This window comes from Eutrigla gurnardus (assembly GCF_963514095.1).
Source record: "Eutrigla gurnardus genome assembly, chromosome: 23".
Classification (NCBI taxonomy): domain Eukaryota; kingdom Metazoa; phylum Chordata; class Actinopteri; order Perciformes; family Triglidae; genus Eutrigla; species Eutrigla gurnardus.
The window spans coordinates 8,593,782-8,645,087 of record NC_139934.1 but is presented as its reverse complement, the minus strand read 5'-3'; the positions used below and the strand labels follow the sequence as shown (position 1 = coordinate 8,645,087).

General features: G+C 43.4%; 1 protein-coding gene across 8 annotated transcripts; it reads left to right on the top strand.

Moving 5' to 3' along the window:
• Positions 1-1,102: 1,102 nt before the first annotated feature.
• Positions 1,103-40,875, top strand: mpdz (multiple PDZ domain crumbs cell polarity complex component). Of its 8 annotated transcripts, none has more exons than XM_084003275.1 (49): positions 1,103-1,216; positions 3,714-3,785; positions 5,620-5,786; positions 8,277-8,432; positions 8,840-8,979; positions 9,383-9,596; positions 9,766-9,888; positions 10,156-10,353; positions 11,142-11,244; positions 11,960-12,048; positions 12,765-12,999; positions 14,590-14,673; positions 14,976-15,055; positions 15,283-15,429; positions 15,707-15,877; positions 16,437-16,622; positions 16,779-16,988; positions 18,035-18,193; positions 18,438-18,590; positions 20,393-20,734; positions 21,094-21,205; positions 21,857-22,055; positions 22,796-22,837; positions 23,992-24,111; positions 24,597-24,677; positions 24,868-25,045; positions 25,205-25,315; positions 28,468-28,530; positions 28,769-28,840; positions 29,504-29,681; positions 30,642-30,838; positions 30,995-31,086; positions 31,754-31,832; positions 32,110-32,178; positions 32,965-33,060; positions 33,138-33,212; positions 33,447-33,507; positions 33,631-33,776; positions 34,400-34,483; positions 35,553-35,746; positions 35,910-35,924; positions 37,534-37,681; positions 37,766-37,852; positions 37,932-38,028; positions 38,118-38,278; positions 38,809-38,913; positions 39,144-39,238; positions 39,393-39,516; positions 39,593-40,875. In XM_084003275.1, exons 2-49 carry the CDS (start codon positions 3,770-3,772, stop codon positions 39,737-39,739), a joined length of 6,201 nt encoding a protein of 2,066 aa, XP_083859401.1. In that variant the 5' UTR covers positions 1,103-1,216; positions 3,714-3,769; the 3' UTR covers positions 39,740-40,875. The 8 variants fall into 8 exon arrangements, with proteins under 8 accessions (XP_083859401.1, XP_083859400.1, XP_083859398.1 ...); XM_084003274.1 differs by having other exon boundaries at positions 33,447-33,555; XM_084003272.1 differs by having other exon boundaries at positions 33,360-33,507.
• Positions 40,876-51,306: the final 10,431 nt, after the last annotated feature.

Below are 51,306 nucleotides of genomic sequence, written 5' to 3'. Positions count from 1 at the left end.
GCTTTCAAAAAACTTTACTTTCCACATGGAATTTAAAATCGCACACGGTATTGCTTATTGTATTGTAATGCATTTAGCTTTTATATGTAGGTGTGTGACATGGGGTTGTAAACTAAATGTGTAAACGCTTATCATCAGAACGAACCGCACGATTTCTTGCCTGACCATTTCCCCAGAAGTGGTCATCCTCATAAAACTGATTGAATCAAAAATCCTAACGCAAGTTTGTGTCAGTTCTTCCAAGAAGGGATCCCCTGCAGCAACGTTTGCAAGATCTACATTAAGAATTCAGGTGCTGCTTCTTTCCTTATTTGCCCCGCAAGGACTGAAGAAGACTTTCTGCAGTATTATTCTTCCTTTATAGCAGGCCTTGAAGTTAGATATGGAGCTCAACATTTTGCTCGAGGGCGTATAAACAGTGCATTATTGCATCTTTGACACGTATGGGTTACTCAGGCCAGGTGTCCTCCGATGTTTTCATTTCAAGGATTTCAGGCTTGCCTGAGACAAAACAGCGTTATTTGGGCATTTTGTTTCATAAAACTGCACGTTATGAGTTATCCTTAATGGAATTCACCATTTGTTTGCCCTTTGCAAAGCGAGTGGTTCTCTACTGTCAACGCTAAAATACTGTGTGATTGTAGGCAATGTCTGTGGCCATAGGACAGTTAGCCACCTGGTAAACCATCAGTCCTGGGGATCGGTATTCATATTGGATGCACATATCTTTATTGAGTGCATGGATGTCCTTGGTGCTTACTTATATTGTATTTTTTTTGCAATGCACTTCAGGTCGAATTTAAATTGCAAAAAAAAAAAAAGAAAAAAAAAAAAGCATCTCTGGATAGGAATGTGTAACAGAAGATTATAAGACGTTATTAGTTGGAGGCCCAGTGTAATAATACAATCATGGCTGCACTCTAATGGGGAAATAAGTTAGTTATTAGGCTACTATTTAATGTTTGTAATTAATTTCCCACGCCGTGGTCTCAGGCGAGACGCCCCCGGCCTCCGGCAACCAGCAAGCGGCGCTTGAGTCCAGCTCACCCCCCCGCCGGTGCGGCCGAGAATGTCCACAGAGGATCGAGTTACACGACGCCCCATCTTTAAGCCGCCCCAGTTAGTGGCAGCAGGGCAGTGCGCCGTTAGCCGCTGGACTACAGGGGGATAGGATAGCCTACTGGCCCGCCTGGGAAACAAAACGCTCCACACTCATGTAAGTGACTGTTTTAACGACTCGAGGGACTGTTACTAAACATTTCTGGGGGGGGTGTTTAATAACAACTCGGTCTTTGGCAACAGTCGCCTTTTGTTAGCTACATTGTTGCTAATATATTCCGAGACGCCCGTTGTCGCGTCGGGTCACTGCGAAACTAAGATTTAATACAGCCTTTAGTGTCCCCTTTCAGGGTTTTAACTAGTCTGTGTGTGCAGATAGTCACCATGGGCGGGTTTTTAAAACATAAAACAAAGCAGCCATACTGTGTAACTTCTTCCCCGTTTGCTCTCGGAAGCCTGTTGCTTCGCTCCACGGATGAGACGGCAGGAAGGAGGAGTTGAGAAAAGCGGATTGTCCCGGTGCCATGGCGACTTTATTCAAAATACTAGCAAACCCCGACTGGATTTAGCACAACAAAAACACACAAACTATTTATTCGTGAATGCGCATTAGACGAGAGAAGTGCTGGATTGTGACGAATTCGACGTTGCCTGTTGTTTGCTACGCGATAAAAAAAAAAATGACCAGCCGTTATAATGAGCTATCTGTGGCGACCGCAAATCTCACACATGACTTCACCAGCGATTATTTTGGGAGGCAAAATCCACCTTAACCGCAGTATAACAGTAGCTAATGAGTTCCTTTGGCCTCCTGTGAATCATTACAAGCCGCTGGATATGTGACACCGACGGAGGGAATCACTTCTGCCCATGTTGAATAACATGAATCATATACACTGTTTTTAGTTCCCTGAACGCAACACCTTTAATTATTGAATCATAGGATAGTATAATAAAAAAAATAACATACACAGCCTTCTCCTCAAGCCCAAGGACATATTGAATATTGAAAAACTAAGTTTTATATTTCACCAGTACAACAAAATAAACCCAATTCATTTACAGGCCTAAGATGAATAAAAACAAGCAGCCCACACGCTGTTTTTATAATAGCTCAGTAGTCAGGTTGAGACTTCTAAACATTGGATGGAGAAAATGAAATGAACATAAACAAACCAGTGCTGCGGTGATCCCGTGGGCCACATGCACTGCAGCTATTCTAAGAGTCTATACAGGGCTTTTAATTGTCTTACCAATGTCCTTTAATCGTGCCATGTCTCCCTGAGTCATGCTCGTAACAGAGCCACTAATGCTAAAGTTGAGGGTGACGTTCCCGGACAGCCTGAGACTTACGACGGCATAAGTCAGCGTTATCACTAGGTTTTTAAACGCGTGATGTGTCATGGCATGACACACGTTTATGTACTTAACTGTCAAACATAAATCAAATGCATTGATTTACGGTTTGGTCGTGAAAGAATTGACGACCTTCAAAATATCTTACAGTAATATGTATGTATCTTATGAGCCAAGGTGCAAAACAAATAAAAAGGACACGTCTCTGACAAGCAATACAAATGTCTTTGCCGTATATGATATTAAAGCAGACGGCAACCTCCGGTTTTGAGACGTGAAGCCAATGCGGAAGTGCCATCAGGGCTGCAAAAACAAGTCAGATTGTATAGAAGTCTAAGAGAGAATGACCCTGCTTATCACTTGATTTATTACCTCAGTGAAGATTGTGTAAACATGTGTTTATGGTCTAAGTCTTCTTCGACTACTCCAAAAACCAAGGGGTGTCGTCATGGTGACTATATCCACTTCTTATACACTGTCTATTTAGTAAACTTAATACAGATTTTGGACTGTTAAATTAAACAAGCTAATAGGTCACCTTGGCTTGTGGGAAATTCTAATGGTTTTGCACTATTTTCAGATTTTTCATTTAGTCGACAAAACTAATCTAAAATAATCTAATAGTTGCAGCCCTATTAGGATGCTAGAGGGGGTCTTACACTCATTTTAAAATAACTAATAATAAGACTGTTTGCCCAAGTACGATTGTTAATTATCAGAATGTTTCAAGAAGAAAGGTCTGACGGGAGTGAATGGATAATCCTATTCCATTCCTGCAAACATGTTGTGCATATTACATAACTACTGGCACAAAGTACACTGAATTAATCTTCAGGGATGTAAACAACCAGGTGTTAATCCATCAATATAAGCATCAGTCAGACGTAAGTGAAACAGCACAATGGTAACTCTGGGATGTTAAGGTGAAACATTCTTAAGAGATAAATGTGGTGCTGATGGAATGGAAACAAGAATACATTTCCTCTTTCATGTTGGCCTTCCGAGTAGAGACGTTTTAAGAAGTTGGCTTCGGAGGAGAATGAGCCTTTCCAGCTCTCACAGTAATTCATGTTTTTTGTCAAGTGTGTTGTGGAAGTATAGAAAGATGAGAGAACATTTGTGCCCTGATATTCATTTCCAATAGAAATCAGTTCCAATCTTTTTTGAGAATTTGATTTACCGATTGCTGTCGGGATTTAAAGAGAATTACAACAAATATAACAAAAAAAAAACTCTGAAATACACTACCAATAGTAGCAGTAAGAAAAAGACATAAAACATTGTTTTGTTCTTGGCAGGCCTTGGAGGAAATTGCTGTTAACGGGGAGAATTCACATATACCTGAGATTCTAAAATGATCGAAACAATGGGTAAGTAATCACTTTTTTATTGTTTTATGGCAGCCCTCATCAATTTCTTTAGTATTGATTGAAAAGATGTGTTAATTAGGCTTGGTGGTATCTTTTTTCCCATATCTTCCTGACATTTCAGCAGGGTATTCAATATGCGACAGTCTATACAATCATAATAAACAGCACATGACATGAAATAGTGCCTCCCCACACTCACTGTGCCGTTTCTATTTTTAATCCTCATATCTAAAATGAGCGTTTTCTGCAGAGGGGTTTGGTCTCGTCGTTCGGGTGTCCGTCTTTGCTGGCTCTGCAGCCGTATTTGGCTCCTGCTGCGAGTTTCTCTCAACCAGTGTAAGAGGCACTGGATTCAGTTCAAGGCATTGGGTCTGATAATGTTGCCATATACTTGATTGTTCGTCCCGATAGATATTTATGTTTCCAACTGACAAACATGGAGCCATATTTGTGCCCACTTACTTAAAGCCTGAACCGCTGGTCACTCTCCAGACTGGCATGTTGACCATATACTTATGTACTACTTACAGTTGCCTAATGCGCACAGGTTGGGGCAATGAGGCATTATACATTAGCCTTAGTAGCGTGAGAATTGAGGTTTAAAGTCAGAGTGGAGCGAAAGTTAGCGTGACCTTAGCTTCAAGTGAAATTCTTTGCATTTGATTGGACCGCTAAAAAGTGTATCTTAGAATGTCTTGTTGCTAAAAGTTGCAGATTGATCAATGTCAAGAAATTATCGGTTGGTACGAGCTAACGTAAGTAAGCACAAGTCAAATTTGATTTTCCAAGACAGCAATTGGATTTTTATATAAAAATCAAAAAGAAAAAAAATACTTTTTTTTATTATATATTTTTTGTTGTTACATTTTATTGTTAAACCGATGCACAACATGACAAGGGATATTCCAAATAGCTTATAATAATTTAAATCTACGTTTCATCTTATAGTTATAGAAACTTGTTTTGGAAACACAGGATTATATTATTTCAATGACTCAAAAGTAGGATTGCAAAATCGACAATTTGAACAGCGTAATCATCGTCATGTTCTGGTCCAGGGCCAAGCTGTCCTTTGAAACGCACACACACACACACACATCCCACACTCTGGTGGGACTCGTCATTATGCTCACTGAGGTGGGGGCAATGATACAGCTACCTGCATAGGGAACAGAAAAAAAAAAAGCCCTGCTGAGACTTCTGTGTTATTGGCTTGTTTACAACCTTTGTTCAAATAACAAAGCATCTAAGCAAAAAGTGCTTTGGACCTCGTGCACGCCCTATTAGGTGTTAGTCTCAGTTGGCGAGTTTGGGAAATTGCTTTATTTTTGTCCAGATGACGTTGGGCTGGCCCATCCTCACTAACAAGCCACTCTGGAGTTGCTCGATTGTGGGGCTTATGCAAGGTCCAGCAAGCAAACGGTGGAGGGCCTGCTTCTTTTATCTTTCCCTCCTGATACCCATTCAGTGCTACAGTGTAACCCACTGTTGCAAAAAAGGAAACATTGTTATTCTGAAGACAAACAGTGCATGTTTTCTTTTTTTCCCCTTTGGTTAAAACCCCGATGCTGTGTGATTTCTTCCTTCCTCGAGGCTTATTTACATGTCATTGTAAACATAAAGTGGTTCAAAGGCGTGTGATGTTTTAAAGAGCTTATATTTAAAAATCCTTAAATGAACAAATGTGGCATTGTGCAGACTCCCTTCGCTGTTTCACTATCTCTGGCCATGCACTGATAAAGCCTCATCACCTCTCCCCACCACGCCTGCTTCTCCCTGCATCCACTCCCTCGCTCCGGCCGGCACTGTCACTGAAATATGCGATGGCTTGCAGATACACAGCGTGCCTTGCAGGCAGTGGAGCGTCTCCAGGCTAAACTCAAGGAGCGGGGGGAGGTGCCCACGGAGGAGAAGCTCAGCCTACTCAAATCAGTGCTCCAGAGCCCCCTCTTCCACCAGATCCTGGCCTTGCAGAAGTCTGTCCAGCACCTCAGAGATCAGGTAAAAATCATTTCATGGTATCCACTCTTTGTCCTTGTACCTCAGAAGTGCAGGTATTCATAATAATGCAATAACTATTGAAAAAGTTGTATTCATCATTGTAATAATCCGGGGTTTGTGAACATGTTAAATTAGGATGCTATAGGCCCCATGGAAGGTCCTTAATAGGTTACAAGAAGTTCTGCATTCTTAGTATACGAGTATAAACTGCCAAAAGGGTCAGATGGCAGCATAGTGAGATTTCATCGTAGGTGATGGGGACGAAATCTTCAGCCGACATCCCAAAGTTCAGCAGAAGCTAATGTAAGGCCTCAGCAGTGTGAATTTGCCAAATCAAGAGGTGGTCTCCCAGAGTAAACGTCTGTTTTTAACTAAATTCCCTTCAGGTTTTCTTGCTGAACTGCAATAGAGGAATAGTAAAAAAAAAAAAAAAAAGTTAATCTCATACAACATCGTGACCTTGGCAAGACACCCTCCTCTGCTGAAGCCTCGTGTTAGCTTTGGTGTAATAATGCCTTTTTGCCCAGAAACAGAGCTGTGTAATCACATTAGGAAGGGAGCTCCTAACAGCTGGTCTGGACAATAGAAACAACTGCAGTGTGCCGTAACGGTGATACACACACATATGGGAATGCATTATCATTGTAAATGTGGCTTGTACAGAAGTCTTTGTCAAAGGTTACATAGTAAATATAACACTCTGGAGAAGAAGGTTAAATTGAAACCTGCACCTGTATCACAGTAAGGTTAGATTTGAATATTCCCCACATTCTCCACGATTGCTACAGCCTTTATCTTTCTTATTTCCTGGTTGACCCCGCCAATTCTGTTTTTTGGCTCACTCCCACCCCTTTAAATCCCCGTCCCCAATAGTGTTGCTGCTGTGGCCAAATTGCTGTCAGGGTTCACACGGGTCACATATAATATGGGTCCGTGAGCAGAGATAGTTGGGACGAAGTCAGGAACTCTTTTTTTCAGGCTGATTCTCTCCATTGAGAATAGAACATTTGAGTGGAGGGAAAGAGCTCTTAAGTCACAGTGGAAAGAGGCCAGGGTAAGTGTTTGAGAAATAGAGACGGAAATATGTGAGCTATGTAGTGGGAGGCAGGCAAGCTTTCTACCCCTTGAGGAATTTAGATTATAAAAGCCCTGCTGGCATTTTTTTAGTGTGCTGGCGATTTAGCTTATTTCAAAAGAGGTACATTCCTACTGTGTGTGTTGATGCATGTGCTCGTTTTTACTGAGCAAAATTTATCAACCAGCCATTCAACAAGAATTCCCTTCAGATCCTGAAATGGGCCTAGTCCACATTGTAAAAATGATAAAAGAGATGTATTTCAGAAACAGCAACAAGTCAGTGTTATGTTTTTATAGAGCCTCCAAACCCAACTGCATGTGTTTGGCCCCCTAAAGCAGAACCAATTTGGAGGGAGGCCATGTTTTGTGTTTTGTTGTGAGACGAGCCAGACACACACACACTGCCCATCTTTTGGCTCGGCTAGTTAGGCCTTGTGCAGCCCATGTCGCTATGGCGACAAGGCCCCTACTCTCCACTGAGAAAGAGGCCGCTGTGTGAAGTGGGGCAGAAACAATTTCTTAAATGTGCAAGAACCAAACTGGAACTTTAATCCTCTTAGCCAGGCCCCAGCTAACAAAGCTCATGCATGAGGACAGCAACTTAGCCGTATGCTACGCTAAGTTAGCCCTTCTCATAGGGTTTTTGTTTGCAGTGCGCAGCGCTAATGTGTCCTGTCCAATGCCGTTGTTGCTCGGGACTAATCTGGGTATGCGTTTAAAAGGAGGGCTGACATACAGTATGCGTCCTGAGCAAAAAGCTGTGCAGTCGACTTCCCAAAATGCAAATGTGTAAGTTCACAAGGACAGCTTTAGCCTGGCTGTGCCACATAACAAATGGAGTGTTAATGAAATGATCGCTGTGTGTTATATTATCTGTTTTTTTTAATACTCAATTCAGAGGGCCATAAACATCACACCCTTTGGCTAATGAAACTTGGAAATACACTGTTTGGTGTAGTTGTCTCGTTCATGTAATTCATCTGTCGCACAAGTGAAGTCATTGCAGTAATTAAAACCCAAGCACAGTAAGGCATCCAGATGGCCAGTGATGCTTTAACTCTACCGCGATAGAAATATCGTATTTGGAGCCGAGTCACTGGTGGAACATCAGCTAAGAGCCATTATACCCTGAAGGATTAGGTTGCCATAGATCCAGCTAATCATGGTGCGTCTATCTAGCATCCCAGTGGTTTAAGACATGCAGACTTAGGGGTTTGGTGTCTAAAATTAAACTGTTTACGTCCACAGTAGGAATGACTCATGATGTTTTTTGTTCAAACTTTCTATTATTGCTGGTAATTGCTGCTCTCTGCAGGAAACATCACATGTATGTTTAGGTATTTAGTTGAATAAACATATAAGAATAATCTGCAGTTTTCAACATCACTTGTGTTTATGTCATTATTTTTCCAGGGGAGTGTCCCGGCGTCACGTGGGAGTGACCTTGGCGACCCCGGAGCAGCAGTCAAGCCCAATGGCGGCCATGTTTCCCACTCAGAAACATCAACTCCTACACTCAATGGCAAGACATCTGAAGATTTCGAACACCTTATTCAGTCGATGGCGCAGGTAAAGACAACTACAAAGCCAAAGGATTCATTGTTCTGTCTGTACACTTGCTTATGAGTTTCATACGACGGAATAACACATAAAAAAAATATCATATTTGGCTGCTAGCCCACTGAGTTCCCAATAGATTTACCACATTATTTCATGTTTTGGTAATTTGAACACGCACAAAAATCAACACCTCATGTGTAAACAGACAGATCACTTTGAAGGTCTTCCTTAACTCCGAACAAATATCCAAAGACAGGATCTACAGGCTGCACACTGCATTCTTTTCTCTCGAGGCACTTCAAGCAGACTTCTAAAGGCAGCCTGCAGCTTTGATGCTATAGTGAATCAGCACAGGATCAATGCGTGTGTGTGTCTATATCTCTATCTGTGTGTGCATGTACGTGTGTTCGACTTAGGGGCGCTACGTGACACACGTGGACCTGCATAAGCCAGAATCAGGAGGTCTGGGCTTCAGCGTAGTGGGCCTGAAGAGCGAGAACCGCGGAGAGCTCGGCATCTTCATCCAGGAAATTCAACCCGGAAGTGTGGCCGACTGGTATGCTCCAAATCAACATGCCTTCAAAGGCTGATTGAAATGTTATAATAACAATGTCAACATTCCAGAAAGTTTCTCAATATTTGGCTGTTTGTTGAAGAATTAAGGCATTAGAGAAGTCCATTTCAGACAACCAGGGACAGATTGTCTGGATTCTCACAAATTGGGCATTTTACCAGAAATGAAAGGGATGGGGTTTTTTTTTTTTTAGACTCTGGTTTTGAGATATTGTTTTCATTTTAAATTTAAACTCTTCATGCCCTCAAAATCTGGCAAAAAGGTTACACTGTCAACAAATAAACAGTGAATATTCTGTATACTATGTGTGAAACAGATAAGAATAGTGGTTGATTTCCTACAACGTGCTCCCCTCTCTCCCACTCGACACTACTTTCCCCTGCAGCGATGGAAAGCTCAAAGAAGCTGACCAGATCTTGGCCATCAATGGCCAGCTCCTGGACCAGAGAGTGACCCACCAGGAGGCTATAGGAATCCTGCAGAGTGCTTCAGAGAGGGTCCAGCTCACGGTGGCAAGAGGACCAATACCTCAGCTGGCCAGCCCTGCGGTGTCCCGCACGCCCTCTGCTGCCAGCACACTGTCGGCCAACTCCAGCGCGGTATGGGAACGTTCTCACGCTTATGTCATGAATGAAACATCACACATCTAGGCAAAGCAGACAGAGCAGAGAAGCTCCTGCAAACCTACATTGCAGTAAATTTGCTACAAATATTTGATCGAAAGTACATTTATTCACTTTATTAATCCTTCTCTTTTATTGCACCCAGTGGCAACACGTGCAAACTATTGAGCTGGTCAACGATGGCACCGGTCTTGGCTTCGGTATTGTGGGAGGAAAGACCACTGGGGTTATTGTCAAAACCATCCTTCCTGGAGGCATAGCTGATCAGGTGATTGCATTGATGTATCCCTACTTTTTGTTTAAGCATTGTTAATAGTTGTTTATACAGTGTTTACCATAAAAAGCTTTTTTTTTTAATTTTATGACACTTTCTATGTTCTAGTGAGATGGCTCTTGTCAGTTAGGTATAATGAGAAATGCAAGCAGGCACATAATTAACTGTCACTCTCGTCTTTTGTTCGGTAGCGATAGTGTCATTATGGCTTTGATTTATACCAAAGCACACACACTAAAAACGTCTTTTCTTCTGCCTCAGGATGGCCGCCTGCGCAGTGGGGACCACATCCTGAGAATCGGAGACACCGACCTGTACGGCATGGGCAGCGAACAAGTCGCTCAGGTCCTCAGGCAGTGTGGCAACAGGGTGAAGCTGGTGGTCACGAGGGGTCCCGTGGACGAGAACACCTCCGTCTCCGCCGTCATGCCTGTGGTCCTCCCCACCGTCAATGAACAGGTTCAATTCTCCCAATATGGAAACATCTCGCACTGAAAGCATCATCATGTGGAGCGTCAGTATAGTAAAGCAGTTTCTTAATAGCAATGAGTTTCTCTCATACACTTACGTTTATTAGAAACACTTCAGACCTTAAGTTCAGGTCTTTCATCTGCACTTCTGTTCTTCTCTCGGTAGACCTGCATGAATGGAATGAAGAAATAGCAGGTTACATCGCCTGTGACTCACACTTTGGAGAGCCAGTGTTCCTTTATTTTCTCTGAAACTGCACTTTAAAAAACAGCGATTTCATGGCTATTCTCACGACTGAGCCAAGAAATTCAGTGACTCACTGTATGAATGACATCTTGTATATTGCGCACATTAGCTGTTTTTTTAATCTCGGAGCTTATCGGGTATCAGTCTGACGTCCGATGAGACTCGAGAGGCAAAGGGGTTATATTTCTGGGCATCTGTGTGAGAATAGAAACTTTATTAGAGTCCTCTGGAAACACATCCTTAGCTTTCAGGAGGAGTGGGTTTCTGTAAAGCACCCAGGGAGCAGCGAGGGGGTTCGGTGTCTTGCTCAAGGACACTTGGACATGCGGTATGAGCCAGGGATCACCGCCAACTTTGTGGGACGACCCACTGAGCTATAGCACGTTTTTGTGGCGACCAGGTTCAGAGCCCTGAGAAAAGGGCATTTCAGTCCCCCACGACTTGCTTTTCTGCTGTTGTCAAATAAATCATCCTTTAACTTTCGTCGTCGGTGGATGTTGACCTGCCATTCTCATTAATCTTCTCCCCAGGGCTACGAGGAAGAGGAGGATGACGCATTTGATGTGAGCCTGACAAAGAACGCCCAGGGACTGGGGATCACGATCGCCGGCTATGTCGGAGATAAAAACTCAGGTAAGACATGGCAGCTTGCTTTTTTTCAGAGTAGATGATAGATATTGATGTTTACTCACTCCTGGGCTTCATTAAATACGCATTTAAGCTGCAATGATGAATATTTTCCTAGCCTGTAATGGATCAAATGTGTAATAGAAAAGGGATTGCACCTTGTGATGAACACGCAATTAGCATCCGACTCTACAGAGTGTTTTAGGATCTTTTAATTGCTTATTGTTTTGGGTGAATATTGGATTTACATTCATCTAGTGGACAGAATCCTGACTCAGACGAATGCTTTTGTTGCTCTGTGTCTCTAATTGTTTGCCAACATGTTGACCCCAAGAAGAGGTGAGAGGTTTTTAATGCACACAAAGTGTCCAAAATAGTCTTTGAATTGCATTTCCACTTTTATTAAATAGAGCTACAATAAAATGGGACTGTGGACAGCTTTTTTTTTTATTGTTATATGCCGTTATATTCTTTGAATTGCGTTGAATATCGAATGGCCTTGGCTGAAAGTCTTTATTTTTCAAGGTTAGTATCCGTGCGCTGGTCCATCACATCATTCTTTATGACTTGTGTACTGTAATATTGAAACATGCTCACCGACCCTGACTTTTAACATCAAACTGAAACATCTGTTTGCCTCTCTCCTTGGGCCTTAAATGTCATCATTCACAGCTACGCTCGTCATCTCTTTCATATTTCCCTACGTGTTCTGACTCCACAGAGCCCTCTGGCATTTTTGTTAAGAGCATAACAAAAGACAGCGCCGTAGATCAAGATGGCCGTATTCATGTTGGAGACCAGATAATAGCCGTAAGTACCCCAATTATGCACTTTGTAGATATTACTATTTTCTTTGTGGCAGGTAAAATATGCAGCAAATGTTTAATATAATCTATTATAGCGATCACACTTAGTCAATGGAGGGTAATTATGAGATGTGTAATGAATAATTCACAATTAGCCGATAGTTCATCGTTTTTTTTTTTTCCTCTTGTGACTGAATATACGAGTCCTGAATTAGCACACAGAGCAATTCATTTTTTTTTGTTACTGCAGGACATTAACAATGAAGTTAATCTGTGTGTAATTTCTTGCATCATTTGAAACCTGATATAATGTTGCCCTGCGTTTTCTAAAGTTCTCACAAACTCTTTGTTTTCTTCTGGCGCGTCGGTGTGCTTGTGTGCTTGATTGAGTTTTTGCTCTTAGCGTTGATGATAATGTGCGCTGGGAGCCAATTTAAGACCTGAATAAAACACTAAATTGACTGTGAAATCTTTAAATGTTTGCGGTTTTTACCTGTCTCAAATGATCTTAATAAATAAAGTGAAGAGGTATAAAAGAAGGGAATACTCAGCAGCACTTTTTACCTGCTGGTGGTTGTAATCACTTTGATTAATGTTATTTCAATTTCACTTCCATCAAACAAGAAATTAAATGTCAATCCAGCACACTGGCAGTGCCAGCACAAGCTATTCTGGCTCTTGTTCAGAATCCATTGGCTCACAAATGATCGCCCCCTGCAGGTCGATTGTGTAAACATCCAGGGATACACCAATCAGCAGGCGGTGGAAGTGCTCCGGCACACAGGCCAGACTGTCCACCTTAAGCTGATCCGGCGGGGCTTCAGGCCTGAGGAGATCCCCCCGGCTGTGACCCCCACGGTCTCCGTCCTATCCCCTTCCACCACCATCCCCACCACCACCATCGTCATGATGGAGCTAGACCTGGAGAGAAAGATGGCTGAGGAGGCTGCTCAAGGTAGGGAGGATGGAGTGAGAGAAATTTAATGAGGATAGAGAAAAAAAAACATTCCTTGTTACTTGTCACCCTGTCAGAAAAAGGTGTCATTTGATGTGTAAAAGTGGCTCCGACAGCAGTTTTCATGATGCAGTAATGAGTGACTCCAAATGGAAAATTCCATCACTTTTATCACTAGAGTTAAAATACAGGAAACAGAATCTCTTCCGGATAGAAAAATAAAAATACTGACTTGAGTTACACTGTAACAAAGTCCAAATCGATGTCAACATTGTGATTTATTATAGAAGGAGAAATGCGTGTCTTCTTCTCCAGAAGGATTTAATAGTTAATATATTGAGTAAACATTTCATAGTGTTCTTAAAAAAATAATTACTTTACCTGTTAGAGGTTTCCTCCTAATTATATCATTCCATGCATAATAATTACTTACAAGGACCAAGAGGACAAAAATACACTTTGTAAAATAATTCCTGTCCAACACTACCCTTGTCATTCATTATTATATTAATCTGGCTGGACTGACTCAACAACCACATTTCTAAAGAAGGAACCCAAAGCTTTCAAAGCTGATCTATATCCGGTTTAAATTAGCATAATGCCCAACATCTAAGACATCCACACAAGTAAGACATTTACAACTGGGTTACAGCTGAGGTCTGCATGTGGGTGTTGGCCCCATGATGTGTTTTTTTTTTAAAAAAGTGGCTTTTTGATGAAGATTGACAGAGTAAACAGAAGGATCCTCGTCCTGACAGGACCTCCAGGCCAGCACAGAAGCAGGAAAAGCGTCTCACATAAGTTGCCAATAATGATAGATGGAGCTTGAAAGTAATTTGATTTGACAACAGGAAGTTCTAGTCCAAAAACCTGCAGAAAAAAAAAAAACTAGCGACCGACGGACCGAGGAGGCCAGCATTTTCTTGGCTGCTGTGATACCTGTAAGGGGAAAAAAGGAGTTTGCACTTTTGAGTATTACAGATAGTACAAAGGTCATATTATATAAGCTTATGTCTCTGGGCCTCACTTGTTAAAAACACAGAATAGTTTGGTGAGTAAAAATATGTTTTAGCTAATTAACTGGGCATGATATAGGTTTGATGAAGAAAACTGTAATGGGTTGGGATTAATGTCAAAAATGTAACTACTCACTTAAATTGCCGTCAAGTCAGTGTTCAGGTTGTTGAGCTCCTCTTCACATACCACACTAGCTAGCGCCGGTTTTATGTTAGCACTTAAAAGCTGCTGATGTACAGCATAGACTAGTAATTTCATGGGCGACCACTTTGGTGCTCTGTGGAACTCCAAAGACATAAACCGCGGCAATACGTTGTAAAAACGGGGCCATTAAACAGATATTTGAAGTACTTTAATGTTTAGAGGCTGTCATTATGGATAACATCAGCAAGGGCATGTATATCCTTGTTCGGACCAATATGCAAATGAGATAGGTGGGTCCTTCTAAGGTGGGGGTCATTATTAAAGAGTTGGAGATGCTCAAACTTTTTTTCAACAAATTGAGTAGTAGAGATAGAAAAATCAGCATTGTTACTGGAAATAAGTGTCTCACTATTCACCGCTTGTTTACAGCCACAGATGTTGAGCCGCTCCAGACAAAGAGTGAAGGATCTGATGTCAGCCCAGCCACGGATCAGCTAACAGAAGATAAACATGGTAGGAGCTAGGAAGCTGGGAGACACTGGGCACACATCCGACAGATAAGGGTTATTGTTGTCAGGAGCACACTGACTAGCAAAACACAGGGTGAGGTAACACAGACGGCTGCTGCTGGCGGTTTACGACAGCTTTAAAATGGTTAATTAGCGCAGATAAAAGTTTTTGTTTTCGCAGGTCTGATCTCAAAGACAACATAAGTACTTTTGAAATATATTCCGCTTTGCTGACTGAATAGTTTAATCACAATTTTGCCTCTTATGCTGTTTTGTGTATTCATACTTTTGTGTCGTTTTCCCAAGGGATGAAGCTGACACCCTTTGAAGAGGAGGAACTAATGAAGAAGTGGCAAGAGATTCTGGGGCCCAGTAATGAAGTTGTAGTAAGTTTTCAAAGGGAATTGCTTTCGTCTCATGCATCAAATAATACTTTCCAGATGTTGGTTCCTGAGCCGTTGCTTCATAATTACAAACGGCTCAAAACTGCTATCTTGAAAGGAAGAATGACCTTAATCATCATGAATGCATTAATCAAAAAATGATAAATCCTTATAATAAACAAAGTGTTTCACACATTAGCTGAGATGTGATTTCTTATTGCCATAAACAGGTGGCCCAGGTGGAGAAGTTTAGTGAAAACAGTGGCCTGGGCATCAGTCTGGAAGCCAACAGTGGGCATCATTACATCCGCTCTGTTCTACCCGAGGGACCTGTTGGTCGCTGTGGCAAGCTGTTCAGTGGAGATGAACTGCTCGAGGTGCGTGGTCCCGCAAATGAAAGGGAACATTTAATTAACAACACTGTGGACCTTTTCATATTGCCTTTTTGCCAATACACTTATTAGTTGTTTTGATATACTACATACGAACGTACCAGAGCTAAAAGGTGGCCAGAGACGCGCCTCCACATGAATGCTAATGATGCTCCGTGTCTGCTGGATGAGTAAACAGGCGACTGTTTATTAACATTTGCTGAAACTTGTTCTGCTGCCCTCAAGTGGCACAAAAAAGCACTGACCTCTCATTTTCCCTTAGGTCAATGGTATATCCCTGATCGGTGAAACCCACAAGGAAGTAGTCCGAATCTTGAAGGAGCTTCCGCTGTGCGTATACATGACATGCTGTAGGCCCGCCCCTCACCTGCAGACCGACATGGACGCTGTCCAACCAAAATCTGAGATTTTGTCCACAATGTCTCAATTAAAGGTACATTTGCACTGCTGAACTCATCATAACATAGAAAGTATCTAAGTATTGTTACGAGAAAATGACGTTGCATTCAGGGCTAAAATCATGCACGATATAGTGGCAGATGATGCACAAAAAATGTTTCCCCACCTCCTCATGCACAGAAGGGAATACCCTCTTCCTTTATAACCCATCAAGCATTATAAGCTTAGACGACGTGTCGATCGCTCTATTGGCTTTGTCGACCGTGATGGATTAAGACGTAGCAACAAGCAGAGGGGGAGACTGAAAGTTTATGAAGACCAATTCAAGTAAAACCTCAGCAGCAGCCGCCAACAACATTTGCTGGAGATATGAGACATCAAAAGCAGCTCCCCTTTGGGGACAGAGTTTTCATCTCTACAGCTTTATCTGTGATAATGTACTAAGGCCCTAGCATCCCAAAAGATATTTCCCTTTTATCTACTGCCAGTAACCTGAGCCAGAAACACAACTAGAGGGTAGCAGCCTATGGGGTTGGGATTTAAAGTGACGAAGGCATGCTGTTCCACAGAGATTTTGGGCTTTTCCTCTGCAGAAACAAATAGAGCCGAGCAGCATACTGGTTGCCGAAGACTCGCAGGTGAACGTGGCGGCAGCGACGCAGGATAATGTGACAGAGGAGGCGATAGGATCTCCTTTGGCTATGTGGGAATTGGAGATCCAGAATATCGAGCTCGAAAAGGGAGAAGGGGGACTGGGATTCAGCATTCTCGACTACCAGGTGGGAATCTTCCTGGGATTTGTAGTTGTTGTACATTTAATTGCTTATAAAGAGTTGATCAATGACAGCCAAATGTATTAAATACCCACATCCATTTAAGTTTGTGCTCGTTAGTTTACCTGTTGCCCCCCTCTCACTGGACTGGCTCCGCCACAGGACCCACTGGACCCGGCCAAGACGGTGATCGTAATTCGCTCCCTGGTTCCCAGCGGTGTGGCCGAACAGGACGGAAGACTGTTGCCAGGCGACCGACTCATGTATGTTAACAACACCAACCTGGAGAACGCCAGCCTGGAGGACGCCGTCCAGGCCCTGAAGGGAGCCAACCTCGGCAACGTCCAGATAGGAGTTGCCAAGCCACTGCCTGTAAGCATTAGAATTAGTAATTTCACCCTTTTTTTTCTCTCTTTGCTTGAAGCCTTTTAACCTGAAAAATGGAAAGTAGAACATGACGTGTGTTGGTTACTAAGCGTTTTTATACATTCTCTTTTGTAAGATGATTCAGCAATGCCGGGCATTTTTTCACTTTGCGTATGCGAAGGTTGTGAGTCAGGTTGTCTTTATATGATGCGACTTAGTATCCAGTCATGAGGGTTCAGCTTACGAGGGCTTGAATTTTTCATGCAAGGAAAAAAAAGCGTGGAGGTTGGCTGCACGCTTTAGCATTCCACCCACTGCTCATTCAGAGGAGGCGATCGGCCTTAAAAACGCTGTGCCCTTTGTTTCATATATAACGTTATTGCATTTTCCAAGAGCACAAACCCTCTTGTACATTTAAACACACTGGGGCACCTGTCAAAATATTGGGTCCGTCCAAAGGCATGTTCGGCGCTCCAGGCACCTGTACTCTTTGTACGGGATGTTTCCTTCTGAAAAGCGCTTGCATTTTTTTTTTTTTTTTTTCGGCTTTAAAGCTGCATTTCTCTTGTATTGAATCTGCCGTTTGGATTACTCAGTGAGACCTCTGGGCTGCCAAGGTTAGCTGGATTACAGAGCTGTAGGAAGCCTCTGTGGAGTAATCCCACTCTCCTGCAAGACGTGGAATGTAATTTCGGAGGGGTATTTTGTTGTATTTCCTCTCAAAATTGAGTCTGAGTATGCCTTTGTGGTTTTCTTCTATCTGTCTAGTCTGCTTGCTACACAAAATCAATACCAAGAGCTGTTAAAGAATACATGTTTGAGAGCGTTTCTGTAATTCAAAGAATCAGCCATTTTGAGCAATTTCACTACTAGAGCGCATGTGCACTCTATTACACATGTATATATATAAAAAATCTCAGTATCTTCTAACGTCTTTCTTTCCATACTAATTTTTTTTGTACTTGATTTAGTCACAAAAATAAATAAATCAAAAAAAAAAATTCTAATTACATGAAGCTGGAGACACTGAAAGAATCTCTCCACTTTCCTAGGGAATATGTGGATATTCCCACTCTCCACACCCATATGGTGAGCAGGAAATTGCGTCATCATCCACCATCCATTCATTTGACTTCAACAGTATTTTGGTTGAAGAAGGAGAGGAAGAAGGACTGACTGAGGGCATCGTTTACCGAGCAGAGCCTGCATTGGTCAGTTAGCTTTTGGGGAAAAACTGAAAAATCATTCAGAACATCCTAAAAAAAAAAAATGGAAATAATATTGTAATATTTGCTTCTGCCTAATTGCACCAAGAGAGCTGTGTTTGTAAGCACGCATACATATGTGAGCATTAATCTGACAAATTTATGGTATTTTGTAGTAAAATAATCCTAAATTGATCATGAATAAAAATAAAAAAAATGTCGGTAACACTATTTCCTCTCATTATCACAGATTGACACCAGTGAAGCAGACCTGTCTGATGAAAAGCTGTTAGATCACACTTACTCTGGGATACAGGATGACACTTTCCAGGCATCCATGATTGCTCTTCACGGTAGCAGCTGTAGCGCTGACATGGATTACCTGCACTCATCCACGCCCAAGGTAAGCAGCCATTTTCTTTATAGACAGCGGAGGGAAAAAAGCACCTGAAACCAAAAGCTTGGAATGATTCCCTGATGTCATTCAATGCTACCGCAAAAGCCCTTTTGTCACAATAACAATACTATAGAGCACGTAGTCATCATTCTTTGTTTTTTTGCTATCGAGAGGCAAAATGTATTGGGAATTGATTGTTTTTTCTTTCTTGGTATGTCAAGGTTGTAGCTGTGGCTGCTTTTGTTTTTGTTCTGGGTGCCCGAGAGCAGCAACTCCCCAATTGGATATTAAAGTATAAGGAAAATAAACAAAGACCAGCGAGAGCCACGCACACTATTTTCCCCAAAGGTCACCGCTGACCTTATTTGTACGGCCTTCCCTTAGAAGTGTATACTGTAATACGGCAGCCTAGAGGGACAGACATTGGCGAGGATAACGTGTGCTTTATCATACTGGGGGATTTCAAACAAACAGCTCAGTCTTCTTGTGATGATGAACCAGTTTTTCCCTCAAGCTCTAGAGCGAAGTCTGTTGATAAATCTAAAATCTTCCTCAGTGACAGTGGACCAGTTTTTTTTTTTTTGAAGACTTGCTGACGGTATCTAAGGTGATATTTCTTTGAGGAACATAAACGCTTTCCTATTTCTGGCCCACTCACACAAAAGGTCAACTGGGTGTTAAAGATCAAATGAGTCAGCCTCCGAGCAACTGTCAATAAAGCAGTGACAGCTCGTGAGTGCTTTGATAGATTACGCTGTTTTACTGCTACTCGAACTACTTTGAAGAGAGGCAGTCGTCTGCACATGCATCGGTGCTTCGGTTCAAGATCATTAAAACATAAATTTGAAGTCTTTTTAAAAAACTCCAGTGTAATTTCTGCCTTTACTAAGAGACACTGTGCTCCCTTTCTAAAATAACACAATTAGATACATTTAACAGACCAAAACGTAGCCGATGTTATAATGTCTTGCTATGGAATGGATTAACTTTTAAAAAGAAAATCAGGGATTTAATGGCACCTTAAGCTTTATCTGGGCACACCTGGAGCGTGGCAGTCGAAGTTTGAATTGTGTTAATGATAATGACTTTATGTCATATGTAATTAAGTTTTAGAGATGCTTAATGAGTGTTAAAGGAAACTCAGATTCTGCTCTCACATATTTGCAAAATGTCTTCTATTTGTATCCCTCAGCACATAATCGCTGCATGCCATCAATTGATGGATGTAAAATACCAAATACTTTACACTTTACTATAATACAGTGGTTTCTGGCTTAAAACAGTACTTAATTCTATACATTTTTCACTTTGTCTGTAAATGTCTTTTTCTATTTTCATAATTGCAGCATAAGAATACTTGGAATACCTTTAGTTGTCACAGGCCAGTTCACCGCAGATTTATAACAGCCCCTTATTAAAATGAAACCTCCTATTTCTTGTACTCCACTTTTCTCCCGTCTGCTTTATCGAGCCCACTTGTGTTACGTATATATTTCATTTTTTTTTTTCCTTAAGATTTACACTTCTCTTCTTGCTCCCAAAGGGAAGTGCTTACTGAGATTCATCACTCCTCGGCCTCGTTCTTATAAAGTCTTAAATGCTGTAACAATAAAAGTAAATTTTGCGCATGGCAAGCTCAAGATCACCAGTGATTTCCACCGCTCTCTATTGGCCACTGATGGCTTTTCTATGGCTCATTACAAGGAGGGAGGGATGGCGACTGAGCAAGATGAATTCCCCCCGTTGGGCAATTGTCTAACCATCACAGTGGAACGCTCATTCAGCTGCTCTGCTTTGTTTTACCCCAGCTGACAGCTCGCCTGGGCTTGTTGGATGAGCATCCCTGCTTTGCAGCAGCGTCTGGCCTCGCAGACGACACTCAAGCCTTCCCCCCGGAGAAGCCCGCCTCGTTTTCCCCTCCGAGTTTGAGAGGCCACGGCCTGACTTTTAACGCCGTGCGGAGCGGGTCTGATCAGTTCCTGGCGCAGCACTCGACTCCGGAGAAACCAGCGGAGAGCTCCGACTCGTACAGCCCGTTTGCTGAAATCGTGACCAGATCGTGCGTCCCGGATGAAGCTGTCGAGCCTCACTATCACAAGGAGCTGCCTATGTCTTTCGAAGAGATCGAAGATGCAAGTCTTTTGATGAAGGTAAAATAATACATCTACAAAATATTCAGAGGATTTAATGCACAATAAGTTAGGAGTTTAGCAGTGAGCATTCTGACTGATGAATGAGCATTAGTGATGCTGAGAACATCACAGATACGTGGAGGTGCATTATGAATAAATATTCATCCTTGATCTTCTTTTAAATAGAGAGTCTTAAGGTAACGCACCTTTTCCGCGAGACTCCTTTCAAGCAATGGATGCACAAAGCTTATTTTGATTTCCCTTCATTCCAACAGCTGCACCTAGCCTTTTCTCCAGAGACCTCCGCTTTGTTTGGAATCCGCACTAATATTTTCATTTACTTTCATGAATAAATGTGTGGAATCATCCTCCCCAAGGACGAGGAGGCCGGTGTGAAAGAATCAGCAGAAGACGGCTACGAGGAAGCGCTGACCTCAGGGAGCAACTTTGAAAGGACCATCACAGTTGTCAAGGGCAACTCCAGCCTTGGTGTGTGTTAATTTCGGTTTTATATCTCCTTTTATTTGTTTCCTCCTCGTTCAGAAGTGTAAATGAGGTTTGCAGGACTTGAAACATGGGTTGGCCTTTACTATTGTGTCATTTTTGTGTGAAGCAAGAATGGTAGAAACACTTTTTATCCCGTCTGAAAGGGTAATTTAATTGCTACACAGGGTATTTCCATTTCAAAACCACCCCACGGGGCCACGACTGGCTCAGAGAATACTAAGTTTTAGTTTCTACTCCTAGGTGTTATGAAGACACAATCCTCGGTGCCTCATTGAAAACGCTACCTCATTGTACTTTCTAATACTCTTTGAGAGTTTCTTTTTCATGCTCCGTTCACAGTGTCTACATAAGGCATTTGCATTTCTAATCTTTCCACCACATGGAATTGAAAACCAAATTCCCCTCCTAATTAGAACATCAGAACTAATCCCCCCACTGTGAGCTGAAGTGGAACTTATCAATGAAACTATATGGTTCTAATATATTATGGAAACCTCTCGTTAATAATTGAGTTAGTCTTAGTTTGAGGAGTTCAGTCGTCGGGGATTTCTCTTCAGTCGGCACAGGTTGTTCTCAATTAATCAAAATCCCCATTTATCAGTGTGTAACGGTTTCCTGTGATCCACCTCAAAGGGATGACGGTGAGCGCCATGAAAGATGGTCTGGGAATGCTGATCCGCAGTATAATCCACGGCGGATCCATTAGCCGCGACGGGCGTCTGGGCGTCGGCGATCTCATCCTGGCCATCAACGGCGAGCCCACCGCCAACATGACCAACGCTCAGGCTCGCGCCATGCTCCGGCGACACTCTCTGATTGGTCCAGACCTGGGGTAAGAGACTGTAATGAGGCCGTAGATGCTTGTCCTATAGATGCCTTGGACAGACGGGTAGTCAATATGACAAACTAAGTGTTTAGAATGCCAAAATAATGTGTTTCCAATACTTTGGTGTACTTTTAATAATATTAAAAAAGAAAGTGAAACAAAATACAATTGCATTGTAAAACAGAGGTCTTTAATGTTGTTTTTTAAGGCTAAGGACCCCCAAGGCTTATAGTGACCTGTTGAAGGTCTATTACATATTGTATAAAATTGTGTTCCTTATTAAACCGGGCCAATAATAATGTGTAGTGCAGCCTATAGTGCCATGTATAACAGTTAATGATGTATGTATACAATGCTAAGCTGGTCAAATAATAATAATAATTCTATTTTAGCATTAAAACACAATTTTCACAACATAATTGAAGGAAGATTTATATTTGATTAACATAAGTTGTTTTCATGTTAAGATGTATTTTTGGACATATTTAAATTTTTAGTTTGGGATCAAATCATTTCGGGGACCCCCTGCAGTAACTCTGCCGACCCCCTAGGGGTCCCGGACCCCCTGTTGAAGATCTCTCTTGTAAAAGATCTACATTTAAGTTGCATCCTTCCGAAGCAGATGTTGCATTAAAGGAGTCGCCGTTGCACAAGAAAATCGTTGTTTTTTTTTTCACCTGCTTGCTGAACTAAACTTGGCAGTTTGTCAGCTCCGGTGCATAAAAAGCCAACTTTTCACATTCTAGATCTGCTTGCGCACCCGAGGACGATCTGTGCCCATTTTATGTGTGAGTATGACTAACCTCCACGGCGGTGGGGTTTTTTTTTTTTTCGGCGGGGATGCTGCCATCTTCGGTTCTCCTTCCTCTCACTCTCTCCATCTGCCGTCAGGCTCCATCGCAGTCTGTTAAAGAGCTTTATCCAGACGCCGAATTAGACAGTCAGTTCCATTTAGTGGAGCGTCAAAAACAACGACGGCGGCAAAGTGGGATTGATGAAGATGTCGTCCCTCGATGGCATTCGTCGATTCACATTTTAATCATGTTGAGATGTGCCGTCGCGTATTAACCGGCGATTATTCAAAAAAATCTGCCTTTTGGCAACAAAACTTCAAATCCCATTTGAACACATATGGTCAAAGTAATATCTGGATAAATCTTGACTGACTGCATCACTTACTAACTGCCGAACTCATTTCTTTATTTCCGTGACTAACAGTTATCACCTGGATGTTTTTCTTTTTGCACATTTCATTTCCTTAGCTCCCTGTTTTTACATTAACCGCTTGTATGTAAGCGCCGTCACGTCTCTCACTGCATGCTGGGATGTTCAAATGGAGCTGACTCATCCATTTCATTGAAATTCATGTTCCTGTCTGTCTGCATGCTGTCATGTTTTTTTTTTTTTTTTTAAACACAACAAATCGGCCCTTCTGTTGAAGATCTGTCAGCTTTAATTAGATGTGTTTAAAGCACCCTTGAGAATCAACTTCACTCTGAATTGTTTGGAAGTGGGACTTTAGTTGGTGTCAGGTTTGTCTTATTAACATGAACTAGTAACCTCAATGATGGCTACGCCCTTCAGATGTGTCGCGTTCTCACCACACAGTACCATATGTGATAGAAGACTTGATGTGCTCAGACATTTATGAAGGTAAACATCTGTTTTGATCATCCGACTGGTTATAGGGTGCATTTGAGTAATGGAACGGGTGCAAGAAAAACACTTTCTGAATGTAAATAAGCAGATTTAAAAGGAGCTCGTAGTTTTAGTGCTTGAATGCCAGTTTTTGGTGAAACTACCATGCGAGTTCATAGCCAACGGGGGGCATAAATGCCACCATGGAGGGTTAATGAGGGAAGTTGTTTTGCTTGAATAAATGTTTGACTCATTTGTATGCGTGTGTGTGTGTGTGTGTGTGTGTGTGCTTGTGTGTGTTCAGCATCACATATGTTCCAGCAGAGTATCTGGAGGAGTACAAGGCCAGCCTGGAGCAGGCTAAAGATGAGGTCTTCGATGAAGTGGCGCCGGTCTCGGTCCCGGTCTCGGTCCCGGAACCAAAGTATGTGGGAATATTCTACCCCAGTAGGAAAACTTAAAATGTGCTCTGTTCTGTCCTTGTAAACAAACTACTTATTTTTACTTTGAGCGACCAAAGCAGATCCTCATCAAATGTCATGATTCAGATATTCAGCTATAAAAATCAGTCAATCCTACTGATAATTATATGTCTGGTCATGAAGTTCTTTAGCTCTTTTTTGCTTTAGGTGCTATGCTTTTCACCGCTTTCTCCATGATGTACCAAATGGAGGCGTGGCATTGTGATCATTGCAAATAGCTGGCACTTGCTTGTCAATTTAGAATGAACTCACTCAAATAAACATTCCTATATAGCAAAACTAGCAATTAAAACCTCCACAGGGTACCTCTAAGTCATCTTATGTAACAGCATCTTTCATATGTTTTTTTTTTTTTTTTCATCCCCAGAGCTTTTGTTTAAGTTTTTAGAATTTTATCCAACTCTTTCCTTGTCTTTTTGTCGTTTAGGGATATTCCTAATCTCCCTGAACGGGAAGATGGAGAAGGAGAGGAGAGTGCCGCTTATAGCAACTGGAACCAGCCGAGGAAGTGAGTCCTCACTGCATTTATGCATCTAATTTTGTGAACATGTCCATGACCAATAGGGTTTGGAGGACTTGATATGACAGAATGATGGCTCCAGCATATAATACAGGTTGTAGCAGCAAATCAGTACCAGAGTCACAGCTTTAAAGGGGAAAAAAAAATGTTAAAAATGTAGCCCGCGTACCTTCTTCAGAGTTGAGCTCTTCCGAGCGCCTGGCAAGTCCCTGGGGATCAGCATCGTCGGTGGCCGAGGGATGGGCAGCCGGCTGAGCAACGGGGAGGTGATGAGAGGTATCTTTATCAAGCACATCCTGGAGGACAGTCCTGCTGGACTCAACGGGACCCTGAAGACTGGAGACAGAATAGTAGAGGTACATTTCAAGTCACATACATTTAATCCGAAGGCTTGTTTTCAGATGAATTACTTCATCCTTTTATCATGAAGGTGCAGTACATTTATGGAATAAAAAAAAAAAAAAAACGTTTGAAATCCTCAAAAAGAAAGTCTTTTCCTTGAAATCTTCCGTCAGGTGGATGGAGCAGATCTAAGGGATGCTAGTCACGAGGAGGCAGTGGAGGCGATACGCAGGGCGGGCAACCCTGTCTCCTTCCTGGTCCAGAGTATTATCCACAGGCCCAGGGTAAGTCCATGTAATAGATTGATAATCACCATCTCATAATCTTAAAAGGTCACATTTTCCACTTTCACCTCATCTAAAAGGGCCATCCCATGTATAATATACAACTACAGTAGTGAGGTGCGGCATATTAAATATAATACCGAGTTTTAACCGCTAGTGCGACACTCGTTGAACTGTATCATCAACATCGTTAGTTGTTTGAAAGTGCCCTCAGGCTTTAAAGCATGACTAAGTAGTTTCCCCCGCCGGGGGCTGCGACCGGTTCGTCTCCAGTGTCAGATCTCTCATCGTCAATCACTCGCATCGTCATCTCCGGGATATTCCCACTTGCTTTCTCTAACGTTCTGGTTAGTGATTAAGGAGAGGAACCACACAAAGAGGGCCAAGAATTCATGGCAACGGAGGATAATGCCAGAAAAATATCTTAAAGCAGCCATATTCACTATTTTTTTCAGACAGAAATGCCCTGAAACCTGCTGTATTATTTATTTAACCAGATATTTCCCTTAAACATGTTCCTACGTCATTTTTAACCACACCTGCTACATCATGATTCGCCTCAAACCTGCACCTATATTCCCCCGCACTGCTTTCTCAGCCTGCGTCAATATATAACCCCGCTGCAACGCCTGCCGCCGACACACAGACCGCCTCTTTCACATGCATGCCACACGGCACATGTCAGGTAATCCCTCTCTCTCTCTCACTCCTGTTTCATCAACTATACATCACAGTTAATCTTTGTTGCATTACCTCCCCGGCCTCCTCTTTTCTCTCCGTCTCTCACGCTGTTAGCCGAGTCTCTCTTTTTAACTGCGTCTTTGACTTTGATGCACGCGTAATGTGTGTATTGAGGGGAATAAAGACAAAGTAGAATCGGAGGTTCCTGGTGGAGAAAAAAAACATTTATTTTAATGCCCAGACATCCTCTTCTTTTTGTCCTTACCCAGAGTCATCTAACTATGACAATGACATGAAGCACAATGACGTTTTTAATCAAAACCGGTGAGCAAATGGTAAAATCAATTTTGTCACTGGCAATAGAAAGTGTTGAAGTAATGTTGACATTCAGCACACATTCACACTAGATTCTTAATGCAGTTCCACCGCGGGGGTTATTGAAATTCTATCGCTGTGTCTTAGAAGGGAATTCATCAGGCAAACAATAGAAAAGCAAATAAGGAAATCATTCATACCTGTTTGGCTCGGCGGCTGTCAAAATATGCACATTTGGGAAGGAGACATCTTTTCAATTTTACTATAAAGTCACATATATGGAGTCGCAGCAGTGGACTGAAGAGTTTGAGGAGAATATTGGTTTGATTGGGCGATAACTAAGTGCTGTAGGCAGGTGACTTTTTAAATGTAGCCACCGGGGTCCACCTAGACAGTAGAATAGTACAGCCATGCAGTCTCCCTTTAAGTTTTCAAATCCTTCACTTGTAAGCAGTGAATAATCTCAAGGTAGCCTGGAGGAATCTTTGGAACATTTTTCAGAGAAAGAGGCTTTGCTCTGATTTTTTCTTTTTTGGGGGGGAGGTGTAGAGGAATGGCTGTCCTAAAGGAAGCTGCTCGCTTTAATGGTTACTCATTTAAATAAAACCTGAGGTGCCTCTGTCCTCCACACCCCCTCCCTTCCTCCTTTCTCCTCCCGGATAGCCTCCGATTCAATTTTGTCACAAAGGCTCTGCCATCATATGAAATATCCGTCATGTTGTCAGCTTGTTGGTCCTGTGTGTTGCTTCTAGAGGCCGCCCCTGCCCTTTCTGCAGCTAAATAGCCACTGCGGGTCGAGCCTTCGCTGCACTAATCAAACCTACTTAGCACCTGCCCTCCCTCAGGTTAGAAAGCCACCCCGTGTCTGTCTGCATGCCTTTCACTTGACCAATGCTGCTTTGACTTGTTCAAACTGCTGCATGACATGAGTGAAGATGTGAATGTCCGTGTGAAGTCTTGGGTTAAATATTAAGTATGCATGCAGGTTTACCACATTTAATTAAATGTCAATATAGCCATGGGTTAGAAAACATTTTGTGTTAGTTGTTCCAAATTAGAAGGTTTTATTTTTCCTTTATGGTAAACCTACGGACGCCCTGAGAGGCAAGTGAGAGAAACATTTTCTGTGAAAACTGGTGAAATAATACAGTTTAGGAAGAAATCTTCAAAATGTCTTAAAATGTTGTCAATAGGAAAAACAATATGTTCTTCCATGCACTCTAAACACAAGTACATTCAGACTCATCTGGAAGAGAATGAGCATTATTCGTCCTATTGAGAACATAGGCTAGTGGTGAGCTACAGCCTCTTGTGGCCAAAATGAGTATTACAAAAAAAAAAAAATTCACCTGTCATAAACACATGAGAAAACACAATTAAGATCAGACATATGAAATGATTCACCACATTTACATTTTCCTCACTTGTCTCTCCTAGTCTAAATGTGTTGTCCTAATTCTGCTTCTATGTGTGTGAATGCCTATTTTGAATCCATACTTTTTGCTCATCCGTCTTATTTAGAACTCCCCTTCTGTTCGACCAAACATCCTCATAGTAGAGGCTTTTTTTTTTACAATAAGGACATTTTATTTTCCTTCAGCTTCGAAGGTCCAATTTTTCCTTCAAATCGTCCCTCAAGCATTGTCCCAAGTGTCTCGCTGCCAGTGTACATAACTCAACTTTGCAAACGTAATTATAGTCTGTAAACGGCAATATTGTTTTACAAAATGCCAGACTTTCTGGCAAAAACCTTTTAAGCTCAATCATTGCAGAGAAATGGTCAAGCTTGGCTAGATATGTGGAGCTGGATGAGCTTTTTTTTCACTCTACACATCAACGTGTTGGCATGGTTTTGCCCAGCTCTTTATTTAAGAAAAATGTTTTCTTCACATATATTTGAGAAATGGAGCTTCAGTCGTATCATTTCTAAACAGATGGTTTTCCCACGATACAGCATATGGTCCCTGACTTTAAGCATTCAGAGCACTTGTGACTTTGTCTGAATACATCACTATTAATGGGATTGCGATGTGTCAATCACCGTACGGTGACACTGAAGCGACGTACGTGACCCAAATGAATCTGAAGTTCCTTATTGCGAGTGTCTGCCGTGAAGTGGAGTGATTTACCTCCGTGCCACCTCTCGTGTGCCGCAGTCTTCGGCAGCAGACGCCAGCGAGGAGGGAGCCGCGGCTATGACGAGGGACAACAAGGACAAGGTTGGTGTTTTCAATTACCCTCCGCTTGGCAGCTTGGATCCGTGTTTTGTGTTCGCCGTTGTTCCACTGTCAACTTTCACAAAAGTGTTGCTCACCGCAAATCGGCACCAGGTTTGAAATACAGGAGTAGACGCTGCATGCATTGTCAAACTCAACACTGGCACATCTATAGATGCAGGTGTTTGTCAGAAAATGTGGTTGTCTTCTAAAGTTGTCGCCCTTTGTCTCTTCTCCGTAGGAGGCTTACAGTCACAGTAGACTTTTCCTCCGCCTCTCCCCAACTAACCCTTTCACCCCTACCCCGTTTAAGGTTTGTGGGTCTCTGTGTTGTGCTCTCCACTTCCCCTTTCTTGTGTATGCTCGTATAGCTAGATCACCATATATTCTAATGTACGGGCATACACTCTTACATGTTCTAACATCTCTGTCCCATCTCCTTTTTTGTGAAATCAGAACATGTTTTGTCTTTTGCTTTTTTTAGCATCGGTACTCACTTCAGTGGTTGATAATGTCATTTTATTTTCGTTTAACATCTTGTTTTTTTCTATTTATAAAACATAATCAAGTGTGATTTCTTGTTCTTGGTTAGAGGTAAGTGTACATATGTGATGGGTGATCATTTGATTTTAAGTACTAAATGAATGATAAGTAATTAAGTCGTTAAATATAGAATGTTTGACCCAGTAAGCATCATTTTATGATAAATTAAGCAATTAACCTTATTTGAGCCTACACGGAACTTCATCGCATGATTATTTCTTAGCCTTAAACTAACATCCGGCAAAAGCTGATGAAGCTGTTCATGTAAACACACCATCTGGCTTCTACTGATTACATGAACGGCGCTCATGTGCCTTCCTATCGCTGTGATCCTCACATCAAGTCGATTCAAACCTAAAGTACAAAAAAACGTATTCACTCCCTTTCCCTTTCACTAATAAACTATTTTCCAAATCCATCCGTGGCGTGACAGCCGGTGAAGCGTGAAGCGGCGAAGGCATCTCCCACCAGCACTGTCCTCCTCCTGCCAGTGGTGCCCCATGTGGGGGAGACTGATACAGACACGCTGACAGAGATCCCTGGCAGACCTGCTGAGGCGAAGGAGGAGGTGGAGGAGGAGGAGGTGGAGGATGAGTTTGGATACAACTGGAGTGAGTTCAGCTTCTGTTTTTCTGAGCGTGAATTTATATACATTCTTTTAGCAGCAACAGTAAAAAAAAAATATTCTATTTTGTTACATTTTTGTCATTTATTTAATTTCATACTGGTCTCTATGATAAGTGAATCTGGGTTTGTGGAAAACTGTCAAATACAATCAATTAATGTCGACAGAGAGTATATTCATTTACTCACTGTAGCATGCTTTATCACCTAACTGCCACTAGAGGTCCTCCAAGGTACATTTTCCTTCTCGCCAGCTCATGAATTCATGCAGAGTCTGCAATATAAAGAGCACTGATTCACATGCTTGTGGTGGCTGTACCTCAGCGAAAAACCTGAAGCACTCATTAGCATCCTGCAGACACTCTAAATGTCAACCGTAGTATGGAGTCGCCTCTTCAAGGAGAACGGGTCACACAGTCAGTCACAATCTAGTCAGGCAACCAGCATAAAGGACAGGCTTCCAGCCTCCCAACACCTGGAACTGTGTGTGTGTGTGTGTGTGTGTGTGTGTGTGTGTGTGTGTGTGTGTGTGTGTGCAGGAGAGAGAGTTCCCGTCCTGCAGGGATAAGATTGATGAGGTTGGGCCCGGGGAGTTGAGTTGTGGAGATTAGTCCAGGACTGATGGTCCAACGGTGGCAGGGAGCCCAGAACAACTGGAGCCCATTGGTCTGAACAGGGGCTATCTAACACACAACAGACAGGAGAGGTGGAGAGAGAACGAGGGGGGGGGGGAGCTATAAGGGGGAGGAACAACAATGGAGACAAGATTGAGAGAAAGAGATAGAAACTGTGACATTCAAAACTTTCATCATTTACTTATTGTGCCTCACCCAATCCAAACACCTGCTCCCTTTTTCAGAGCAACACAATCCAAACTGATACGGAAGCCTACATTATTCAGCAGTATCGTGGGCTTACATCTGTCCGACTTCACCTGCCTCTTTCAGAGAACATAATCCAGCGCTACGGCAGCCTCCCGGGTGTCCTACACATGATTGAGCTGGAGAAAGGCAAGACAGGCCTGGGCCTCAGCTTGGCAGGGAACAGGGACCGCTCTCGCATGAGTGTGTTCGTGGTGGGAATCGACCCCAGCGGGGCGGCCGGCAGGGACGGACGGATGGTAGTGGGAGATGAGCTGCTGGAGGTAAGATGCGTGTCGAATGTGGTCGTCAACAAAGTTTGCAGGATGTGTGATTCCTGAAACTACAACTTGTATTAATTTCTCATATGGCTTTCGGTAGTTTTTTGTTTTACTTATTTGTACTATTGGAGAAAAATCTATATTTTTGTACCCTGTCAGATCAATGGGCAAGTCCTTTATGGCCACAGTCACCAGAATGCGTCCTCCATCATCAAGAGCTCTCCATCCGAAGTCAAAATCATCTTTGTCAGGTAGAAAAAAACACCTTTTTCTTCATATTAAAGGTATTTTTTAGCGACTACTTTTAAATCGGCAGACTGCTTATGATGAGAAACTGACCTGAAAATGTTCAAGACTATTGTAATGTCATTAAAATTTCAATAGAGGGAGCTATTGGAATTCAACATAAGGATGCACTTGAAGGTGAAGTGTAAGAATCCATTTTCAGAGGGGACTTACAGATTATTCCTCATGCATATATATAAAAAAAAGAGCTTCAACTACATTCCCAGTATCTATTAGTATACATTTTACATCCAAAATGCTACCATTTGACAGTTTTGTGTATGTAATATGGAAAAAGTATGCATATCAATTAAATATTCCTGATGTAATTAACGTGAACACTCATTCTTCTCCGTTATGATTAGTCTGTAACAAACTGTACAGTCGAGAAGTAGCAGGATGGAATCTGGATAATAGCAGCTGACGCATCAGCACAGTCAGACACATTTGACCCTTGACCCTTCCTCAAACAGTCCTCGCCAAAATCACGCTACTTAACCTTCTACTTAACTCGCATCCCGTTCCTGACCCCCTGAAAGAGCCACTGTGTTCAGCCCACGTAAATCACCGCTCCGCTCGCCGCGGAACGCAGAAGAGCGACGATTTAACGTGAGTTATGACCCTCTGCAACAGGAACACGGAGGCGCTGGACCAGATGGCGGTGGGACCTGTGAGAGAACACGAGGGAGACACAGTGGAGCCCCACACCGAGGTAAAGACGACGCCCATGGCCCACGCGTCCAACATATGCACAGACGCTACAACAGACAAACATTATGCGGGTGTTAGGGAGTGGAGTTCAGTCTGCATCACACGCTTATTAGAACTTTGACTCCACCCTTGTGTAATTTGTTTTTTTATACGCTTTCATGGGCGTCTAGCGCCTAAAAGTCTCTTTGTGTGGTCCTGAAGTAACTCCCAAGAAAAACCACAAATACACCAGAGTTATTTACTTCACACTGCATCAACTACTTCCTGTGTCCTCGCAGCTAGAAACAGCTGCAGCCAACGGCGATGCAGATGCTACGGATTGCGTGCGTCACAGCATAAAGCTGAAGGTGAGATACACACATCTCACACACACACACACACACAGAGGGCAACCCTGTTCTTTTCACGTACCGAAATAAAGGCAATAATAGGGAGGAAGTCGTGGAAGCAATGCTATAATGAGGCATGTGTACACAGAAAAGGTCAATGGGGTATGACAGGGAGGAGAGGGGAAGCACACAGGTGCAGTCAAGTCTGACCAGCTGCCTGGAGAGTGAAGAGAGACGGGACATTGTCAAATAAAAGGGTGAATAAACTAAATACAGGGAAAAGCAGTTCTAGTGGGAAGTAAAGGTTCAGTTCACCCAAATAATAAAGAGAGGAAGACAATTTTTACACTTTGTGCTGTCTACGTTTACGTATTTTCTTTTTAAACATCTAAGCATAATAAATATATAGCTTTTTAGTGGGGCTGAAGGAAAGCGCAGCGTCGGGTGTGAAATCGTCTGAAGCCGCGAGCATCACCACAGGCTTTCACATTCAGCCTGTTCTGAGCAGACCTGTTTTTTTCCACGGGCACTGCACCAGCGAGTGAAAAAAAAAGAGGCTTTGATGGGAGCCCCAGTTTGGGACTCTCCATATGGTGATGCAAAGGCGACGGGGGGGAGGACAGTGTAAACGCAGCAGCGTCTGGGCGCGGGAACACACAAGCACAAAAAAAGGCTCCGCTGGGAAGTAAAGATGAGAAGTGTGAAGGATGTAAGTGGGGGAAGCTGTGACTCATTATCTTCCTGGAAATAATTGTCATCAGGAATGCTTGTATCTCCTTATGCACTAATATTGTTCTGCACTAGGAGGACGGAGGACTCGGCATCACCTTTGTGGAGGGAAACACTGAGAGTGGAGTTGAGGTTCAGAGTATATCCGAAGTGAAAGGACACACGGGCAAAGTATGTGTTACATATTGCAGTGAATTGTACTTGGATACAGTTGATTGTGAATTAAAATCGCGATCTGCTCCATACAGGAAGGCTGCATGCAACCAGGGGACAAAATCTTAGCTGTGAACGGTGAATCGGTGAGAGGCTACGATGTGGAAAAGGTACGCTGTCTTTGGAAATATACTGTAATTGTGTTTCCTGTAAAAGGTGAGGATTTGCCTCATTTTTATTAATGAATTTATTAAGAATTAGTTAGAAAACGGCAACAGTTCCTATTGAGTCTGATTAGTAATTGTACTGTGTTTTAGGTCAAATCTCTTCTGAGAAAAGCCAAAGGCCCAGTGAAGCTAACCTTCTCCACAAATGAGACACCTTACTCCCTCTCCTCTCTCCAGTCAACCTGCCAGGACGGAGATAGCACCGATGACGTCACCGCCAGCCTACCCAGCATGCCCGGTACCGACACCACCACCCCCAGTCAACCACAGGCAGAAGTAGTCGCTAGTGAGTCTGACTTCTTTATTCAGGAAGATAATCAAATGGATCAATCGGCTTACAATTAGACTTCCTCTATTCTAGGTCAGAGTCGCTCTTCCAGCCCCTCCACTCTGACCTGTGACCCGGCGACCTGTCCCATCATTCCCGGCTGTGAGACCACCATCGACATCTCCAAGGGCCGCACAGGCCTGGGCCTGAGCATCGTGGGAGGCTGTGACACCCTGCTGGTAGGAACGCAAGAAATATGCATTATAATATGTCAATGAGGCTCTATGGCATCACCAAAAAACACTCCTTGAGTTAAGTGTGACCTGGTTAAATAAAACCAAATAAACTTATTTTAAATATACTGTAAATGTAAACTTTAACAAGTGTGTGACCGTGCTTTGACTCAGACAACATCATGCCACCCACTTAGAATCTTTGGTGGTGGTACACACCAGGTTCAAAATAGCCATGGTGGCTCAGGAATGTAGGAAATGATGTTGTCACAGCCTTCCTCCTCCTCCTCCTCCTCCTGCTGCTGCTGTCCTCTCCTCGGCCCATCCATTCTGTCTGCTCAGTCAGGCTTGGGGGAGCAGCCCTTTGTCTGGCCTCGGCCGCAGCAGACAATATCCAGCCCTGGAATGTAACCTCTGAACCCCAAATGACACACACACTGGAAGGCAGAGAAAACACACTCAGGGACGTACACATTCAGAACGAGAATCCCAAACAACCCGAGTTAAATCATTCCTCTCCACCGACATGGTCCTCGTATAATTGCTTTCCTCACTATTTACTGTCCCTCTCTTCCTCCGAATAAATCACCTTCTTCTCCTGTTTTTTTTCTCCCCTCCTCTCGCTCCAGGGGGCCATCATTATCCACGAAGTTTATGAAGAAGGAGCAGCCTCGAAAGATGGCAGGCTTTGGGCAGGAGACCAAATCCTGGAGGTGCGGTGCGATATAATGAGCGTCACATACGACCTAGATCAAAAGTGGGCTGAATGCATTGTAATATCGGAGACGTGGCTGTCTGAGGGTCTTTAACAGAGTTACAGCGAAGGATCAAATGATTGCGATGTTTGTTGGCGTGCGTCTCAAATCTGAAGTCAACACAAATAACCGGTTAGTGAGGCAACTTGTGAAGAATGCAGTGAAAAGACAGGGGAAAGTACCAACTAGTATGAATCTTGTTTGTATTGCTCAGAGCAGACAAGTTAAGTATCCCAGCTCAACTTGGATTTGCCCTCCGTATGACCTCACGCTTTGTCACAGAGGGAGGGCAGGGGTGGAACTCAGGAGTTTTGTTATGGCAGCTCAATCAGTGGGCCTGAATAGGAAGGCACACATGCATGAACACACATACACTCTCAATGACTTAATTGCCCTCCACTATTCATTCCTGTCCTCGAGGGAAGCTGGTGAGTTTAGAAAAGAGGGTCAGAGAGGAAAAGTGAAAAGAGTGGTCTCCCAGTCCATAGCAATGCCATTAGCTGCTATGGGAATACTCCTTTGTGTCCATGGTGACAGCTAATGGGGTATTTCCCCCCTTTAAAGTGGTGAAATAACTGGACGCCGGCCCTTTAAATGACCACTCAAGCTTCTCGCAGCCTTCTGTGGAAAGGCTTGCTTCCCCCCGTTATTCATATCTAAGCGTTCTAACATTTTCATATGACATGCCAGCGTTCACATGGCTCAGCAGTTTGGGCTTCTAAGGGAGAAATGTGACCTCAGCGGTTTAAGGAAAAGTCTGTTTTAGCATTAAATTAGGCTGTTAGCTCTTTTTATAGCCCTCTGCTGCATTCGCTTTTTATCAGGAAATGAAGAAAAGCTCCTTTTTTAGCTATGTTCCTAAAACAGTGCAGCTTTTTTTGTACAGTACAATAGTTAAGATATTTAAAGAGGTCGTATCTGCCTTGTAACATACAGTAGTTATAAAAGAGTGCTCTTATAAAGAGAATAAGGGCGACGCCGTGCTGCCGGAGAACTCGAACACTAACCTCCTTGTCTCCCATCACAGGTGAATGGCATCGACCTGCGTGCAGCCACTCATGACGAAGCCATCAACGTGCTGCGGCAGACCCCGCAGAAGGTCCGGCTGGCGGTCTTCAGGGACGAGGCCCAGTACAAGGAGGAGGACCTGTGGGACTCGTTCACTGTGGAGCTCCACAAGAAGCCTGGCCAGGGCCTGGGCCTGAGCATTGTGGGGAGGAGGTGAGAGAGATGTGTTAGTATGCAAATATGATTAAGTACACAAAAATCGTTTATTAGGAATCTTGGTAACCTAATAAATAGGAATAGATTGTACATAATTAGCTAGTAATCTGGGAGTCAACATAGTTTGCAGTAACTGTATGCATTTTCCTTTTTAATGCAGATCACGGGACCAGAGGTAATCACTGTAAAGATATTGTATATGTAGATTGTGTGTAGTGTATAGAGTGTTAGAGAAATAGAGATATTATGCACACAAGGCTTAAAAAGACAGTTTTTAGATCCTTGTATTTGTTTTTAAGGTGTTTACATGGAGATAATGCATTCTGACTTTATGACTAAATGAGATTTTATGGTTGAGCAAGTGTTTACTCGCCCGGCTGGATGACTGTGGTGTTAAAACGTCACAGACATGAGTCAGCCATTCAGCAGAACAGGCGGATGGCTCTCTGCAACAATCCTAACTGTAAATACCTTCTAATGACTCCTCTAATGAGGACGTACGACGCTTCTTATTAGCCCTCAGATCATTTTCAGCGGCGCTAGCGGTGATCATGACTCCCCTTGTACCGCCAGAGACTGTAAACAACCGTCGGTTGCTACGTTTGCTCCCATTAGAGGCGCGGAGGAAGATTTACTGAAGTATTTCTAGGACCGGCAAATTGTAGACCGTCGTTACACATAAACTCAAACGAAGCTTTTATTCTCGCAGTACCATTTATGGGCCACATGTGGGAAAAAAGCCCTGCTTTTTTTTACTGTCAGGTGTGTGAAATGTGGCGATTGATCTCACCTCTGGGATTAACCTGTAGGAATGATTTAGACAGACCACACATGCATAGGCACTGCTGCGTATATGTGTGTGTAAATGCTTTTATTCTGGATTTGTATGTAATTGCATGATTAAATCAAATCTGTCAGAAAAATTCAGTAAGGTCCAAGACAAAGTTGGGGTCGTGGGTTGAGCAGCATGGACAGCAGTGGGCAAATCAACTTTAAATGTTAATCTTCGCGTCCGTCATGGCGGTTTTGCTTCACAAGTGGAAAGAGAAAAAAAAGAAAAAAAACAAGTGGAATGCTCAATAGGATGGAACAGACAAGCCTAAAAACCCACAGCTAAAATGGAAAGTGCAAGCTAGCAGTTAGTGGCGAGGAGTGGTGACAGCCAAGTATCTCTGGCACTGGGGGTTGCATGATCAGGTTGCCTTGATTCACAGCTCCGTATTGGATTTATCCACGTGGAGATTTGCACGTCAGATATGCAAGAGAGGCGAAAAAAAAAAGACACAAGCCATAATCTTCCCTGAAGATAACGAGCACAGATTCCACGACTATGTTTAGCCTTTGCTTTCAGACAAACAAGGACAAACCAACTGGTTTGTCACTGCTTTTTGTTGTCGTTGAAGGGTGATTCCTAGAACTGTCACCAATGCATTCACGAGAGGAAATTAAATAATAAAGTTAGTTGAATATTATTTGATATCTTGCAACGTGTTCACAGTAAGCATTACGCAGGATTCACGATGGAAAACACATCTTATTGAGGTCACGGTTGGGTTGGTTAACACACTCTTTGCTATTAAATATTCCATCTTATCAGCAGTCTGTCTCTTCCCAAGGAGCGTAAGCCACATTTGTGCAAAGGTCCATCGGAAAAAATGTGAAATTGCTGGATTAATCGTGTACTATCCATTACATGTTCAACAGTAGAAGTCAGCAGTATGATAAGGTCAACTAGTAGAGAGAAATACATACTAAAGGTCATGTCTGTTAACCTTTCCTACAAGGAATGACAGCGGCGTGTTTGTGTCCGACATCGTGAAAGGAGGTTTGGTGGACACCGACGGCCGGCTGATGCAGGGCGACCAGATAATGTCAGTCAACGGCGAGGACGTCAGGTCGACCACGCAGGAGGCCGTCGCCGCGCTGCTCAAGGTACGTCTATCGCTCTGGTGCTCAGACGGAAGCGTAGTGAGCGAATAACGCATCGGTTTTAAAGTTGTATTCCTTGTGTTGTAGTGCTGTGTGGGGCCGATAAATATGGAAGTAGGGCGCTTCAAGGCAGGACCCTTCCACTCGGAGAGGAGGCTGTCTCAAAGTAGTCAGGTACTGCATTTTCAGATATTTTAAGGACAACATAACGACAACACAAAGGGAGTAACAGCACTCAATCTCTTTGTTCCAGATGAGTGAAACCGGCAGCACCAAGGTGGTCCCTCAGTCGTGTTCAGACTCCGGGAACCTCCCCGGTGACCTCGACAAACTAAGTCAGAGTTCGGATTGTACGTGAGATTCATTCGAGGCGGCCGTAGGAAAACTGGAAATTGGACGCAAGGCGAGCTAACGGTTTTGTGCGTCTTCTTCCTCGCAGCTTCGGAGCATCAGGACACCAGAATGGTGGAGTTCACTAAAGGCCCCAGTGACTCGCTGGGCATCAGTATAGCGGGGGGCGTGGGCAGCCCCCTGGGCGATATCCCCATCTTCATCGCCATGATGAATCCCGTCGGCCTCGCCGCTCAGACGCCGCTCAAGGTGCGAGCCTCCCCCTCAGTAACCTCAACCACCACACTAAGAATATGCATGCCAGTCATTCTAGCGTGGGATTTAACGGGACTGTACTGCGATGTCATTCCCACTCACTTTACTCAGTTTGTGACTCCCAAAGGTCAAGAGCCTGCAGCCTTTAGCCGGGAGCCTTTCAGCAAAAATGACAGTTGAATGAGAAACCGACAATTGTGTCTCTGTGTGACACAGACCCGGAGGAGGACAATAGCCATCGCTAACGGGGATAATAAATCTCCTACTCATGCATTCAGATCATTAAGCCTACAGAAGGGCTCATTGAAATGAATGAATATATTAATGCTGCTCCGTCTTTTCAGCTGGAATGAGAGACGAGAACGCTACGTAATGAAATTACTCAGCTGAACACAAGCATGATTTTTGCTTTTCTATGGCCTGGCGGATTATATTTTCAAATAGTAGCTTTAGTGTCTTAATGTGTAAAGTTGTTTCTCTCTCTGGCAGCCTTTTAAAATCCTACTAAACTCTCACTTTTCCAGATCGGGGACCGCATCGTCAGTATCTGTGGAACCTCTGCTGAAGGCATGACCCACGCTCAGGCCGTCACGCTGTTGAAGAACGCCACGGGAACAATACAGCTGCAGGTCTCGAAGCACACACACTTGTTCTATCCGTCCTTTAGTTCTAATTAGATGAACCTGCAGACACAGTTATATAATAGGTGAATGTGTACTTTATTCTTTACTTTATCTGGGTACAAAGCTTTATCCTGAAAAGAACATTTGAAGGCTACCAGCGGAGACTTTGAAGTACCATAAAACTAGTCTTTATCTTGCAAGTCCACCACCATAAAAGTGTGTGTGTGTGTGTGTAGGTGGTAGCAGGTGGGGACACCACCGTGACGGGTCCCTCTCAGGAGCAGACGGCTGCTGGTCTCACCCCCAGCTGCATCTTCCAGGACGACCTCGGGTACGAAGCGGTTATTATTACACAGAAAGAACATTTGACTTTGTGCTTACATCCGTCTCCCTTTAATGTCACGTCATGAAAATGATTAGCGGGGAGTCGTAAAAAAGGGGGAAGGTTCATACAGCCGCTAAACGGTGTCTTGTCTTTCCATCAGCCCACCTCAGTATAAGACCATCAATCTTGAAAGAGGACCAGACGGACTGGGTTTCAGTATCGTTGGAGGGTACGGCAGCCCCCATGGAGACTTGCCCATCTACGTGAAAACAGTTTTTGGAAAGGTATGCAGCAATTTTTATACTTGCTGACTTGACAAATTGTGTGTTATTACGCATACTTATGTGTGTTTGTGCTTAGGGGGCTGCAGCGGAGGACGGCCGCCTGAAGCGAGGAGACCAGATCATGGCCGTTAACGGGCAGACGCTGGAGGGCGTCACTCACGAAGAAGCCGTCGGCATCCTGAAGAGGACCAAAGGAACCGTCACGCTCACCGTGCTGTCATAGACACAAACACGTTTCTCATCACACGCAAACTTAGGAGAACACGAACCGGCGAATAATGTCACTGAGAGAAGATTCGGCTAAAATCACCACTGAAATAGGAGCAACCGTTTACCGATACGTATGAAGGAGCAATGTAGCTTTGAACACTGTGATCCACGTAAGCCTACAGCAACAAGAAAAACAGCGTACTATACTAGCTGATTGGCAATGTGTTGCATGTAGTATGCAGTATACTGCCTCCTTCAGTAGTATGGAGGGCAGCCGTAATTGTAAATACTTTATAGCCTACTCAGATACATTCCATGGCTCTGGATTGAAGTATTCACTGAACATAGTGGAACAGTAAAAATCTCAACATTTCTACAGGGGAGAGGCCTCTTTTTCAAGGTTGGGGGTCCACTTAAAGGGGCCACCTCCCACTAAATTAAGTATGAAACAGCATGGAAACTTCCTGGAGGCAATTAACAGATTAGCAAAATTCAGCCAATGGCTGCGTTAGCTGGAAACAGCATTATTTGTCTTGTCTGCTGTTGGTAATTCGTCATGCTGATTTCCCTGAAAGGCCGATCGCTGCTGCTGGTGTTAATCAACTCGTTTTTAGGGGAAAACGGCCGATAGAGCAACTTTAAGTGCTGATAGCTACGAGTTCTATATCGTAAATACACAGAAGGATGTGAAACCCGTAAAACCAAGAAGTGTGGTTTGAGTGCACATTTGACAAGATGAGGAATCGTGTGTGTGTGTGTGTGTGTGTGAGACCTATTCACTGAAATATAGTGCTGCTAAAGCCCATATATAAAAAGGTGTTCTGTCAGTATTTTCGATTTTTTAAGTATTAATCAGTGTTCCCTTCACGGAGGTGCACAGGAAAGTAAATGACCTGCTATCTAGGTTTGTGTTTTAACTCGTCAAATGATTATATAATGGACCTGAGATCTCCTTTTGACCTTATTGTTGAACCCAAAACAGAAGTCATCTAGTGTGCAGTTCCTGAAGTCCTTAAGCAGGTGTTGTGTGGTCTAGCTCATGAGAAGGTTCTCTCTCTTATCACCTTAAATATGTGTGGCTAGCACTGTCACCGTGACAGTATTGAATTTATTCACACTGAATTAAATAAAAGTGACCTTTGGATTCAATCAATGTGTTCCACTTTATTGTGCCCTGTATGCCTGAAGGGAATGGGGATTTCAGCTTCCTCTTGCTTACAATAATTGAAAACTAAGAAAAGTAGCTTGTTAAACCTCAGCAGACTTAAATATAAATCTAGGAATAATAGCTGAGCAATGTGAAACAATTTTCCAAGCGCACCGGCTCTTATTAAAGCCCAGTTATTATACAGAATGCATCGTCTGCCAGACATCACATGAACACATCAAAGCAATTTACTGTCACGGGGAGGCGGCGTTTAAATGAAATGAATAAAGATTTATAGATTGGGGATAATGTGGCCATGCGGAGCAGCACGTGTACTTCCTGTCGTCACTGGAGAGTTAATAAAGCCTGGTTAGAGGGAGACGGGGCTCACCGTTAAAATATGGCATCCCATCTGTCTGTAAGCTGACAAGCACAGCTGCTTCCCAGCCTGTCACGTGGTCCGTCTCTAGTGGGTTTACAACAAACATGGGGGCACAGCGAGACCTTTGAAGCCCGTTGTCTTGAGGTCTGCGGTCGGATCGGATTCAACGGGCTGTTGGATGCTTTTACATTCGAAGTGCATATGCTGAACAGTTGGGGTACCCCCGTTTCCCCCCTGGGGTCAAGATGCCGTTACCTGCAGCTGCTGCTAGCCCGCCGCCTGCACCCAACAGCTGAGCTCTCCTGGAGCACCTGTTGCTCTAACGGCCCCCCCAGCAGGACTTAGAGGTGAGCCGGCCTCCCTCCCGGTTCAGCAGCCGCTGGGTTTGGTTTACACAAGACGTGTCCGTGCAAGCCTTTCCACTTTTCAGATGTGAGATCAGATGTTGCCGCCGCCACCGCCGCGTCACGCTCCGCTTGCACGTGGGCGAGCGGTGTGTAGTTTCCCCGCCGACATTGGCGCCAAAGCTAAATGACTGCATTATCAAGATGTCAGTCAGATGTCTGTACGTTTTCATGGGATGTTACCGCGAACAAGAGGTTTCTATCTTGGCCTCATAAAGACGCCGTCCTCCAATGTCACCTCCACGACTAAAGTGCTTGACCCCCCGCGGCCTCGCATGCACGTTTATCGCTGCACGTTTCAGAGCTCAGTATCACCGTGACTCACGCTCGCTCCATGCCGCCCATCAAGAGGTTAAGCACACAGAAACCTGTAGTTGATGATTGGGCCCTGATGACTCGGCAAACATGACAAATGGGACACCTCCATGCCGGTTAAACCGCTGAAAGGGGTTTTGCTCAATTGTTGTTATAATCGGAGGGCAAATAGGGACAAGGCGGGGGGGTAATGTAATCATGACAACGTCAAAGAGGGCTTTTGTTCAGGCTTGAGAGCAGTACGTTTCTTAGAACTGAAGGGTTTATCATTTAGAACACCAGATATGTGGCCATGAAATGGGCGATGCATCAAAGAGATGCTTCAAGTTGCTCTCTATGATATATACAGTATATATATATATATATATATATATATATATATATTCAGGGCTTAGCTGCTCAACCAGGCAATCAAATGTGGATTCAAGAAGACGTCGGGCTCTTGCTGTTGCTCTGCTGTTGAATGAGGGGGAGGGGGAAAAGCTCATTAAACTAGGTTGGTTTGGGGTTTACGATATATAAAAAAAAAATATATAGTTCATTTTAATTAAAAGCCACAAATATCAACCTTTCATCTGCATTTGCCAGTGTCTGTCCCTACCACATCTACAGACATCCAAATAGGAAAGTACTGGTTAGATAATGAAGCCTGTCTCTTACTCTATTTGAAGTACACTCAAAAAAAAGTGGAGAATATTTTTAATTTAATGCGCTCCTAAAGACCACGAGAAAAACAATGGTTTTGTGGGCATTTCTCAACCAAAAAAGCATTACACCTGCTAATCCTTGACAGTTGTTGCCATGCTAGCACTAGCATGTAGCTCTGCCAATAAGCATGCAGGCTCACAGAGCTGTAGCCTCTAGTCTCGTTACAAACCTGCAGCTCGTGATACTCAGAGGCAAGTTCTTACATGACAGAGTGATTTTTTTTTTTTTTTTTGTGTTCATATCCGTTTGCCGTTTTAAATCCTCAAACTGTCGCTAAGAACACATGCAGCTTTGGACACGCTTAGTTAAACAACATCACTCATCTCCCGACTACCTGATCCGCCTCGTGGAAAAAGAGTCAGACATAATCAGACGTCTCCCTTACAGGGTGAGCGGCTTTTGTCTGGGGACAACAGAAGGTCTTAAAAGGTCACCTTTCCTGGCCTGCCTACACAATTCACGAAGCGGCCATAATTAAATTTCCACTGGGCCAGTGGTGTAAAATTGCTGCTGGATGAACACACGGCTCTACAAGGACGGAGCACTTTACCTTCGCCGGCTTTAAAGGGTTCTGAGGCAATCGTTCGATCTTTCTGCATGGTGGCTCTGTCGCCTCAAGCCTTTACTTATTATCTGTCAAAAAGATTAGCGCACACAATCGTCTGCATTGTTTGAGTCTGCCCTTCCTCTCCGCGCCGGGGTGGGACCACTTGACAAATCGGGGTGGAGATGGTTGGCGACAGAAGAATCTGTCATACCGGCAGTTCTGTCTGAAATTGAAGTGCTGCGGATCGGTATAATTAAAGGACTTGTGAACGCCGGAATGTGAGGACGCAACTTATTACGCCAAAAACAATAACATTTGCATATTGGGCGTTTTCCTTTGTCTGCAGTCACATACTTAGAGCCAAAACGGTGCCAGGCTGAGTGTTCTAATGATTTACAGCATCCTCATTCCAGCATGCACTCGCTCGGATTGAAGGCTGGAGTTGACTAAAGCGGCGTTGACATCACGCGGGATCCGATTTCCTCCTCGCCTTTGGCGTGTTTGCACCAGTGTGAGGGCCGAGGCCGGTGTTTGCACAAACAACAGAGCGCACGAGGGTCCGATGAGGGGACACCAAACACTGGCGTTTTGGAGCCCTTAACTGCAGTTATTACATGTACGCAGTACAAACAGTCGACTCAGCTCGGGCTCTTTAGCAGACGAGATGACAGGAAGCCGCTTCACCACGAGGGCCTTGGTTAAAAAAACACAGCGCGCGTGTTTCTACTCGGTATGTTTGCATTTGGGCCGCGGCTTGGAATGACATCACCGCAGCCGAGGCCTGATAAGGTGAAGCGTGTAATCATCCTTTTTTATGAGCTGTGTGTAACGTAATGCAGTGACACAGCCACTTGGAAATGTTTGCAGACCGGGGGGGGTCACCTTTGTTTGCTCGTCTGACATTGTGGAAGGACACGGAAAAAGCAGTCAAACAGAAAATGATCCAGGAAGTCAAGTTTGAAAACTGAACACCAAAATCACTGCACAGCGATTTAGAATAGAGCTCTAGAAAGTTAGAACCACAGCGATTATTTCATGTGATCCGACTTTCTCAAATTCAAGGCACTCATTTCACTCCAAAACCACAAATATCAACCTCATGGCACAAAAGTCAAAATCAGGAGATCGCCGGAGCCTGTAGGAACATCTGTGCCGATCCATCAAGCAGATGTTGAGATATTTCACTGGATAAGTGAATGTCTCGACCTTGAGGCACTAAATAAAAAGTAAGGCGATCACCAAAGTTAGTAGGCTTCATCCTCTGGACACAAATTGTACGGCGATCCTTGAAATAGTTGCCGAAATAGTGTGGAGCCAAAAGTGTTGGAGCCGAGAGCTAAACGCTAAAAACACAGCGCTGTAAACGTATCCAACTCACTGCAGTGTGCTTGTTCCACATTCGTTTGTGTTATTGACTGCCATCTGTCATTGCTGGTGCAAAAAAAACAAAAGGCATCCTATTGATTTTAAGGCAGGATGGGAAAATGAGCTAGTGATGAGAAGCCCGTTCACGCCTCCGGCAACTCGCTGTGATTTGAGTTTTCTGTCTTTGCTCAGCATAATTCGCCGACGCCATTAAATGGAAACAAGCGGCAAATTAAATGACGTCCCATAAATAAGCTTTTTCTAAAAAAAAAAAAAAGGGGTATGCGTGCTCGGGCCCGACTTGCACGTCTACACTTTTGATTCATGCCGAGCTCCACATATTTTTCGCGAGGATGACATTTTTAGAGGCCATTATCCAGCTCACATTTACGACCCGGGTTTTAACCCCTATTTCAGACTGGGTTACAATAGTGAATTTTAAAGTGTGTGTGTGGTGGTGGGGGGGAAGACATACTTCTTCTAGAGCTGTAAACCCCTGGAAAAACATTCTGGCCTATTGTCCCGGAGAGCTTTGATCTGGCATCTTACCAAGTCGTTACTTCATGCATCATGCAAGCAGTATCTCACCTGACCCTATAATTGTCATTATGCTGTAACAAAGACATAAAATCACAGTGATGGCTTGACGATGCCAAACTTGCTGATGACATGTGATGTTGGGATTTTGGGGACATCATTTGCAGGGCAAAGTTTTAAAAGAATATTAGCTTTGGAGCTAGAATAAAAAAGTTTTTCTTGTATCTAACAGCAGCTAAAAACGAAGCCGTTACGTTTCTGCTGCTGCAAAAACACTGCTGTGTCAGCACTTAAGGCGCCCTCCTGTACCTCCGCTTGATTTACGAGGACCTCCAGTTGCCCGTAAACGAGACCGCAACATGTTGAACGCAGCCCTCAGCGGTGCTTTAAATATGTTTACATGCCCCCGACCAGGTGAACGTATCCCCAGCTGTTTGTTTGCTTCCTCTGCACATCCCAAAGTCTCCTAAAGACCACAGGTGCCAGATAGTTCTAGTTGGCGTTCGACATCCTGAGTGGATTCCAATCTTTAAAACAGGTGTAATCATGTCTAGTCATTGTAAAAATCAGGCAAAGGGGAACAGGAAACTTGCTTTCATCTGACGATGCAAATGAGCCAGAGAAGCACCCGTGGGTGACTCTCGGACTGGATTCCATTGATGGCTATCTGACACGCCTCTGCTCGACTGTCACATTACCGACGAAGAAAGAAATGCAACTGGGCGACGACGCCTGTCCTCTGAAGATAAAAACACACCACCGAGTCCGACTCATTCTGCAAATGCACCTCAGGCGATTGATTGTAAAGAGCTCCTAAAGGAATCTGTAAATGCGTGGCGAGAACGGCAAGGATCGGAATTTTAAAATGAACACCTGTCACACCTACGCGAAGCCAAAGAGGATATCGAACATGGTGTATAGTGTGCGTATACGGAGCTTTAATCCCTTCTCAACTGTAAATACCCTTCAGCTAATTATGAAGCATTTGATTGATTAAGGAGAAAATGTCAAAAGAGTTAGCACAAATGTCAGCATTGTGCAAGGAATCCAACACACTGAAGCTGTAGGGTATTTAAGGGGGGAAAAAAACTTTCCATCAGACTTGCATGAACCTGTTATTTTGCAAGGAGCCAAACCGATTTGCGTTGCCATCCAAAGTCGTTTACGACAGTGAAACGTTCATTTCGGCTAAGCTGCTGCCTTGTTTGGAGGATTTATCTGATGACTTCCAGGACGGACACAGACATTGGCCCCGGTCAGTGTTGTTGTTGTAAGCAACGCAGTCAGCGCATTACAGAGAGCGAGCAGCGTTGGCTGCATCGGATGACATCATCGGTGAACCCTTTTACATGACTTGACAGGTTTCGTGGTCCCTGTTCATTTCTTGAAAATGTACATCCTGTTGCATGTTTTTAAAGAAAAAGTAACAGGATGAATCAGATCACATCAGAAGAGTTAATCAGCCTGTTGCTAATTTATGGAAAGGAATTAGCATTTCTATTAGTAATGATTTGCAGGTCAATTTGCATGACGAGCCGTCTCCAATGTTGTGTGAACTGAATGAAGTAAATGCAAACGTGCCCTTTGTGTTCCAAACCTATTTAACTCCAATTCAATCAGCATTCCTAATGTGCTATTATTCAGCTCAATAAATGTTGAAAATATCAGATTAACAACAAAAATGCTATCATCTGAAGATGGAATGTCAGCCTACCGGCAACAGTAGACACCGCTTCCTGCGACGCCGTGCAGTTATGCATCTATTCTCCCACTGCCTTCAGAAACGGGCTGTTGTGGAATGTTTCATTGCCTTGCTTGCCAAGATCCAGAAATTCCCCATGAATTTCAGTTTCCAACACAAATAAAGAGCTGGTCGCTGCAATTCAACTTGGTTTCATGTCACATATTGATTTTCTTCTGCAAATTTAGCAATAAATCAAGAAAATAAAAAAGCTGCACTGTGCAGTTGCTAAATGATGAAAAAAAGCTTTTATTTTGTAGAATTGTTTGTGCTATATTTTTTTAATGTTGAACCTAAATTATGGGGATAAAATATTCAAAACTCCAATTCCAAAATCGTCTTTTCCAAGTATTTCCACTGTACTAATGGAGCTAATAGCGCTAACACTCAGTGCTAACAGTGTTAGCAGCTGTGTAACCGCCCTATGGGAGCACAGAAGAGACCACTGTGGCACACTCACATGCATGAACATGCACTAAAAGCACACGAGTCCGGCCCAACTACGTCACCAAAGCAAAGAGAAGCTCAGATAACAACACACACAGAGGGAGGGTGACGACATCCTCTGCCCAGGCAGACATTACTCCACCTCTTTACACAGCAAATAGTTGTTATGTAAAGCTCTGAATGTCATATGTTGCTCCTTTAAAAGCCAGGTAACCTTTACCCTATGTGCACATGTATATTAGCTAATACGACATCCACAGCTATGCGGCCGCAGGACTCAGAGAAGATCGTGTAGAACATCCAACCATCTGACCTCATGAGTGAGCTGTCAGCGAGTGCCGCACCAGTGATTGAAATGACGATCTGTGCAGGGGCAATCATTAACACAAAACCGCCGGCGGGCCGAACGCTGTGAGGTCAGTTGTCGGTCTCTGGTGGCCTGAGAACTTTCAGAAATGCAAAACCCCACCAAAGCTGTCGAAATATATCTATACCACTGGAGACTGGAGAGTAGGTGAATGATGTCACTGTAATACACTGCTGCAGCCCCTCCACAACAGCAGCGAGTCCTATCAGTAACAGCCTGTTAAGAGGCTTTAACCCCCCCCTCCAGCACAAAGGGCTGTCTGTTAGGCCGAGGAGGCATCCCAGGAGTCAGCCGAGACAGGTGGCTATCCCCACAGGGTATGTATGTGGGGGCTGGGAAGCTGAATGCTGCAGTAATCAGAGACAAGTCAAGACAAAAGCATGGTGTTATTTCAGCGTGTGGGTTTCCAACTGTTGAATGTCTGGGTTAAATGTTTGGTGTAGAGGTACACCACAGCAAGGGAAGAAACATAAGAATAAGCATTTATCCTTCTCAAGTGTCTCGAAAGCATGTTTTTTTTTCTGAATGCCTTTCGATAACGTTCGAAAATAATTTGTGGGATTAGTTTTTTTATTTTTTTTAAGTATGTAATTTCAGTTTTCCAAGAGTTAATGCGAGAAAAAAAGACACAAATAGTACAAATCAATGGCTACAGTGCATTTTGAGAAGCAAGAATACACTGGATATTGAGGGATGGACTGTATCTTTAACAATTGCAGAATTCAAGTTCATGACACATTGTGTCCTAATCACTATTTTACTTAGTAAAAAAACAATCCAACATCGGGTTCAACCCCCTCCCCTTCCCAAAATCACTCATCTTGAATCCATTTAAGGTGACAAATTTAGATTTGCCAGTTTGATTTTCAGATTGTAAATCAAATATATGGTTGAGAAATCAACATGACAAAACTCTATCCGAATGTCCCTCAGCATTTAAACCCCGACTCTAAATCTCCTTTTCTTTTGCATGCTATCTTTCAGGTGGATGAGGCCTGACGGTAATCCAAACCCTCAGAAATTACCCTTCCGAGATGGAAAGCATCCAAATCCTGCTCAAGTAGAAATGATCTTGTGTTTTCGTTGAAGCTTTAGTTTTGAATGAGGGAGCTTTAAGAGGGGGCCAAGGAAACCACACCAGTTGTGCGTCCTAATCCTTTCAGATATCAGGAGGACCTTTCCCTCTTAAACTAAGGCACGTCACGGAAATCTTCCAAGGCCTTTTACACCTGTTTTGAGATGCAGAGGAAGGTTTTAGTGCAAGGTTGAGTTTTGAACTTGGAGGGCCATGGGAACCAGCAGTGCAACCAAGCAGAAAGGGAGGATTATATTTGGGGTTAAGATTAGAACTGAACGGCGAATCCCACATTGCATCACATTTGAACAGGGGTGAAGGAACTGACAAGAACGGCTTTGTTTGTATTGAAAAATACGTTGAACACAAGGAGAAACCAAACAACTGGATGACAATAATTGGTCCAAAAGTGGTAGTATTTGATTAACAACTATGAAACAATTTCACAGGACATGAGATGACCATGGGAGTGTCTTCCGCCTTGCAGGACGGTTGTGGGGGAGTGCACCACTTGTTTCTTTCCCAAGAGGATCACATCTCTTTCCCAGGAAGGATGACAGTTTATGAGAGAGTGCAGACAGACAGAACGATTGGGAAAATGGAATCCCATAGTAACAACCAAGCTGGAAACTCAGTAGATAGAAGAACAAATTCAAAGACGGATCCACAGCTCACATGGGCAGAAAATAGAAGGACTTGAAGAGTTTGAGGCGACACTAACTGATTATGAACTCCCTCAAAATAATTATGTATGAGCCTTTTGAAAAACACAACAGACATGATCTACGACAGCTATTTTTTCCCACGAGCGGGCTTTCCCTTTGAATCTTAGGCTATGTGTCGCTTTAATAGAAACCAAGCTGGCTCACATGTGGACAAATGGCTATGAAGATAATACCATCCTGACAGAAGAACAAAAACACGCCCAATATCAAGCAGATCAAGAAAGACTCACAACAAAGTCATCAGATTAACGTCTCTTGACCTCTGTGGGTCAATCAATTGTAATTCTTTCCCCCTGACCCCAAACTGCCCTCGTTTGACCTGAATTAGTGTCCAGGGAATTACAAGCAGTCATCTAAGGGGAAGCATTTTGGTCGGCTATGTTTACCAATGTAGTCGCCCCAGCCCCGCCGGTTTAATGACACAGGGTCACCTCGTTGCCAGGAAACACTTGAAAAGACTTGACCTTTTTGGCTTCGTGTGACCTGTTGCTGGGACGGTTTCTCATGCACATAAATTCAAACCAGTGAGGAAATAATCAATTTGAGACCGTTTGTGTCCAGTTTTAATTGCACGTCCGTCTCGTTTCCTAACTCATGAAATGCGAGCCTAACAAGGACAAATGTGGACCATCGCTGGAATAATCACACACACTGTAGCTCTGTAGGCTTCAAAGCAACCATGATAATATGTATTTCTCTTTCATGACTCACAAACTTGGCTATCAAAAGAGCAAAGCAAAAGTTCAAAAAGCTGTGGCCGGGTCAGTGCCTTCTGTAGAAGTCCCTTTGATTCCTAATATAGTCATGGAAAGACTTCCTGGCCCCGGATAGAAAGAGAAAAAAAAAGGGAGTGAGAAAAAGGGGGGGGGGGATCAAATGGGATAGAGGTTTGTTTTGTTCTCTCCTCTCTATCCGTTGAAGGTTCCTGGCTGATGCTGCTGTTTAATCTCAGCTGGCTCCACTGGCTCGGACCCCATGGTGGTGTGATGAGGGGAAAAAGGCACCCGACTCAGAGAGAGCCATCAAACACAGCCGGGGTGTCGGAGGGTGCTTCCACAGCCACGAGGAAAAAAAGAGCCTTGAATGAAAGATGAGTTGAGGGAACGCCGGAGGCACTGAACTGAGTGTGAACCACTTCGTTTTTGTCAATCAGGATGAAGTATATGTACTATTAAACCTGCTTTTAGGACTGAACCCACTGTAGAACTGCTCCTGAATGATCATCCATTCATAGATTCTCTCCCTGCACTCTTAAACTCCACTGGCTGGAAATAGAGAGAAGGTGAAATTCACTGATCGTCAGCGTACAAGTTGACACTTCCAGTGAGTAATGATGACTAATTAACCAATCCTTACTTCCTGGCATATATAGGACTCCATCACACGAGTACACAAGCGGTGGTCACAGCTCAGAACTGGTTCAGCCAGTTTTGTGCTTTCAATGGAAAAGGATTTCTCAACCACTGATTGTGTCTGCATCACAGCACAATTACATTAATCATAGCTCCGTTTGAGTGTTGAAATTCCCTTTTCACCCTCCGAGGCGAAGAAGAGTTTACCGTCTCTTCTTACATCAGGAATACTCAAGGTATGCTTATGCTGCAGCATTCTAGTGTAGAGATGAAACAGAAACAGACCTAGGGTTCCCCCCGCGCCGGCACAATTAAGACAGTAGCGGTTCGGAATGTTATTTGTTCCATTCCGTGAGAGTCCCAAATACCAGGGGAAAAATAGCCCAGAAAGGAGGTCTCACAGGGTCATTTGTAATCTTTATACCCGTAACTACATCTGATAAATAATCAAGAAACGTCTTGTGTATA

Bases quoted from the DNA above. Each gene is read 5' to 3' on its own strand.
- mpdz (XM_084003269.1), top strand. The intron at 25,046-25,204 runs GTACATTTCAAG...ATCTTCCGTCAG, and splicing joins CTGGAGACAGAATAGTAGAG to GTGGATGGAGCAGATCTAAG. The intron at 30,839-30,994 runs GTAAGATGCGTG...GTACCCTGTCAG, and splicing joins TGGGAGATGAGCTGCTGGAG to ATCAATGGGCAAGTCCTTTA.